This window comes from Oncorhynchus keta, chromosome 3 (assembly GCF_023373465.1).
Source record: "Oncorhynchus keta strain PuntledgeMale-10-30-2019 chromosome 3, Oket_V2, whole genome shotgun sequence".
NCBI lineage: Eukaryota > Metazoa > Chordata > Actinopteri > Salmoniformes > Salmonidae > Oncorhynchus > Oncorhynchus keta.
In genome coordinates, this window is record NC_068423.1 from 6,329,965 (window position 1) to 6,402,053 (window position 72,089).

At 42.6% G+C, this 72,089-nt stretch overlaps 1 protein-coding gene across 1 annotated transcript; it reads right to left on the reverse strand.

Annotated features, from left to right (window-relative positions):
• Positions 1 to 7,995: 7,995 nt before the first annotated feature.
• On the reverse strand, positions 7,996 to 30,243 carry LOC118365118 (protein FAM171A2). Its single transcript, XM_035747080.2, has 8 exons — positions 29,971 to 30,243; positions 27,591 to 27,818; positions 25,856 to 25,948; positions 24,312 to 24,470; positions 23,633 to 23,812; positions 22,574 to 22,687; positions 16,728 to 16,857; positions 7,996 to 14,922 (listed from the first exon to the last, which is right to left on the reverse strand). The coding sequence occupies exons 1-8, from the start codon at positions 30,107 to 30,109 to the stop codon at positions 13,443 to 13,445; spliced, it is 2,523 nt and encodes an 840-aa protein (XP_035602973.1). The 5' UTR covers positions 30,110 to 30,243; the 3' UTR covers positions 7,996 to 13,442.
• Positions 30,244 to 72,089: the final 41,846 nt, after the last annotated feature.

Consider the following 72,089-nt stretch of genomic DNA (forward strand, 5'->3'; position numbering starts at 1 on the left):
CATATCTCAGGGAATTAGACCAAAGTTCTCAACTGGTACCAAACATATAGGAGTGGTTTTGTGTACTGAGTTGAATTTAAAATCAGGACGAGGCTAATTATACTTAAATTAATCCAGATTTTTTTTAAATGGCTTTCTAAAATGTTGCTTAACTTCAGATTAATTAGGTCTAGACTAGGGTAGCCCCAGACTAAGGTAAAGTTAATCTTTGTGAATCCTAAATAGATAACGATGTGCCCTAGGTGCTGACCTGAGGATGCTTCAAAAACCAGGGATGGGACACTTAAACATAAGCATTTTGTGGAATTGGAGCAAGTCACCTAAACCAAAAAATTGACAGAGGTAAAGGAAAACATTCAAATCATTTCTGTGAATTTGAAAAAAAGCATATGAAAGCGAATTGTGTAAAAACACCCAATTATTGAGAAAAACAGCATGAGTCATCAACAGAAAACAAGAAACATAATGTCTGGACAACCATTTGTAGCAGACGAGCCCCGTGACAGAATGGCGCCAGAGGGGATGGTTGCCGTTTTATGTGCTTCTAACCAACTGTTCTAGTTTTTTCGCATTGTTTGAAACTTCTTTTTTACTTATTTTGTACATAATGGTGCTGCTACCGTCTCTTATGGCCGAAAATAACTTCTGGACATCAGAAAAAATATTACTCACTTCAAACTGGACAAAGATTTTTTTCTTTAACAAGTCCAACATGAAGTATATACTGTACTGCTTTCTCAGGAACAGGCCCAAATCCCCGTCATTTGTGTGAAGAAATGACAGAGAAAAAGGGGGTGGAGTTCGGGCTGCCTTCTGAGAATTTGAAGGCGAGTGAGTAAACCCCCACTGCCATCTGTTCTATTGGTCAACGTGAAATCATTGGAAAACAAAATGGATGAGTTACGATCAAGATTATCCTACCAACGGGTTATTAAAAATTGTAATATCTTATGTTTTACCGTGTCGTGGCTGAACGACGACACAGATAATATAGAGCTGTCGGGATTTTCCATGTGCAACCAGAGGGAAAAAAAATAGATTACCTTTACTCCACGAACAGAGATGCATCCAAAGCTCTCCCTCGCCCTCCATTTGGCAAATCTGACCATAATTCTATCCTCCTGATTCATGCTTACAAGCAGTACCAGTGACTCTCTCTCAATACGGACGTGGTCAGATGACGCAGATGCTACACTACAGGACTGTTTTGCTAGCACAGACTGGAATATGTTCCGGGATTCATCCAATGGCATTGAGGAATATATCACCTCAGTCATCGGCTTCATCAATAAGTGCATCAACGACGTCGTCCCCACAGTGAACGTACGTACATAACCCAACCAGAAGCCATGGATTACCGGCAACATCCGCATCGAGCTAAATGCTAAAGCTGCCGCTTTCAAGGAGCGGGACACCAATTCGGACATTTATAAAAAATCCTGCTACGCCCTCAGACGAACCATCAAACAGGCAAAGCGTGAATACAGTATTAAGATTGAATCCTACTACACCAGCTCTGACGCTCGTTGGATGTGGCAGGGCTTGAAAACTATTATGGACTACAAAGGGAAACCCAGCCACGAGCTGCCCAGTGACACGAGCCTACCAGACAATATAAATGCCTTTTATGCTCGGTTCGAGGCAAGCAACACAGAATCTTGCCTGAGAGCACCAGCGGATGACTGTGTGAAAACGCACTCGGTAGCCGATGTGAGCAAGACCTTTAACTTCTTATGGCTGGGGGCAGTATTGAGTAGCTTGGATGAATAAGGTGCCCAGAGTAAACTGCCTGCTACTCAGGCCCAGAAGGTAAGATATGCATATCATTACTATATTTGGATAGAAAACACTCTGAAGTTTCTAAAACTGTTTGAATGATGTCTGTGAGTATAACATAACTCATATGGCAGGCAAAAACCTGGGAAAAAAAAATCCAACCAGGAAGTGGGAAATCAGTGGGACATTGGTCATCATGCACTTCCTAAGGCTTCCACTAGATGTCAACCGTCTTTAGAAACTTGTTTGAGGCTTCTACTATGAAGGGGGGCTGAATGAGAGGGGAATGAGTCAGAGATCTGCCAGCAGTCACGCGCTGGTCACACGCATTTCACATTTCGTCTGCAACTCGTGAACGTGCTTCGTGAGTTTTGATTTGTTATATATAATAATAATATATGCCATTTAGCAGACGCTTTTATCCAAAGCGACTTACAGTCATGTGTGCATACATTCTACGTATGGGTGGTCCCGGGAATCGAACCCACTACCCTGGCGTTACAAGCACCATGCTCTACCAACTGAGCTACAGAAGGACCACGATTTGTTGATTTGTTCGTGAGTTTTGATTTGTTTACCAAACGCGCTAACAAAAGTAGCTATTTGGACATAAATGATGGACATTATTGAACAAATCAAACATTTATTGTGCAACTGGGATTCCTGGGAGTGCATTCTAATGAAGATCATCAAAGGTAAGTGAATATTTATAATGTTATTTCTGACTTCTGTTGACTCCAACATGGCGGATATATGTATTTTTTTGTCTGAGCGCCGTATTCAGATTATTGCATGGTTTGCTTTTTCCGTAAAGCTTTTTAAAAATCTGACACAGCGGTTGAATTAAGGAGAAGTATATCTTTAATTCCATGCATAGCACTTGTATTTTCATTCAACATTTATAATGAGTATTTCTGTAAATTGATTACAGCCCCGTAGCACTCACGTCGGTAACCATGAAGTGCTTTGAAAGGCTGGTCATGGCTCACATGGGACTAAACACCTCCCTCTGCAATTGGATCCTGGACTTCCTGAGGGGCCACCCCAGGTAGTAAGGGTAGGCAACAACGCATCTGCAAAGCTGATCCTCAACACTGGGGCCTATCAGGGTTGTGTGCTCAGTCCCCTCCTGTACTCCCTTTTCATCCATGACTGCGTGGCCAAACATGACTACATGACTCCAACACCATCATTAAGTTTGATGATGACACAACAGTGGTAGGCCTGATCACTGACAACAATGAGACAGCCTAAACGGAGACGGTCAGAGACCTAGCAGTGTGGTTCCAGGACAACAACCTCTCCCTCAATGTGAGCAAGTCAAAGGAGTTGATCGTTGACTACAGGAAAAGACGGGCCGACTAGCCCACCATTCACATTGACGGGCTGTAGTGGAGTGGGTCCAGAGTTTCAAGTACCTTGGTGTCCACATCACCAACAAACTATCATGGTCCAAACACAACAAGACAGTTGTGAAGAGGGCACGACAACACCTTTTCCCCTCAGGAGACAAAAAAAAAATGGCATTGGTCCCTACATCCTCAAAAAGTTTTACAGCTGCCTGGTATGTTAACTGCTCGGCATCTGAAAGGCGCTACAGGGTAGTGCGTACGGCCCAGTACATCAATTGGGGCCAAGCTTCCTGCCATTCCTGCCATCCAGGACCTATATACTAGGCGTGTCAGAGGAAAGCACAAAAAATTGTCAAAGACTCCAGTCACCCAAGTGCTCTCACCACTGGTGTCCCCCAGGGCTCTGTTCTAGGCCCTCTCCTATTCTCGCTATACACCAAGTCACTTGGCTCTGTCATAACCTCACATGGTCTCTCCTATCATTGCTATGCAGACGACACACAATTAATCTTCTCCTTTCCCCCTTCTGATGACCAGGTGGCGAATCGCATCTCTGCATGTCTGGCAGACATATCAGTGTGGATGACGGATCACCACCTCAAGCTGAACCTCGGCAAGACGGAGCTGCTCTTCCTCCCGGGAAGGACTGCCCGTTCCATGATCTCGCCATCACGGTTGACAACTCCATTGTGTCCTCCTCCCAGAGCGCTAAGAACCTTGGCGTGATCCTGGACAACACCCTGTCGTTCTCAACTAACATCAAGGCGGTGGCCCGTTCCTGTAGGTTCATGCTCTACAACATCCGCAGAGTACGACCCTGCCTCACACAGGAAGCGGCGCAGGTCCTAATCCAGGCACTTGTCATCTCCCGTCTGGATTACTGCAACTCGCTGTTGGCTGGGCTCCCTGCCTGTGCCATTAAACCCCTACAACTCATCCAGAACGCCGCAGCCCGTCTGGTGTTCAACCTTCCCAAGTTCTCTCACGTCACCCCGCTCCTCCGCTCTCTCCACTGGCTTCCAGTTGAAGCTCGCATCCGCTACAAGACCATGGTGCTTGCCTACGGAGCTGTGAGGGGAACGGCACCTCAGTACCTCCAGGCTCTGATCAGGCCCTACACCCAAACAAGGGCACTGCGTTCATCCACCTCTGGCCTGCTCGCCTCCCTACCACTGAGGAAGTACAGTTCCCGCTCAGCCCAGTCAAAACTGTTCGCTGCTCTGGCTCCCCAATGGTGGAACACACTCCCTCACGACGCCAGGACAGCGGAGTCAATCACCACCTTCCGGAGACACCTGAAACCCCACCTCTTTAAGGAATACCTAGGATAGGATAAAGTAATCCTTCTCACCCCCCTTAAAAGATTTAGATGCACTATTGTAAAGTGGCTGTTCCACTGGATGTCATAAGGTGAATGCACCAATTTGTAAGTCGCTCTGGATAAGAGCGTCTGCTAAATGACTTAAATATAAATGTAAAATGTACCCAAGTGATACTGCTCTCTCTGCTACCACAGGGCAAGTGATACCGGAGCGCCAAGTTCAGGACCAAAAGGCTCCTTTTAACAACTTCTACCCCCAAGCCAGAAGACTGCTGAACAAGACAGGTGGCAGACCCCATTAAGGCCAGAGACAGATGAACTGGGGGACTTGTTGACCGGGATCACGTAGAATGTTTGCACACATGACTGTAAGTCGCTTTGGATAAAAGCGTCTGCTAAATGGCATATATTATTATTTATTATTATCATTGATAGCCAGCAACCCCTGGATGGTATCCCCGATGACCATTTTGACAGTTATGGTGGATAATTGCAAGATTATGTTCTAATACTTTTATTGCATCAAATGGTTGTTTTATGCAACAGAATAGAGTATTCGTATAACTATTGTGTGTGTGTGTTCTACTGAGGATTTACATTGTCTTGTGGGTGATAAAACCAAAAGAGACCGCATTCCAGTTAATGTTTCTGTTCTATATGGTACCGGGGAGAGATGACCCCAGGGTCAGACCCTGGTCTGTACACAAAGATGACTGTTTTTACAGCAGATACTGTCTGCTGTGAATTATAGGTCTCTTTCATACAGATCTTAACCTTGTGACCCATTCTATATATCTGTTGTTCATCATGTAGGTTGAAAGGGGTGTATCTTAGCTATAAAAGACCTTTTGATTCGTCGACCAGCCATCGCTATTGCTCAGCTCTCACTAATAAAGATTTAGTTTAAGTAAAGCTCTGACTTGTGTGATAAGTTTGTCTCTCCTCATTTGATAGTAAAGAAATGAACCACCACCCAGTTCAGATTGGGGACTGTTCCAATCCTCATTTGGTAGGACACCTTCTGTCAACACGTGCCATCCCCAGATTGCAGGGAATATGCAATGTTGTCAGTCATCTCGTGCACTCCCATTATACAAATGTATGTAATGTTCTCTAACGAAGCAATGTAATAATGTTCGAAAGGCAAATGATCACCATAGCTTGGAGGGGACAAGACAGGATGAAGGTCCACTTGCTACATCTGCAGCAGCCAGGAGGGAACATTGTGCGCTAACCCAGGCCGGAGGATAAAGACGGAGGCTGAGCATGCATGAGAAACTGCCAATGGAATTTCATGAGCACAAACTAATGTATTTATAAGAAGAGCATGCATGTAAATCCTTCCTGTTGAGTCGGCTATGAAGGCGGAGGGAAACATGAAGCGGCAGCAGTACCAATGTTCTTCTCAAACCAGCACCAGTTTGGGGTCACAATATTTCCATTTGTGAATGAAACCTCTTTGATTACCAATCCATGGCTGTTTGCTTCAATCAAACCTCTTTGTTAAGAATCCACGGCTATTGTTTGCGTCAATCACTTGAGCTTTCTTTGTTGTGAGAAGTGCTGCATAGCAAAAGCATCTCTGCGAGGCTAGTCCATTTCTATCATTGTCTGCCTCAACCATGGCAACATCTGGGTCATCCTCATTTTCAATGCGAAGATCTGGGCAGCCATGCTGTTTGAGGTAGTTGTGACGCATTGCTGTTGCAATGATGACAATCTTCTTGGTTGAAATGTGTTTCTGAGACACTGGAAACGACTCTTCCATGCAATAAACATGCACTCCACTACACCTCTGGCGTGGAAATGAGCTTGGTTGGACCGTTGTTGCTCAGGTCCTATTGCAGGAAGACAAAGGGTGAACAAGAAGTTGGCCTGTGCATACCCACTGTCACCAAGTATGATTCCACGATGTTGTCCTCCTTCAAGCTGAGCATAGAGTTTTGGAAAACCACCTCTATCCCCATGCTGCTAATTAAATAGCAAACAAACTGACTCCACAGACTTTTTTCTTATTGTCTTTATGCACACTGACACTCCAACACACATACAAACACTCACTAATTTCTCACACACACACACATTATATGCATACACTGTACAGTACATTTATACTGACTCTACACACATGCACACCCACACATACAATCAGCATATACGCTGCTGCTACTCTGTTTATCATATATCCTGATGCCTAGTCACCTTACCCGTATACATATCTACCTCTATCTATCCAGTATCCCTGCACATTAAAAATAGGTTACTGGAACTGACCCTGTATATCAGAGGAGGCTGGTAGGAGGACAGGCTCATTGTAACTGCTGGAATGAAATCTATGGAATGGTACCAACACATCAAACACATGGAAACAACTAGTTTGACTCAATCCATTTCAATCCAATCCATTTGTTCAATTCAATCCATTTCTGCCATTACAATGAGCCTGTCCTCCCATAGCGCCTCCCACCAGCTTCCTCTGCTGTATATAGTATGCTTACTTTATCGTGCTCTTATTTGTTTTTATATATTGTATGTTTTTGTTCTACTTTGCTATTTTTAGTATTACATTGTTATTGATTACTGCATTGTTGAGGTTTGAGCTGGCAGAAATGCAATTCACTGTACATGTGACATTAAAACTTGAAACACTGAAATACAGTGATCCCCTATTATATTACCAAGCGCTGTAATGCCAAGAGCTGAGCAAAGAGTCCCCTATTCCAGCTTGTCCTGGGCCTGAGTTCACAAACCTGTTCTACTAACACACTGAAGCCTCAGGACCAGAACATCCAATCAATTAGAATAAAACAAATGACAACACAGTCAAAACAAAACTATATCACCTATTGGGTAAAAAAAACACACACACAAAGCAAAATGCAGCGCTATCTGTCCTTAAATTGACAGTACATCATGACAAAACGTTGTAAAAACATTTGAGAAAGGACAGACTGTGAACACAGCCCCTAGCCATAGAAAAGGGCAGACACAGAAAAAGCTGGCTGCCAAAAGTAGAAAAGCTGTGTGATCACTGTACCACGAAGAAACAGAGACAGAGCTGCACTTCCCAATAAAAGGCACAAAATACACAACAATTTAAGAATCTTACTTCCACAAATTTGAAATTATAATAAAACATTTCAAAAACATCGCTGATTAAGAAAAGCTACCAATCCTACTAGTAGAGGGCATAGACAGTGGTAGGTTGGCAGCACACTACACCTTCTCCTTCTTCCACCAACTAAAACCGTTACAAAGAATGTGTATTTTCTAAAGCTATTATCATTTCATCTCCTCCAATTATTACTCTTTTGTAATGTCACATTGTGCGAGAGAGAGAGAGAGAGAGAGAGAGAGAGAGAGAGAGAGAGAGAGAGAGAGAGAGAGAGAGAGAGAGAGAGAGAGAGAGAGAGAGAGAGAGAGCTACAACTACAGAAATGACCCGCTAAAGGCATCACCACTGTAAGAGGAAGTAGCAGCTAAGGACAAAAGTGAACGGATGAGAACAAACAGAGATAAAAGGTACACAAAATCACATCACCAATGTAATTGTTAGACAGCGCAAACAAGTTTATTTCTATCTTATCTCATGTACAGAATCGATTTACAGTTTACAAACTGACTGTTTTTTTTTTCTTACACAGAATAATGTACAACGTGTTGTGTCCTCTTCCACTCCCAAAGATGTTTTTAATATACAGCTGCTCTTTATACACAATAGTGACAATAATGTGTTTTTGTGCAATCAGGGTATTGGATGGAAATTAGGTGACCCCAACATACATTTATTGAATTCACAACCACAAGTAAGATTTGCAGGACATTACTCAGACTTGTGTACAGGTACGTTTGTTTTTTGATTTTGTAATATTGTGATATCACAAAACTTTTAAAAATACTTTGGGAAAAACTTGAACGCATCTATTTTTGTAATTTTGCTCAATTCAAGGTCTGGTATCAACAAATCCACAATTGCACTAATATCAAGATGCTGTCATATCCGGCCTAGTAGTAGGTAGGGAGATTCTGAACATTTATTTTGCCTCTTGTAACCAACCAAACACGACATCACATTGTCTTACTGCATTGGAAAAGGTTATAGACAGCTTGTACGAAAAAAAATGACATAATTTGGCAAGAATAGACCTGGGAATCCATTAGAATCGGGCTATACAATTGTTCATCCAGAGTCAGGGTAGCCATACTATACATTTAAGTCAACATTATTCTGAACAACTTTGAAAATAGCAAAAACAAGAAATTCATAAAAGTCTACTGTCAATATAAACGGAACAAAGTCCTCCCCATTTATAACAGAGAGAAAAAAAATGTACTGCAACATAATGTTTTACCCTCGCATTGTTGCATTTTTAATAACTTTTTGTCTATTTTTACAATCTCTCTCAATGGTATTACATCCATTTACAGATCTACTGCACCAACTCTTTGTGACTGTGTTGTACTGTAGCTATGCATTTCTTCATTTACATCTGTAAGAAATATGATTCACAGTTGTTAAGTGTCATAGGCAATTGTGATGCAATCTACAGTGAGAGCATATTGGCCAGTATGTTGTACTTGTAAACATTTAAGACCGGAAGTGAATTTTAAGAGTAGAGCGAAATTCATCTAAAATGTGTGTACATTTGGCAACAGAATTTGATATACTTCATGTGTGCCAGCAACATTCTGGATATTATCAAAAAAGACTTTCCATTAAAAACACTCTACTCTACATATTACATGCACATACAGTACATATACACACACAATCTTATATAGTTCTCTGAATTTGTCACTTTTCAAACTTGTACAGTAAATAGCAACCACTTAGTCTACCACGTTTGTTGAGAAATGATAGACACAAGAAACTATGAACACAAGGAAATATTGAACACAAAATGAGTCATTGATCAATTTTGGCATGCATGCTCTCCCCCGGGGAAGATATGTGTGTTCTTAACTAAATGCAGTGTGCTTCCATTTTTGTGTCTGTCCATTTGACAAGATTAGCTTAGGTGATGTAAAACCTTCTTGGACTGCATTTTGAAAAGGCCCTCCATGCCAGTCACTTAACCCTATGTAAAAGGCACTTACAGGAGAAAAGTGGTACAGATTTTGCATGGCCTTTTTTTGGTGCCCTCTGCTTATTTCATACATGCAACCTTCAACCAAAAGGTAGACTCTCAAAGCTAAATATTATTTACAGCAAGCAAATAACCAAATGGCACAGGAGAAAAGCAGAAATGTCTCAAATTTGGGCAAAGTGTATCACTACTACACAAATGAATGAAGACCCTGGAAGTAAAGGAAAGGTTGTGCATCATGACCGACATTTCAAATTGTTATCGTCACCTTTAGCTATATACAATACACCAGTGGCACCGCCGCCCTACAGGCGGTAAATCAATAGATCTGATTAATTTGATTCAATGCAATTCTATATTTTTGGACTGCAACCGTCACATAATTGTTCACTCACTAACCCCACCTACAAAGCAGAAATTCATGCTGCTATTAAGCTATGTGCAACTTCCCGTTTATTTAAAATGTTATGGTTATTTTGCTCACTGCCAATTGCTCACGAAAAAATGTCACTCTTTGTGTGACATATTATATGCGACTCCCCGCCAGAGACCCGGGTTCAATCCCCGAGTTGACCCTTCCAACTTTTCCCCTCGTTACCTCTGTATGCCCTTGCAATTGAATCTGTCTAAATAAAAACTAGAAAATATATGTGAAAGTGGAATTCCCCTCTCCTATTTTTTGGGGTACAATACAATGATTTGGTTGCAAAAGTTACTGGCCTGCCCTACACAATTTAAATATAATTCATATTGTGACGCATAATTGCCATGGTAGCATTGTGATGCATAATTGCCACAGTCATTTGGAATGTTCAGTCAATGGGCATTATAATAATAACAAAAATAAATGTTATTTTAAGCACTTTTCACAACACCCAAAGTCACTTTACATACACACGAGAATCAGCAGGATAAAAAGCATTAAAATCACATCATAAAATAATTAAGTATATAAAAGTACACTAAACGTAAGGACAGACTAACCATGGAGAACACGAAACACGATGACAGATTAACCAGGGAAGTGAACTAGACAGAAGATAAAAGCTAAAGCCGCCGATAATCCGGGTAAGCCTGTGTGAAGAGGTGTCTATTTAGTGTGAACTTGAATATGTGTATGGATTGTCCGGTTCTGACATGGAGAGGGAGGGAGATCCAGACTTGAGGAGCTGCACAGCTAAAAACCCAGTCTCCCATGGAGCGGGGCCTGGTGCGTGGGATGGTGAGGAGGCCAGTGTCAGAGGAGCGCTGTGAACCGGTGGGAGTGTAGGGGTGCAGGACGTCAGTAAGGTATGTTGACGCCAGTCCATTGAATGCTTTGTAGGTGAGCATGAGCAATATGATCCTGTATTGAACTGGGAGCCAGTGGAGGTTGATGAGGGTGGGAGGTGATGTGGTCCCAAGATCTGGTGTGTGGGAGTACCCGTGCAGCTGAATTTTGAAGTTTGCCCAGTGTTTTGTTGGGGAGTCCGTAGAGAATGGCGTTGCAGTAGGCCAGCATGATAAAACAAAGGCATGGATGAGGGTTGTGATGTCAGTGAGAGAGGGTCTAAGTCATGAGATGTTTTTGAGGTGGATAAAGGCTGACTTGGTGATGTTAGGGATGTGGGGTTCAAATGTAACACTGTGTATCCTGACTGTGGAGTTGGAGAGGATGGTGCAGCCGCTGATTGTCATGTTGAATTGACCCAGTTTCATGATGACGGAGTTGGGGCCCATCAGCATGATCTCTGTTTTGTCGTCGTTTAGTTTTTAAAAGTTATTGCTCATCCAAGTTTTTAGACAGTCAACCACAGAGGGTGGCATAGCGGAGTTGGATTTTGTGTGGATGTAGATGTGTGTCGTCTGCATAACAGTGAAATCCAAATTGACGGAGGATCTGACCAAGGGGTAGCATGTAAATACTAAACAGTAATGGACCTAACACAGACTTGTGGGACACCTTGTGATACAGGGTCTGGGGCAGACCTCCAGTTGCCAAGGGAGCCAAACTGTTGTCTATTAGATAGATAAGAGTGGAACCAGGCAAGGAGTGTTGCGGAAACTACAAGAAGCATCTCCATGCAGTCAGTTAAAATCCGATGACAGACCGTGTCAAATTCTGCAAACAGGTCCAGGAGGATGAGGATGGAGATGATCCCAGAATCAGCAGCACAGATGAGATCGTTAACTACCTTTATCAAGGAAGTTTCAGTGCTATGCATAGCCCAGAAGCCCGACTGGAGGGGTTTGAAAAGATCATGAGAGGCCATGTGTTGTTGGATTTGTGTCGCTACGACCCACTCAAGCAGCTTGGCGAGGAAGGGTAGGTTTGAAATAGGCCCGTACTTGATGAGGATCTCAGAGTCCAGGCCCTGTTTCTCCAGTATGGGAGTTATAGACACTGTTTTCAAAGGAGTAAGAACAATGCCAAATGTAAGGGATGCATTTACAATCTTGACCACCAGGGGGCAGAGAACAGGGAGGCATGCCTTAACTAAGAGAGTGGGCATGGGGTCAAAAGAGCTTTGGTTTTGGATTTAGAAAAGAGTTCAGTAATGGTGGTTTCATTGACAAGGGAGGACATTACGTCTGTTCACAGGTTGTGAGTCAGGTAGTCCTGGTGGGGGGGCAGATGAAGGGTGAGACTACTGCAGCTGTTGGTAGATAGCCTGAAGGCCAGAAAACTGTCACAGAGGTCGGTGGTGATTTTAAGAGAGGGGTTGTCCAATGGACGGAGAAGTTTTTTTTTTGATGGTTGAGTAGAGCATTATAGGTAATGCAGTTATTCTACAGTTTCGAAATTAGCCTACAAATGCTTACATCATATGCATTGAGACAGCATGATCTCCCATAGCAACCGTGGTATTCCAAACACAAAAACAGAAAAAAAATCTAAATAAAACCCCTGGAATATAAAATGGCCGGTGGCATGTAGCAGGATGGAAAATCTGTGCAAAATTGTAGGAGATCCCACCTCAGATAAGTGGCTTACAATATTATAATAAATCATTACAACACATAAAGAATTGCAAATACATTTCCCTGAAGGAGTAATGCACATTTCACATTAAAAGTACATAATTGTACACACGACAAATGGAGATCAACTTTTACACTAACTATCATTCCATAAAAATCCTCCAAATAGAAAACCATAAAGAAAGAAACCACATAATCTCCACACATTTATGCTTTGGGATAATGTGTGCTAATGTCTTCACAGAGAAACAGTATCTCCTTATGGTCCAGGAAGCAGGCTGACCAAAGTGACAGAATTACAACCACTAAATCTCAAGGTGGGCCTATATAAGAGTTTTGGTACCATTTTAATTCAGCCAATTCCTGGCGCAAACATAAATGACACATTTCGGTTTGCTTCCTGAATTGACTGAACTGAAATGGAATTAACCCTGGTCTTCATAAATGTGTAGTACACAAGTCCAGGAGAGAAGAGGGTAGTCCTGTCCTTGAAGTAACTTGTCTTTCTCATGTGGAAGTCCATTCACAATACTGGGCAAATTATTTCAGTCGCAACAAGATACTGTAGGTTAGTTCTCTCCAAATATAGCCATTTGGGTTTTCTTCATTAAGATGGTTATTTCCAAAATCAGTGGCTCAGAGTTGAATTTACTGAGAGGGATTTCAAAAATGGATTTGTAAAGACATGGAGAAGAATGATGAGAATTAGGGGCGTGATCGAATAAATGTGAAACACAAAAACCATATAAAGAGGCTGTCAATAAAATAGTACCATTTGACGGATTATCAAGCAGGCTTGTGCTTTTCTAGGATCTTCTTTCGGTCAAATGCTACTCCTCCACCTTCCTTTTATTGTTTCTCTAGGTGTCTCAAAATGGCTGTATAACTGCCCTGACTACTGGACCAACTCTTATGTTCCATATGACTGGAGCCTGAGATGTTAGCCTACAACTTTTTAGGGGGAAACACCATGAGAGGCCGGTCTTCGATCTTCTGCCACGGGCTCTTCTTGTTCTCATCCTTGCTGTCCGGGTCGTCCTCTGGGCTAGTCATGGAGTCGCGACGGTTCTCGCTATTGCTACTGCGTGCGCTGTTCATGCGGCTGCGGCCTCTCCGGGGGACGGTGGAGCCCCGCGACGAGGGCCCCTCGTCCAGCAGCGGGGTAAGGGAATTCTCCTCGGGCGACACTGGGCGGCCCTCGCTGCTGCTGGGCTCGCTGTGCTCCTGGTATGCCAGCTTGGACATGCCCTTACTGCCACCACCCTTCCGTCCACCAGTTCCCCACCGTTCGTCCTTACCCTTACGGATTGCCGCAGCCTTGCGGTCTTGGGTGCCGTCCATGGGTCCTTCGAGGTTGGCTTCTCGGATTGTGCTGCAGCTGGGGCCACCGCCTCCCCCGCCAATTCCGCCGCTGCTGAGGTCGTTGCTCACGTCGATGTAAGAATGGCGCACGTGGTTGGCGCGGCCGTCCATTGAGATGAACCAGGCGCGTGGGTGCTGCTTAATGCCCAGCTCCAGGAGCTTCTTCTCAGTCAGCCCCTGCAGCTCGCCATTCATCTGTGCCATGGTGGAGTCGTTAAAGAGCACAGGGATCCGCACAGGGCCTTGGGATGGGTCCGAGTTCCAGTTTTGACCCTCCGAGTCATCCCCTTGGGAGCCGCCCTGCTGCTGGTGCTGCTGGTGCTGGCTCTGTTGCTGGGGATGGTGTGACTGACCGGCACCCATCTGCATCCCCCCTTCCTTATCCTGCTGCTGCTCTTTCCCGGAGAAGTCTGAGGACATACGCATGTAATGGGCCGGTATGACCAAGGTGGGCACCATGCTTCGGTACATGTTTTCCTTCATCTGGTCCATGGAGTGGCAGAAGATGATCTGGCCCGGTTGCGTGTTGAGCGATGTCGGGCGGGCCAGGTGGTCGGCGGCGGCCGCAGAGTACTCGGGAGGCTTGTCTGACTTGTCCGACAGGAAACGAGGTGGGGAGCCCCCGTCTGAGGTGTAGCCGCGATTGTCGTTGGCGGTGTGGCAGCGTATGTGGTAGTCCGAGTCCTTGTCGTCCTCCATGATGGGGCTGTAGTTCCGTGAGTAGTCTTCTTGCAGTAGCAGGGGGTTGTCGAGATTGTTGGTGTCTGTGGCGCGGGTCACCTTCATAGGGAAGCTCTCGCCCCTCTGAGGTCCCGAGGCTCCTTTCGCCTTCGAATGCCGCAGCTTGTGGGCGGGGACGTGCTTGGCGAACTCCTCCCGCGAGCTCTGGTAGTCTCGTGAGGGGGATGGGTCAGATTTGTTGGCATCATTGGATGGACCGGATTCAACATGGCCGCCACAGATGAGATTGAGGCGGGAAGTGGAGGTGCCCTGGTCGCGCTTGGAGCTGTTCAGAGCAGTGTGTGGCTTTCCCTGTTGTCGCCGTGGTTTTAGACATTTCCGTCTGGAAAAAGAACAAAACAAAAAAGTCAGATAAAACTAAAAAACTCTGACAAAACAAACAAAACCCCAGACAAAAATAAACAAAAAACTTGGACAAAAACATGGAAACCCCAGACAAAACAAATCAAAAAATGTATTATTTTGTTGTTTGTTCCTAACACATGTTCATAATGTAGAAGCCCATTAGAAGTGAGACCTACAGTGGGGCAAAACAGTATTTTGTCAGCCACCAATTGTGCAAGTTCTCCCACTTAAAAAGACGAGAGGCCTGTAATTTTCATCATAGGTACACTTCAACTATGACAGACAAAATATTTTTTTTAAATACAGAAAATCACATTGTAGGATTTGTAATGAATTTATTAGCAAATTATGGTGGAAAATAAGTATTTGGTCACCTACAAACAAGCAAGATGTCTGGCTCTCACAGACCTGTAACTTCTTCTTTAAGAGGCTCCTCTGTCCTCCACTCGTTAGCTGTATTAATGGCACCTGTTTGAACTTGTTATCAGTATAAAAGACACCTGTCCACAACCTCAAACAGTCACACTCCAAACTCCACTATGGCCAAGACCAAAGAGCTGTCAAAGGACACCAGAAACAAAATTGTAGACCTGCACCAGGCTGGGAAGACTGAATCTGCAATAGGTAAGCAGCTTGGTTTGAAGAAATCAACTGTGGGAGCATTTATTAGGAAATGGAAGACATACAAGACCACTGATAATCTTCCTCGATCTGGGGCTCCACGCAAGATCTCACCCCGTGGGGTCAAAATGATCACAAGAACGGTGAGCAAAAATCCCAGAACCACACGGGGGGACCTAGTGAATGACCTGCAGAGAGCTGGGACCACAGTAACAAAGCCTACCATCAGTAACACACTACGCCGCCAGGGACTCAAATCCTGCAGTGCCAGACGTGTCCCCCTGCTTAAGCCAGTACATGTCCAGGCCCGTCTGAAGTTTGCTAGAGAGCATTTGGGTGATCCAGAAGAAGATTGGGAGAATGTCATATGGTCAGATGAAACCAAAATATAACTTTTTGATAAAAACTCAACTCTCTGTGTTTGGAGGACAAAGAATGCTGAGTTGCATCCAAAGAACACCATACCTACTGTGAAGCATGGGGGTGGAAACATCATGGTTTGTGGCGTTTTTTCTGCAAAGGGACCAGGACGACTGATCCGTGTAAAGGAAAGAATGAATGGGGCCATGTATCGTGAGATTTTGAGTGAAAACCTCCTTCCATCAGCAAGGGCATTGAAGATGAAAGTGGCTGGGTCTTTCAGCATGACAATGATCCCAAACACACCGCCCGGACAACGAAGGAGTGGCTTCGTAAGAAGCATTTCAAGGTCCTGGAGTGGCCGAGCCAGTCTCCAGATCTCAACCCCATAGGAAATCTTTGGAGGGAGTTGAAAGTCTGTGTTGCCCAGCAACAGCCCCAAAACAACACTGCTCTAGAGGAGATCTGCATGGAGGAATGGGCCAAAATACCAGCAACAGTGTGTGAAAACCTTGTGAAGACTTACAGAAAACGTTTGACCAACAAAGGGTATATAACAAAGTATTGAGAAACTTTTGTTATTGACCAAATACTTATTTTCCACCATATTTTGCAAATAATTTCATAAAAAATCCTACACTGTGATTTTCTGGATTTTTTTTCTCATTTTGTCTGTCATAGTTGAAGTGTACCTATGATGGAAATTAAAGGCCTCTCTCATCTTTTTAAGTGGGAGAACTTGCACAATTGGTGGCTGACTAAATACGTTTTTGCCCCACTGTATGTCTACGTGCTCCACACCTGCAGTAGTAGAGCAGCACACAGAGCAGGATGAGCACCAGCAGGGCCAGTGAACCCAGGATGGAGAGCAGGAACAGGGTGTGGTAGGTGGTGATGTCTCTCAGGCCCGAGTGACCGCCCAGACCCACGCCTGCATGAAAGACAAAGCCCATAGGAGCAGGCCTGGGTCAGATACTGGAGCTGCGCTTGATTTAGTTTGCCTGATAAAATGTAACCAATAGAGTAGTTCCAAAAGTGCAAACTCCATGCTAAATCAAGGGCACCTGAAACCCAGGATTACACCTGAGTGGAAGAAAAAGCGGAGCAGACCTGGGTCAAATACTTTAAAATACTGGAACGGTGCTTGATTTACTTTGCCTGGTACAATGGAAACAGTGGAGTAGTCCCAAAAGTGCCAATTCCAAGCTAAATCAAGCACACCAGTAATATTATAGTATTTTACATCATGTATTTGAACCATGATTGAAGCAGAAGCCTACTTACAACTAAAGGGATTACAGTGCATTCGGGAATATATTCAGACCCCTTAACTTTTTTCACCCTCTGTAACGTTACAGCCTTATACATTGATTAAATCGTTTTTTCATTTTGAGCCTGTAATCAAACCCACAAATGATGATGCTCCAGACACTCAACTAGTCTAATGAAGGCCAGTTTTATTTCTACTTTAATCAGTTTTCAGCTGTGCTAACATAATTGCAAAAGGGTTTTCTAATGATCAAATAGCCTTTTAAAATGATAAACTTGGATTTGTTGACACAATGTGCCATTGGAACACAGGAGGGATGGTTGCTGATAATGGGCATCTGTACGCCTATGTAGATATTCAATTTGAAAAAATCTGCCATTTCCAGCTCAATAGTCATTTACAACATTAACAATGTCTACACTGTATTTCTGATCATTTTAATGGACAAAAGATGTGCTTTTCTTTCAAAAACAAGGACATTTCTAAGTGAACCCAAACTTTTGAACGGTAGTGTAAGTATTCAGACCCTTATCTCAGTACTTTGTTGAAGTACCTACAGACTCGAGTCTTCTTGGTACACCTGTATTTGGGGAGTTTCTCTCATTCTTCTCTGCAGATCCTTTCAAGCTCTGTCAGGTTGGATGGGTAGCTTCGGCGCTCAGCTATTTTCAGGTCTCTCCAGAGATGTTCGATTGGGTTCAAGTCCGGGCTCTGGCTGGGCCACTCAAGGACATGCTGGGTCACTCAAGGACATTCAGAGACCTGTCCCAAAACTACTCCTGCATTGTCTTGGCTGTGTGCTTAGGGTGGTTGTTCTGTTGGAAGGTGAACCTCCGGCCTAGTCTGAGGTCCTGAGCGCTCTGGAGCAGGTTTTCATCAAGAATCTCTCTGTACTTTGCTCCGTTCATCTTTCCCTCGATCCTGACTAGTCTCCCAGTCCCTGCAGCTGAAACACAACCCCACAGCATAATGCTGCCACCACCATGGTTCACCGTAGGGATGGTGCCAGGTTTCCTCCAGCCGTGATGCTTAGCATTCAGACCAGAGTTCAATCTTGGTTTCATCAGACCAGAGAATCTTGTTTCTCATGGTCTGAGAGTCCTTTAGGTGCCTTTTGGCAAACTCCAAGAGGGCTGCATTTTAAATGAGGAGTGGCTTCTGTCTGGCCACTTTGTCATGAAGACCTGATTGGTGGAGTGCTGGAGAGATGGTTGTCCTTCTGGAAGGTTCTCCCATCTCCCCAGAGGAACTCTGGAGCTCTGTCAGTGATCATAGGGTTCTTGGTCACCTCCCTGACCAAGTCCCCTCACCCCCGATTCCTCAGTTTGGCCAGGGGGCCAGCTCTACGAAGAGTCTTGGTCGTTCCAAACTTTTGTATCCTTCCCCAGATCAGTGACTTGACACAATCCTGTCTCTGTGCTCTACGGACAATTCCTTCGACCTCATGGCTTGGTTGTTGCTCTGACATGCACTGTCAACTGTGGGACCTCATATTGACAGATGTGTGCCTTTCCAAATCATGACCAATCAACTGAAGTTGTAGAAACAATTCCAGTATGATCAATGGAAACAGAATGCACCTGAGCTCAATTTCGAGTCTCATAGCAAAGGGTCTGAAAACTTGTGTAAATAAGGTATTTCTGTTTAGAATTTTTTGTAGATTGATGAGGATTTTTTTTTAAATCCATTTTTGAAGGCTGTAACGTAACAAAGTCTGAATGCTTTGCAAATGCACTGTATATTTAATTCAGACAAGCAGTTGTCTCTCTCCCTGTAACTTCGATATGTCATGTGTGGTTTGTTTATGTTTAGGGTTCTTTGAACATCTTGGTACATATGCAGCAACATACATGCATGTGATGTCATACAATATAAAACAGAAGTAAAACATATGATCAACCTAACGACATGGACAGTGCGTCATCAATAAATCATTAGTCATAAACAACAAATTGGCATACCATTTAAATCAATAAACATGCATATGAATGTCTTTAGTGATAGAGAGATCATTTGCATATAGTTTGAGAGCTCTTGCCAAGAAAGATGTCTGGTGTCTGGTGCGGCTTCTTTGAAATGGGAGTATTGCCTTGAACTCCGCAGATCATATCGTCTCTGTGTGGGGGTTAGAAACGTGTACAGTGGACATGTTTGGACATGCAGGATGTAATGTTATGTTTTTTCCCCCCAGTCCTGTGACATCTGTGAAGGAGTGTGAATGAAGACAAGGGGAGGAACCTTCTGGAATGATACAGCTGGGGACTGAGCATCAGCATCAGACCTGGGTTCAAATGCATGGAGTATTTCAATATTTGTACTTGAAAATACACTCGTCTCAAATACATGCCAATACTTTCCAAGTGTAATTCAAAATACATTCCGATATTCAACCACTTGTATTTACAAAGAAACAAACACTTACTTTGAAATGTATGTGAAAGTATTTGAAATACAACAAATAGTATTTGAACTCAGGTCTGATCTGTATACTGTAGCATGGCTCATCTTCTTGTGGGATTGGGGAAGGGACATAACACCTGTGTCATTCCACCAAAGATGTTCAACGGAGAAAGTGCACCACTATACAGGAAGAATGGTACATACTGTACATGTTGTTTAGCATGGCAGAGCATTGATGTAGGAGAATATCACCTTCACAGTACTTCAAGTGATTAACGAAGTCCAAATAGTGTTTATGTGCTACATGGGATGTCATATTTTTGGAGCAAAACATTTCCAAACGGGATATGGTACTGGGCCTCGTTTCCCAGAGCCTTCCTAGCCTGAAAATCATCGTTAGAACCACTTTATGATGTTATCTTCAGTAGCCGAGGTGTTTCCCAGAGCCTTCGTTAGTTAGGTTGCTCTTAAAAAACTTTTCACATCTATGAGTGATCCAGACCACTCATAGAGCAGCCAAAGTGCACCGTCAGGGTTGTTTTCCGCCTTCCCTCACAAGAAATCATTCTAAAACTTTTTATAATTATTTCGTGTGAATGGGAATGGTCATACGACGTTTAGGATGTATAGGAACGCATTTCTAACATTTTGTCAAGCTTTGTTTTATCGAAAGCTGAATCTTATCCAGTACAAATTGGAAACACCTGGAACACTATAAACGCCAAGACATTGTCAGAGGTCAGCAGAGCAACAATAATACAGCATGGCTGCTATTCAGCGGATTGCTGCTCTCCAACATAACCACCGCACCGGCCGCACAGTCGGTTGGTTTATATAAATGTGCATATTTGCAACAACCTGAGCCCATTGCAGACTCACAATGATGGGGCAAACGCTCAAAAATACAGGCTCCCACGAGAGGAGATACTCAAGACTGTTCGACCTGCACTGACATTCACAGGCAATGGACACAGGGACATTCTATGGGTGAAAGGAGCCAAATCGAGCAGTAAGGATAATACCCTGATAGTGAGAACAGGTTTGAGAGGCAGTGAAATACTAGTTTATGCCCAACTTGTATACAATAATTATTCCTGGAAGAAATAACTATTCCAAACCAAGAATAAAAGAGACAGACAGACACAGAGACAGGAGATGACATAGAGAAACGAGAGAGGACAGACAGGAGAGGACAGAGACAGCTAAGACATATAGACAGACAGGTTACAGAAAGACAGGGACAGCAGTGGACAGGGAGATGACAGAGAGACATAGACAGGAGAGGGCAAAGTGACAGGAGAGGGCAAAGAGATAGAGACACAGACGAGGTAGGAGGGGAGACAGAGATAGATAAAGAGATTCAGGTGGGACATATGGAGAGAGAGACAGTGGGGAGGGACAAGGGGGAGGGAAAAGGGGAGAGACAATTGTGCTTAATGCACAATACAAATATGTCCTGAACAAATGTTCTTATGAAAAGAGTGCTTGTTTCTACTATATTTTATTTAAAATAAATGGTCTGAAAATATCAGATTTTCCTTTGAGTGTCAGTACCCCTATGGCAAAGCTTTGCCGTGAGGCAAAAAAAAAAATATTTGTGGGCTATACTTGGCCTTGTCTCAGGATGGTAAGTTGGTGGTTGAAGATATCCCTTTAGTGGTGTGGGGGCTGTGCTTTGGCAAAGTGGCTGGGGTTATATCCTGCCTGTTTGGTCCTGTCCGGGGGTATCATCGGATAGGGCCACAGTGTCTCCTGACCCCTCCTGTCTCAGCCTCCAGTATTTATGCTGCAGTAGTTTGTGTGTCGGGGGGTTAGGGTCAGTCTGTTATATTTGGAGTACTTCTCGTGTCTTATCCGGTGTCCTGTGTGAATTTAAGTATGCTCTCTCTAATTCTCTCTTTCTCTCTCTCAGAGGACCTGAGCCCTAGGACCATGCCTCGGGACTATCTGGCATGATGACTCCTTGCTGTCCCCAGTTCACCTGGCCGTTCTGCTGCTCCAGTTTCAACTGTTCTGCCTGCGGCTATGGAACCCTGACCTGTTCACCGGACGTGCTACCTGTCCCAGACCTGCTGTTTTCAACTCTCTAGAGACAGCAGGAGCGGTAGAGATACTCTTAATGATCGGCTATGAAAAGCCAACTGACATTTACTCCTGCTGACTTGTTGCACCCTCGACAACTACTGTGATTATTATTATTTGACCATGCTGGTAATTTATGAACATTTAAACATCTTGGCCATGTTCTGTTATAATCGCCACCCGACACATCCAGAACAGGACTGGCAACCCCTCATAGCCTGGTTCCTCTCTATGTTTATTCCAAGGTTTGGCCTTTCTAGGAAGTTTTTCCTAGCCACCGTGCTTCTACACTTGCTGTTTGGGGTTTTAGGCTGGGTTTCTGTATAGCACTTTGAGATATCAACTGATGTAAGAAGGGCTTTATAAATACATTTGATTTGAGTGTAGGGGGAAGAAGTAAAACATTTTTGGGGATACATTCGAAAGCCTAAAATAGGATTGAATCATTTTTTCTATGAAAATCAGAAATATGTGCAGTAGAGGACTAGTTACTGGTACTGTATATTTGTGGGCTAAAAGGGAAATATCTGAGCGATATATTGTGGTGCAGTGTGCAAAAGCACTGTGGCGGAAAGAAAACAACCGGGGTTCAACGAGCATTACATGATGAAATTGGTTAGTTTGTAGATGATGCCGTTACAGATGTAGTATGTTAATTTGATCACTATTTTGTTGCTGTGAATTTTACTGCATAGCAGGAAATGCAAACCTGTAGTGTATTTGAGTGTTTAAAAAGCTTCTAAAGTCTTTCATTTCGACTTCAGACTTGATTTACCCGAACGAAAAATGTATCAACCACTGCATGATTATTTTCCTGCTGTAGCAAATTGGCTTAAATTAAGATCCTAACTAAATGTCCAAGACGTAGTACAAGGCGATTAGCCAGTTACAGTACCTGCAGATGAAGGGAAGGCTGCGACCCAATACCCCAACTGAGGAACGACCACGTTCCAGATTAGTTGTGTGCCCTCTTTTTTAATGTAGCCAGTTCCATTCCTGACCCACAGACCTGCAACAAAATCCACACACCCAACATATAAATGTTTTAGTAGGCAACAAGTTAAAAGCTTTCAGACATATGCTCCCGAGTGGCGCCGCAGTCTAAGGCACTGCATCTCAGTGCTAGAAGTGTCACTACAGACAACCTGGTTCGACTCCAGGCTGTATCACAACTGGCCGTGTTTGGGAGTCCCATAGGGCGGTGCACACTTGGTCCAGTGTCATCCCGGTTAGGCTTTGGCCGGTGTAGGCCGTCATTGTAAATAAGAATTTGTTCTTAACGGACTTGCTTAGTTAGAAAAAGGTTAAATAATATGTCATTCTGGTAGTCTGAAATTGGTCTCTAAAACTAAATAATCCAGGGACTACCGAAGCATTCATTAAGCTGTAAGTGCAGACCCCTTATGATTTCTAATGAACTAAAAAGCATGCTCAATGCAGTCCAGGGATATGCTTAATATAGATTAAAGCTGCAATATGTAATTTTTGGGGCGACCTGACCAAATTCACATAGATATGTGAGTTATAGATCTGTCATTCTCATTGAAAGCAAGTCAGTAGATCTGTTCTATGGGCGCTATTTTTATGCTTCTCATTCTTAAGTTTGTTTTATCCGTCGTTTACGTTGTTTTTTACACCAGCTTCAAACAGCTAAAAATACTGTACGATCATTTGGGTTATGGATAATATATTTCACAGCGTTTTAGCTGGTACAATGGTTATCTACACTTTACATGTTTGTTTTGTCACATAACTTAAATTAGGCAAACTACTAGAATTTTTGCACCTAGGAAATGGCGGAGCGATTTCTACAAAGTGCAGCTTTATGGGTTAAGGAGTCATTTTTATCCCAGATTACCTATTGATCATGTTTGTGTCTATAGATATAACACAGACTGATGGATGAATATGAGAATTTCAAATGGAACATATGATCCCAGTAGCTTTCACATACCCGTCTTGGGCTGGTACAGCCAGGCGGGAATGCTGGTGGCGATCCTGGTGCGAGTATCCGAGGGCAGCGGTACGGAGACGTGAACCGGGTCAGACACCTGGATGGCGGTCCCATCGTGGTCAAAGAGCTGAACGCTGACCACCGCCAGTGCTGTTAAGTCTGTCCATCCTGTCTCTGCCCCTGTAGTGTACATGTTATTGTTAAATCAAATCAAAGTTTGTCACGTGCGCCAAATACAACAGCTGTAGACTTTACAGTGAAATGCTTACTTACAGACTCTAACCAATAATGCAAAAAAAGTGTTAGGTGAACAATAGGTAAGTAAAGAAATAAAACAGTAAAAAGACAGGCTATATAAAGTAGCGAGGCAACACACAGACACCGGTTAGTCAGGCTGATTGAGGTAGTATGTACATGTAGATATGGTTAAAGTGACCATGCATATATGATGAACAGAGAGATATGTTGATCACCCATAGCCTATAACAACAAGCATTCCTAACACTATGCCCTTGATATCAACTACCACCAAACAAGCTGGGCCAATCATGATTTTGTAATGATCGTCGTGATATGTAGTTATCTTACCTACTTTATTGAAGGCACTTATTGTGCGTCGCTCTGGATACGAGCATCTGTTAAATAACTAAAATGTAAATGTTCTTTCTCCCAAGCCAACCTGTGCTGTTGGTTTCCAGGCCCAGGAGGTACGGGAAGCCCCCGATCTCATACTGGCTTCTAGCAGTAGTCAGCACAGCCGATAGTGCTGTGTAGTTGGAATCAGCTGGCAGCTGAAGGGACTTTCTCTGGAGCTGGACCAATGGCTGGTTCCGTGCACCTATAAAGGAAGTAACAGATGCCAATCGTGAGATATATGGGTCATGTTCAGTAGGGCATTTAACAGAAAAAAAAGAAAGAAAAAATGGTGTTTCATATTGGACAAATCCTGGTAGTCCCTCCCCACACACACACCGTTTCAGTCCCTTTTCTTGTCTGGTGCCTAATGAAAAATGACACAAAGCCTGGTACAACCATAACAGCACTCGCCTGGCAGTGACTTTTTGACATAAAAGCTACAGTATGTAGGTTAAAATACTACATCACTATCAACACTGAAAGGGGCAATCTGCAGTAGCTACATACATTTTTTTTGTTTTACTTTTACATTAATGATATACACTGTACATATATATATACCCATTGATTATTGAAGAATACGACTTATAAATGCCTAATGGGCTTAGTTAAACTGTCGTACCCCATAAGAACCCAGAATATAAGCTTATGTTATTGTTTTTAAACATGCTACTCAATACAAACTGTATAGCCTCAAAACATGGTTAAAACTATGATTTTGATGTCATGGGTGGTCAGTCCTTGCACCCATAGCTCTGTTTATGAATTTGAGAGGTAATATTTCTCTAGCCCCAACACTAAGCTGTTTACCAAAAACAGTGGCGGGGTGCCTGCTTTGTTGTTGTATCTACGGCAGGATGCCCCTTTAAGGCAATAGTACTGTATGTTTGAGACATGAGACATGCAGTCATGAATTTGGGAAATGGACTCGTACAAAACAGCAGCCAAGTACTCCACTGTGGTTGTTGCTATGGAGACAGCAGAAGGAAATAGAGTGTCACGTGAGAACCTCTGGAGGCCGTTGGGTGCAAGAACAGAGAGGAGTCAGGTGAAAATTGGACCTTCACTCCCCTCTTTGAAGGAGGTGGATTCTGGACAATAAATGTGTGTTATTGGCCTCAGAACTCTGATCAGATTTCAAATAGTGCATCAAACCTGAAACACCACATTCCTTCCATAATTTCTGTAATAGTCTTGAATAAAGACTGCCCCTTTAGGAGGAAAAGGTAATGCAGAGATCAGGACAAAGAAGCAGTGTTTCCCTTTACCATTAGCAGTTAAGAGCATTGGGACAGTAACCGAAAGGTTGCTGGTTCGAATCCCTGAGCCGACATGGTGAAAAATCTGTCAATATGCCCTTGAGCAAGGCACTTAATCCTAGTTGCTCCTTTAAGTCGCTCTGAATAAGAGCCTCTGCTAAATGACTCAAATGTAAAATGTATAGGCAGGATGGGTCCCCCCCACCTAAGAGAGTTTGGCTTCTATTCATTTCAATTGATCATCCTAGTTAGTCTGGATGTTGTTCTAGGGAGAAAGACTGAAAAAGACCAACTAGTCAATACCACTGAGGTCGTTATTGTAGCCTACCTGGGGATCCATGCAGCACCTGGATGACATCATCATAGAGAATGAGGGTGCCTGGCCTCTGGACTAGGAGATACAAGCTGACCGATGCATACACTGCAAGAGAGAAAAACACCAATATTAATGAGCGACTGCGTCGAGCTAGCCAATTTCTTACATCTACTCCTGCATTTCAGATCTACAGGAATGCCTAGGGAGAAGCGGCTAGGGGCCCCAATTTGTAATTCAGCCTATTTTGAGAGACAGAGAAACAAAAGGATAGGATCACTTCTGCGTGGGTCTGGATGTGGCAGACCAACCAATTTTTTTTTTTTTTGTGTGTGACTATTCTAAAAACATTTAACCAGTGGATACAGTTACTATTAGAAGTTATAACATTAGAATTATCGACAGTGAAACAATTGAGGCCTGGACAAATACACTTGCCTCCGTAAAGAACAATCTCAGCTAAAGCCCCACACATACAAACCAATTACAGTGCCTTCAGAAAGTATTCATACCCCTTGACGTATTCCACATTTTGTTGTGTTACACCCTGAATTCAAAATTGATTTTTTTAAATGATCTCACCTATCTACACACAATTCACCCATAATGACAAAATGAAAACTTGTTTTTAGACAATATTGCAAATTTATTGCAAATTAAATACATAAGTATTCACACCCCTGAGTCAATACATGTTAGAATCACATTTGGCAGCAATTACAGCTGTGAGTCTTTCTGGGTAAGTCTCTAAGAGCTTTGCACACCTTGGTAGTATAATATTTGCACATTATTATTATTTGTATTCTTCAAGCTCTGTCAAGTTGGTTGTTGATCTTTGCTAGACTGCCATTTTCCAGTTATACCATTGATTTTCAAGCCGATTTAAGTCAAAACTGTAACTAAGTCACTTACCAATGTCATCTTGGTAAGCAACTCCAGTGTATATTTGGCACCCAACGGCCTACTGAAAGATGATTTTTTTCCCCAGTGTCTCTTGGAAAGCAGACTGAATCAGGTTTTCTAGAATTTTGCCTGTGCTTAGCTCTATTCCATTTCTTTTTATCCTAAAAAACTCCCTAGTCCTTGCCGATGACAAGCATACCCATAACATGATGCAACCACCACCATGCTGGAAGATATGAAGAGTAGTGCTCAGTGATGTGTTGTATTTGCCCCAAACATTACGCTTTGTATTCAGGATATAAAGTTAATTTCTTTGCCATATTTTTGTAGTTTTACTTTAAAGCCTTATTGCAAACAGGATGCATGTTTTGGAATATTTGTATTCTATACAGGCTTCCTTGTTTTCACTCTGTCATTTAGGTTAGTATCGTGAAGTAATAACTACAGTAAAATGTTGTTGATCAATCCTCAGTCGTCTCCTATCACAGCCATTAAACTCTAACTGTTTTAAAATCACTGAGAGACCTTACAGATAATTGTATGTGAGGGGACCAGATTTAATCATTAATCCACATTGTTTCAAAACTCCGCCTTAAAATCCAGTGTTTCTATGTCAAACAGTTTTGTTATATTTCAGTCTTAGTTTTAGTATTAAAATGAATTTTGGTGTTAGTCACATTTTAGTCATTTCATTATTCATTAGTTTATGTTATCATTCAACTAAAACTCTGGAAAATGTTTGTTTAGTTTTAGTCACAGCCATTTTAGTCACATAATAGTCTTGTCGTCTCGTCACATTTTCGTGAACTGAAATGAAAAGTAATTTCTAATAGACATTTTCACTTACGAGGGATGCGGCTAGCGTGCCAGGGGACGGAGTTGGTGACATAGTCGTGTTTGGACGCTGAAATGATGACCCAGGTCCCCGGGTGGTACAGGAAGGTCACCCTAAGCACGCCATCACTGCCCGCCTGGCTGGACGCTAACACAGACCGGTTCCCATGAACCTCTATGGCGGCGCCGGCCAAAGGTGAGAGGTCACTGTTGTCGAACACCTGAACTCTGATCTGGACCTCTGCAAAGGAATGAAAACAATCAGTGCTTGAGGGGATCAGTGTGAGTAAGGCGAGGTGCAGAAATTGATAATCTTGATCACATAATTAGTAGTTATTTGGCATGCTGGATGATTTTTAGACCAGTGATTTTGTGCAGCCTGACTGTAGTCGATCTCAAACACGCACAATGGTGCTGTCATAATTCAGCTTCTATGTCATCCTATAGTGCCCCCGAGTGGCGCAGCGGTCTAAGGCACTGCATCTCAGTGTTAGAAATGTCACTACAGTCCCCGATTCGACTCCAGGCTGTATCACATCCGGCCGTGATTGGGAGTCCCATAGGGCGGCGCACAATTGGCCGTCGTCCGGGTTTGGCCAAGAGAGGCCGTCATTTTAAATAAGAATTTGTTCTTAACTGACTTGCCTAGTTAAATAACAGTTAAATTGCAAGAGCTTGGGATGTATGTGCAAAAAGTTGATTCTGAGATAAATTGGCTTAAAAAGTTCCAAACCGTCATTGGTTTTACATGGTGTCAGCCATTTGTATATGGTATTCTTTTGAACTTAACAACCTGAATTGGTGTATTTAGAGTTCTATATGGGTAGCAGTGGAGACTGGTGGGAGGAGCTATAGGAGGATGGGCTCGTTGTAATGGCTGGAATGGAATAAATGGAAGAGAGCAAAACGTGGTTTCCATATGTTTGATAGCGTTCCATTAATTCCATTCCAGCCATTACAATGAGCCCGTCCTCCTATAGCTCCTCCCCCCAGCCACCTCTGATAGGTAGAGTACATTGCACAGAACTAGGCTAGAACCAAAAACAAAATTTTTACAAAAATGCAGGTAGAACCGTGATAGTCCCAAACTTGCGACTGCTAACTTGCAGAAGTAAACGTGTGTGCTGCTGGTGTTATTGTTGTTGACCAAGTCCAGTATTTGGTCTTCAGTTGAATAAGCCAACACAATAAACACGAAGCAACAGATAAAATGGATCAATTCTTTCTTTCTAAACCTATCCAACGCTGTGTAGCTTCACACCCAAGTAGACACTTTGGGACCCCCTACTGATCGTTTCCTCTGAGAACATTTAGTTTCGCATCTTGTTTCTCTAATGCCATGGATATGGGTTATGCTGTGGAGGTTTCAGTGGATACAGGAGTCTCCACTAGGTGTATTTCAAGATGGCAAATAAAAATGCTACTGGAATGGGTGTAGGCCTACAGGATGAGACCTAGGCCGACTGTTAAATTGACATATGTTGCCATTCTTAATTCTGATAGCTCTAGCGTTACGGTCCAATAGCAGGCTACATGCATGCATTCCCATGCATAGGTGTTTCCTTCTGCCATGCATGCCATCATTACAGAGCCCTACTGTTTCAACAAATGAATTTAGTGTGTTTCAGGACACAGGCTAAAATAAATCATTGCTGGGGGTGTATTTATACAATGAATATATTCCAGAACCAATATGAAATATGAAGGGCTGAATAGAATAGATACAGCAGATTTGTTTTATTGGGAGTGGGACTCTGCTTTACATACTATATAGGCCTGTATTTTTCTATGCCAAGGCCTACATGAGCAGTTTATGAATGCACGAATGGCCGGGATACATTGTTACTGTTAAATGAATTACTATATTGACCCCTGGCTAGCATGGCCGCTAAAGGGTCATCGATTTAGGACCTAACTAATAAGAGAAATATGTGAAAACCTAGGCCTGTGATTTATTTTCCTCGACTATGCTGGCTATATGTTTTACAGCGGCACATTTTCCCTTATCATGATGAGCCCTTCAAATAGCCTGACAGAGAGAATTAGGTTGTAACAATTTGATCGCTTATATTGAGTTTTTGATTTGATTTTACATATCTTCAAAAAGCTGATAAGGTAAAGATTATTTTACCAATTTTTATAAACACACCCGCTTCACGGCATGACTGGCTATTTCATTTGATTGGGATGCTCCGAAGATCCATTCGATGCAACATACACATTGATAAACAATACAATTTAAGAAAAACGGTGACTCGTATCATTAGCAAAGAATCCTTCCAAACCAACGGTTGCAATTTCGTTAATAATTTGTCAACAACAGCCATTTAAAAAAAAATGCAACCACTCCCATCCTCCCTCATTGTGCAGCATCCCATATGGCGTGAGCTTACCAAGTGCTCCTTGATCTGGAAGAGATTTGGCTCGCGTCTCCCAGACCGCGGAGATAAAAATAAAGAGGAACAAACGAGAGATGTAGATGGGTGACATCCTTGAAACTACATCTCTATTCCAAATTCGGCGGCCATACATCCATATTTCTCCCGGGCGGGTTACTGAGCTGTTGACAATTAATTCGCAGTCATTTCTCGGTTGCCCAACACCTTAAAGGATGCTGAGGTTGAGCCTGAGCTGCGGTCTGTCAGCTCTCTTGCTTTTATTGTCTGGTGTGGACGCTAGGTTTCACTCTTACTACCCTCTAGTGGTATCGAAATTAAACTGCGATAAACATCCTCGAATATGGTTCCGATTCATAAGTGAAATGTAATGTTTTCATTATCCTTAAAGTTAATTTCAACATGAATGGCCGATTAGCTACTATTTTGTGCTTGTTGATTAAAGAAACGTGGGTACTTCCTTACACGTCTTTGTTTGCTGAAATCCATAGCCTACTTTTCAAGAAAACCTTTATCAAGTACAACCACTGACTGCTTCCTCAGCGCGAATGCAAATCAAATCTCAACAAGAAAACAGTCGGTGGTTGTATTTCATTAAGATTTATTAAAAAGTATTGATTTCATCAAACAAAGAAAGGCAGGCAACCACAGAGGACAAACATATGTACAATGTAAGCGTTTCATAATTGTAAAATGTTGATGTTATTGCTATGGACTTGTGCTTGTGCTTCTAGTTCCGACAGTGCAGCAATATCTAACATGTATTCTAACAATTCCACAACAATTACCTAATTCACACTAATCTAAGTAAAGGAATGGAATAAGAATATATACATATAAATATATGGATGCGCAGTGACAGAGCAGCATAGGCAAGATGCAATAGATGGTATAAAATACAGTAAAATAAATTACACAATATATACAAAAGGTATGTGGACATCCCTTAAAAATGTGTGGATTCAACTATTTAAGCCACACCCGTTGCTGACAGGTGTATAAAATTGAGCGCACAGCCATGCAAATCTCCATACACACACATTGGCAGTAGAATGGCTTTACTGAAGAGCTCAGGTACTTTCAATGTGGCCATGTCCGTCATAGGATGTTTCTGCCCAGCTGGAGCTGTCCTGGTCAACTGTAAGTGCCGTTATTGTGAAGTGGAAACGTCTAGGAGCAACAATGACTCAGCCACAAAGTAATAGGCCACACAAGCTTACAGAACGGGTTGCAACACTCACTAGTGCCTCTGGAAGCAACATCATCACAATAACTGTTCGTTGGGAGGTTCATGAAATGCGTTTCCATGGCCACTGGAGCAGTGGAAACACGTTCTCTGGACGCTTCTCCATCTGGAAATCTGACGGACCAATCTGAGTTTGGCAAATGCCAGGAGAATGCCCCAATGCATAGTGCCAACTGTAAAGTTTGATGGAGGAGGAATAATGGTCTGTGGCTGTTTTTCATGGTCCGGACTAGGCCCCTTAGTTCCAGTGAAGGAAAATCTTAACGCTACAGCATACAATGACAATTCTTTGCTTCCAACTTTGTGGCAACAGTTTGAAGAAGGCCCTTTCCTGTTTCACCATGGCAATGCCCCTGGGCACAAAGTGAGGTCCATACAGACATGGTTTGTCGAGATCGGTGTGGAAGAACTTGACTGGCCTACACAGAGCCCTGACCTCAACCCAAAAGAGTCACTCTCTTGTCCCACTCTCTTGCCCATTGAGATGATGTTGAATGGTCCAAAGTCATGCCCACCTACCTGCAGAGCCCTAGACTTAAAGGGGCAACATTTCTGACCAAAACCCCTGTTGTTGAAAAAGTGTCCCACTTTTTTCTCCTCCCTACCGAAATTGTTAACTGGTCTGAAGTGAAGCCCAGCCCACCTAGAGAGCCATATGCAGTGCATACGGAAAGTATTCAAACCCCTTCCCCTTTTCCACATGTTGTGTTACAGCCTTATTCTAAAATTGATTCAATAAAAGGTCCTCAAATATCTTATTTACACAAGTATTCAAACACTTTGCTATGAGACTCAACATTGAGCACAGATGCATCCTGTTTCCATTTATCATCCTTGAGTTGTTTCTACAACTTGATTGGAGTCCACAAGTGGTAAATGTCATTGATTGAGTCAGAGACAACGATAGACAGCTAACTCTGATTAGGAACAAAGAAATAGAAAACATAGATTGCCCACCCTAGTCACACCCTGACCTAACCAAATAGAGAATTAAAAGGATCTCTAAGGTCAAGGCGTGACAGTCCCACAGTTGACAGTGCATGTCAGAGCAAAAACCAAGCCATGAGGTCGAAGGAATTGTCAGTAGAGCTCTGAGACAGGATTGTGTCGAGGAACAGATCTGGGGCAAGGTACCAAAACATTTCTGCAGCGTTGACGGTCCGCTAGAACACAGTGACCTCCATCATAAGTTTGGAACCACCGAGAGCTGGCCACCCGGCCAAACTGAGCAATCGGGGGAGAAGGGCCTTAATCAGGGCGGTGACCAGAACCCAATGGTCACTCTAACAGAGCTCCATAGTTCCTCTGTGGAGATGGTTGTCCTTCTGGAAACACTCCCCCAATCAGACCTTTATGGTAGAGTGGCTAGACGGAAGCCACTCCTCAGTAAAAGTCATAAGTTTTTCCTCAGTAAAAGTCTCATGAAAGCCCTCTTGCAGTTTACCAAAAATGATCATGTGAATCCGAAATAGCACACTATTCCCTATGTAGTGCACTACATTTGACCACTGCCAATAAGGCTCTAGTGCACCATATAGAGAATAGGGTACCGTAAGTGTGTCAATCCAGTCACCATTTATCTCCAACATGTATAGTTGTTAACACTGATCATTCCTCTCTCTGTTCCAGCCCACTATTTGAAGACTTCCGAGATAGGCCAGGCAGAGCCTGAGTGATGCAAAGTTAACTTTTGCTGTACCTAAGCAGCTGAAGACCCGGAAGTCCCAGATCACAAGTCAGTTATTGCAGTTCATGGGAGTGAACAAAGGGTGTCGAAAAGATGCTCTGCATAGCCCAACTTATTACACGCTCTACTTTATTATTCGAATTTGAAGTGGTAGCAAAGGAATATTCAGCTAGCTACCGGTATGCATATGTATTAGTAGGCCTAAGCTGAATTGCTCCTGCAACCTACCCATTTTTGAAGTAGGCTAGATTACTTATTATTGATGATTAAAATAAAGTGTTGTAATCAAACTACACAATTTTCCTACTTTTTCCCTTTCTTGCTCGTTATCACCTTTTCTTAATGACTTTAGGGAAAGATATTAGTTCTATATCCATCTCAGATGTTCATGTCATTTTCTGAACACCAGAGGGCACAATAGCCTACTAATGTGTAACAGTTCTTTTAGCGAAGTCCAGACAACCTTTTGATACAGGATGCAGTGATGAGTGTCAAAACTGTCTGTAACAAATCGAAGGGTGCCATGGTAGACGGCCGCCATGTCTTCCCCTTTATCTCGCACTCCATTGTATCACCCGTTAGGTAGGTTTTTTTCTCGTGTTTAGACACTACTCCTGTTTTTGTATTCACTCCATGTTCGTTCCTATTAAACTCGCCGACTGCACCTGCTTCCTGACTCCCTGAGTCTCCGTTACAATGGCATCCAAAGGTTTAAGAGTAGTAGCAGCTGCACTATAAAAAAAAATAATAACACCATAATCAAGAACAGATAAAGGTTGACTGAATAATCTGCTTCCTACTGCTTAGAAAACGGCACAATCTGTTTCTGTAGAAAAAGCCAAATCTTAGCTTCTTCACCAGCTCATCTAAATGTTTCTTAAACATCAAATCCATATCAATCCAAATGTGCAGGAACACGTTCGATTAGAGAAACATGCATTTCATCTGAAACATTCTTATGAGAGTTTAATTTCATTTTGCCTGTATTAAGCACAAGTATTAAATCAGCAATGGATTCCTACATCACTATCAAATCTGACTAGTTTTGACACAGCCAGATCAACAGTCGGGGCAATAACATACATAATAGTATCATCCACATACAGATGAAATGTATATATTTTTTAGATTGACTATATAAATAGTGAAGAGAACAGGTCCCAAAATCGACCCCTGTGGTACACCTTTATGTACTTCAAGATATTCAAACTTAGCCCCATCAATCACGATGGCCTGAGTTCTGTCATTAAGATAATCATGAAACCATGAACAGGTGTCAGAGCTCAGGCCTATCACTGATAACCTATTCAATATAATAGCATGATCAATAGAATCAAAAGATTTTGACAGGTCCACAAACAGGGCAGCACATTTCACTTTAGTGTCTAAAGCATTGACAAGATCAACAACTAAAGTGGTAGCTGTAATAGTGCTATGCCCAGGCCTAAACCCTGATTGTTTTTTACATTCAAGATACATTGCTCTGATAAAAAAAGAGCTAAGTTGTACATCTACCAAGGATTCAAGATTCTTCACTGGACAAGGAAGCCTTGAAATGGTGCAATAATTATTACGGTCACTACTATCCCTACAATTATGGAGTGGCAGCACAGGAGCTGATTTCCATACTTTTGGAATATTTCCTGATGATGCTAAATACAAAATGTGGGTTATTGAGCCAACAATGATGGGCCCTGTAGACTTAAGCAGACCAAGATCCAATTGGTTGGCCCCTGTGGATTTCTTGTTGTCTATTGCTAGCAAAGCACCAGGACTTTTTTGTAAATAGACTAAAAGAAAAGCTTTGACTATGATTTCTCTGATCAATCAGCAAGTTCCCCCTATCAGCATCCAGCCCAATATCATTGTGAATAGGCTTAGAAGATCTTTCGAAGAGATGGTGATTAAATGCAGTGACGGGGGTAAGGGGGGATACCTAGTAATATTTTATATTTTGCGTCATCGTTGCATGCGATCATCATTCTCAAAGCCGCTGTTTACTTCTAAGATCACTTTAGCACCGCCCTAAAAACCTGATTCAAATTCGACACAAACCTTCAAATAGGTGTGTATTGACACATTATATAAACTCTTTATAGTGTTTTATTTACATTTTAGAGGCGATAAGGTGATAAGTTGGACAGATCGAGTGAAAAAAAGCAATTTCCCCACACGTGATCTCTCCTTCTCACTATCACGCATTAGTTTCGCTTCCCCACCCGCCATTTTTAAAAAGACCCGACGGGGCTCATTGCCTGCCTGAATTATGCAGAAACGGGCAGTGTTTAGGTCATGTAATTGATTATGTTGGAAAGGGGAGAAATTGTGCTTTACAATGGTATTGACATTACAGTTGATCTGGAAGTATTACGTTTTGGGGGCGCTAAAATAAGGGCAATTGTACGGACCAAGGCGATGTACGAGTTTACGTGAGTTTACGTTAGCTAGTCTCCCTCAGCATAAGGGTTGGCTAATGCTACTAAGCTAGCGTTAGCTATTGGGTGTCAGTCAGTTATTTAACAGTATATTTGATAAATGGTCAAGCTAAGGATGTTGATATAAATCATGATATTAGCAAAAGTGTTTAGTTCCAGAGAGTGTATTTGATGGGTTTCGTTTCTGTAGCACAAGGTGCCCCCCTGTGGACTGAAGCTGAACCTTACTACAAGATAAACATTTAATCCTGTTTATAATTAGCCATGTTGAGGTGGTAGAACTGACAAAATTAAATTAATCATAGAGGTCTTATAACCTATTACATTCTACAGGTAAACATGCTTGGCTCATGTCTGTTATTTCAATATAGGCTATGTACAGTTGAAGTCGGAAGTTTACATACACTTAGGTTGGAGTCATTGAAACTCGTTTTTCAACCACTCCACAAATTTATTGTTAACAAACTATAGTTTTTCGTAAGTCAGTTAGGACATCTACTTTTCCAACAATTGTTTACAGACATATTAACCATGAGGTTAGAAGCTTCTGATAGCCCAATTGACATCATTTGAATCAATTGGAGGTGTACCTGTGGATGTATTTCAAGGCCCATCTTCAAACTCAGTGCCACTTTGCTTGACATCATAGGGAAATCAAAAGAAATCAGCAAAGACCTCAAAAAAAATAATGGTAGACTTCCAAAAGTCTGGTTCATCATTGGGAGCAATTTCCAAATGTCTGAAGGTACCACGTTCATTTGGGCAAACAATAGTACGCAAGTATAAACACCATGGGACCACGCAGCCGTCATACCGCTCAGGAAGGAGACACGTTCTGTCTCCTAGAGATGAACGTACTTTGTAACGAAAAGTGCAAATCAATCCCAGAACAACAGCAAAAGGACCTTGTGAAGATGCTGGAGGAAACAGGTACATAAGTATCTATATCCACAGTTAAACAATTCCAATATCGACATAACCTGAAAGACTACTCAGCAAGGAGAAGCCACTGCTCCAAAACCGCCATAAAAAAGCCAGACTATGGTTTGCAACTGCACATGGGGACAAAGATCGTACTTTTTGGAGAAATGTCCTCTGGTCTGATGAAACAAAAATAGAACTGTTTGGCCATAATGACCATCGTTATGATTCGAGGAAAAAGGGGGAGGCTTGTAAGCCGAAGAACACCATCCCAACCATGAAACACGGGGGTGCTTTACTGCAGGAGGGACTGATATACTTCACAAAATAGATGGCGTCATGAGGAAAGGAAAATTATGTGGAAATATTGAAGCAACATCTCAAGGCATCAGTCTGGAAGTTTAAGCTTGGTCGCAAATTGGTGTTTCAAATGGACAATGAGCCCAACCATACTTCCAAAGATGTGGCAAAATGGCTTAAGGACAACAAAGTCAAGGTATTGGAGTAGCCATCACAAAGCCCTGACCTCAATCTTATAGAACATTTGTGGGCAGAACCGAAAAGGCATGTGCTTGCAAGGAGGCCTACAAACCTGACTCAGTTACACCACCTGTCTAGAGGAATGGGCCAGAATTCACCCAACTTAATGTGGGAAGCTTGTGGAAGGCTCCCCGAAACGTTTGACCCAAGTTAAACAATGTAAAGGCAATGCTACCAAATACTAATTGAGTGTATGCAAACTTCTGACCCACTGGGAATGTGATGAAAGAAATAAAAGCTTAAATAAATCATTCTCTCTACTATTATTCTGACATGTCACATTCTTAAAATAAAGTGGTGATCCTAACTCACCTAAAACAGGGAATTTTTACTAGGATTAAGTGTCAGGAATTGTGAAAAACGGAGCTTAAAAGTTTTTGGCTAAAGGTGTATGTAAAACTTCCGACTTCAACTGTAACTATTTGTACAAAAATGTATAAAAACAAAAACGATATGTCCATTATTAAATTGGTGAAACTCTTGAGTTTTTATTTTTATTACTCTTTTTATTCACACTGTAGCTACTTACCTGTTTATTGTTGTTGCATTGTCGAAGAGTTAACCTACAATTAAGCATTTAATTGCACTGTGTACTCCATGTACGTGTGTCATGTGTATATGACAAATAAACAAACTTGAGGGTGCTCAAGCCACAGCTTTTTGTTTAGATTGCATTTTCAACGTTTTGTTAACGTACATAGGCCCTTAAACTATGTGTCCTCAAATGTTATGTAATCTAAACATCTCACATTAGCTGGTAGAACTGACAAATCGAAATTAATTATAGAGGTCTTATAACTTATAACCATTTTACAGGTCATTTTTAGGGGCTCATGTCTCTTTATATTCATATAGCAAAGGGTAGCTTCTTATCTGTCATGTTGGGAGTTGTGTTGCTCTGTTATGCGGGCACTTGAATTTTTCTTTACAGTTGAGTTGCCATGGTCGTGTCAGTGTACAGTAACTGTAAAGAGCAACTGCCCCTAAAATCCAACTTCTCATTTAGAAAACAGAATTTGTAGCATCGATATGAGTCAGAAACTTTTATTCTTCTGTCAAAATTGACTACAAAGTGTAAATAGGATAATTTGTCATAGTCAGTCTCCTCCAAAATGGAGTTTTTCAAGACTTGTGGTCATCACTGCATCATAGTGTAAATTAAGGTTGGGTTTGTTTCAATCCTGCCGAAATGCCCACAGCTGGCAGCACACAAGTAATCTTCAATTCGGAGTGCAGCTGCACGCAACCCAATCGTAATGCCTGTGATCAATTTGGGTTGACTTTGGAGATCCCCATTTGTATTTATTATAGATCCCCATTATCTGTGTGCCAAGGCAGCAACTACTCTTCCTGGGGTCCAGCAAAATGAAGGCAGTTGTACATTATTTTTATTACAATTTATTCACAACGGATTTCACAACATATTAAGTGTGTACACTCAGTCCCCTACTCTACTACCACATTTAACATTACATTTACATTTAAGTCATTTAGCAGACGCTCTTATCCAGAGCGACTTACAAATTGGTGCATTCACCTTATGACATCCAGTGGAACAGCCACTTTACAATAGTGCATCTAAATCTTTTAAGGGGGGTGAGAAGGATTACTTTATCCTATCCTAGGTATTCCTTAAAGAGGTGGGGTTTCAGGTGTCTCCGGAAGGTGGTGATTGACTCCGCTGTCCTGGCGTCGTGAGGGAGTTTGTTCCACCATTGGGGGCCCGAGCAGCGAACAGTTTTGACTGGGCTGAGCGGGAACTGTACTTCCTCAGTGGTAGGGAGGCGAGCAGGCCGGAGGTGGATGAACGCAGTGCCCTTGTTTGGGTGTAGGGCCTGATCAGAGCCTGGAGGTACTGAGGTGCCGTTCCCCTCACAGCTCCGTAGGCAAGCACCATGGTCTTGTAGCGGATGCGAGCTTCAACTGGAAGCCAGTGGAGAGAGCGGAGGAGCGGGGTGACGTGAGAGAACTTGGGAAGGTTGAACACCAGACGGGCTGCGGCGTTCTGGATGAGTTGTAGGGGTTTAATGGCACAGGCAGGGAGCCCAGCCAACAGCGAGTTGCAGTAATCAAGACGGGAGATGACAAGTGCCTGGATTAGGACCGGCGCCGCTTCCTGTGTGAGGCAGGGTCGTACTCTGCGGATGTTGTAGAGCATGAACCTACAGGAACGGGCCACCGCCTTGATGTTAGTTGAGAACGACAGGGTGTTGTCCAGGATCACGCCAAGGTTCTTAGCGCTCTGGGAGGAGGACACAATGGAGTTGTCAACCGTGATGGCGAGATCATGGAACGGGCAGTCCTTCCCCGGGAGGAAGAGCAGCTCCGTCTTGCCGAGGTTCAGCTTGAGGTGGTGATCCGTCATCCACACTGATATGTCTGCCAGACATGCAGAGATGCGATTCGCCACCTGGTCATCAGAAGGGGGAAAGGAGAAGATTAATTGTGTGTCGTCTGCATAGCAATGATAGGAGAGACCATGTGAGGCCAAGTGACTTGGTGTATAGCGAGAATAGGAGAGGGCCTAGAACAGAGCCCTGGGGGACACCAGTGGTGAGAGCGCGTGGTGAGGAGACAGACTCTCGCCACGCCACCTGGTAGGAGCGACCTGTCAGGTAGGACGCAATCCAAGCGTGGGCCGCGCCGGAGATGCCCAACTCGGAGAGGGTGGAGAGGAGGATCTGATGGTTTACAGTATCGAAGGCAGCCGATAGGTCTAGAAGGATGAGAGCAGAGGAGAGAGAGTTAGCTTTAGCAGTGCGGAGCGCCTCCGTCATACAGAGAAGAGCAGTCTCAGTTGAATGACTAGTCTTGAAACCTGACTGATTTGGATCAAGAAGGTCATTCTGAGAGAGATAGCGGGAGAGCTGGCCAAGGACGGCACGTTCAAGAGTTTTGGAGAGAAAAGAAAGAAGGGATACTGGTCTGTAGTTGTTGACATCGGAGGGATCGAGTGTAGGTTTTTTCAGAAGGGGTGCAACTCTCGCTCTCTTGAAGACGGAAGGGACGTAGCCAGCGGTCAGGGATGAGTTGATGAGCGAGGTGAGGTAAGGGAGAAGGTCTCCGGAAATGGTCTGGAGAAGAGAGGAGGGGATAGGGTCAAGCGGGCAGGTTGTTGGGCGGCCGGCCGTCACAAGACGCGAGATTTCATCTGGAGAGAGAGGGGAGAAAGAGGTCAGAGCACAGGGTAGGGCAGTGTGAGCAGAACCAGCGGTGTCGTTTGACTTAGCAAACGAGGATCGGATGTCGTCGACCTTCTTTTCAAAATGGTTGACGAAGTCATCTGCAGAGAGGGAGGAGGGGGGAGGAGGAGGAGGATTCAGGAGGGAGGAGAAGGTGGCAAAGAGCTTCCTAGGGTTAGAGGCAGATGCTTGGAATTTAGAGTGGTAGAAAGTGGCTTTAGCAGCAGAGACAGAGGAGGAAAATGTAGAGAGGAGGGAGTGAAAGGATGCCAGGTCCGCAGGGAGGCGAGTTTTCCTCCATTTCCGCTCGGCTGCCAGGAGCCCTGTTCTGTGAGCTCGCAATGAGTCGTCGAGCCACGGAGCGGGAGGGGAGGACCGAGCCGGCCTGGAGGATAGGGGACATAGAGAGTCAAAGGATGCAGAAAGGGAGGAGAGGAGGGTTGAGGAGGCAGAATCAGGAGATAGGTTGGAGAAGGTTTGAGCAGAGGGAAGAGATGATAGGATGGAAGAGGAGAGAGTAGCGGGGGAGAGAGAGCGAAGGTTGGGACGGCGCGATACCATCCGAGTAGGGGCAGTGTGGGAAGTGTTGGATGAGAGCGAGAGGGAAAAGGATACAAGGTAGTGGTCGGAGACTTGGAGGGGAGTTACAACACAAAATCCATGTGTACGTGTGTGTGTATAGTGCGTTTGATATCGTGTGTTTGTATGCATGTGCCTATGTTTGTGTTGCTTCACAGTCCCCGCTGTTCCATAAGGTGTATTTTTATCTGGTTTTAAATACATTTTTACTGCTTGCTGGAGTTACTTGATGTACAATAGAGTTCCATGTAGTCATGGCTCTATGTAGTACTGTACGCCTCCCATAGCCTGTTCTGGACTTGGGGACTGTGAAGAGACCTCTGGTGGCATGTCTTGTTGGGCTAGTTAGGGACCATCGGTAAATTACACAATGTACATGGGACAATGTTAAAATTCCAATAGCTTATAAACCTCAAACCAACTATAAACTGTAGAAATGTCCATACAAATATTGAAAGCATTTCATGAGAAATCTAAAAGGTGTGCAACATGAAAATATTGTCTCATTTACATTGTGTATTTCATTGACTGTCCCTAACTAGCCCCGGAGATAGGCTATCCAAAGTCAAAGTCTGGTCGCACACCAGCCGATTGAAGCTAATTGGCTAAATAATTTGGCTAACTCTCCCCACCTGCGAACACAAACGAGACAACCACATCAAACCACACCCGAAACCAACTCACTTTTAAATTCAGTCATGGCTGCTATCATTTCTTAATTAACCAAATCTAAAACAAGGCCAAATCAGAAAGTACAGTCGCCCTATAAAACAAACTAATTACATGTTGCACCTCTACCTTGCTACCTTTCTGATGAGCCAAGGAAGAGGTCAGATGAGAACAACAGGCCAGGGGGAGTACTTAGAACAATAGCAGCCAGGGGGAAATGGTAGGGAATAGGATGATTTAGGTGACCCAGACATAGGCCCAAAGCAAGTTAAGCTACCCTAGTATCCCCTTGACTGTTTTGGATTGCAAAACTAAAAGGGACACACCAGACAAGACACAGAGGCAGCAACAGTGGTGTAGATGATGGAGAGAGACAAGATATAAGACCGAGACAGAAGAATAGTATATGATGGAGAGAGACACCAGAAAAACAGAACGAGATAGACAGACAGTAACAAACAAGAACCTGAAACAGCAACAGACAAGACACAGAGAAAGTGACAGAAGAGAGAAGACGGAAATAGAACAAAGGGTCAGTTGAGCACACAGCAGATTATCACTTCAATCTGCTCTATAGATTCTAATTGTTTTATTTATTTGCACAAATTATAGCGGGTGAAATACAGACAGTGTAAAAGTAAAACATAATTTACAAAGAATTTGCAGGTGAGGTGTAAAAGCCTCTGAAATTACTATTAAAACAATTGTTTACTTTTCACTTTTTGCAACCAGGACAGTATGAGAAAGGGTACACAGGAGACAGCAACAGAAGAGGGCAGACAAGAGACAGCAACAGACGACACAGAGAAAGTGATGGAGAGAGGCAGAAGGGTGAGCACACTGTAGACTGTCACTTAAAGCTGCTCTATGCATTCTATTTACTGCATATTGTGTGTGTGCGTGCGTGCGTGTGTGTTCGAGAGAGAAATGGTGTTTGGGTACTGTGGGATTCATTAATCAGTTTGGCTCACTGGCTCAGAGTCTATGGTGTGGTTCTTGGCAATAGATGTATGTGTTCCAGAGTAAGGAGTGTTCCAGAATGGAGAGACCCACAGTAACAACTGTAATTGAGCAAATCAAATCAAATCAAATTGTATTTGTCACATACACATGGTTAGCAGATGTTAGTGCGAGTGTAGCGAAATGCTTGTGCTTCTAGTTCCTACAATGCAGTAATAACCAACAAGTAATCTAGCTAACAATTCCAAAACTACTACCTTATAGACACAAGTGTAAGGGGATAAAGAATATGTACATAAGATATATGAATGAGTGATGGTACAGAGCGGCATAGGCAAGATACAGTAGATGGTATTGAGTGCAGTATATACATATGAGATGAGTATGTAAACAAAGTGGCATAGTTAAAGTGGCTAGTGATACATGTATTACATAAGGATGCAGTAGATGATATAGAGTACAGTATATACTGGTCTGCGCATGCTCTGAGGGCGCAGCTGGGGATGCCGTCTGGGCCTGCAGCCTTGCGAGGGTTGACACGTTTAAATGTTTTCCTCACATCGGCTGCAGTGAAGGAGAGTCCGCATGTTTTAGTTGCGGGCAGTGTCAGTGGCACTGTATTGTCCTCAAAGCGGGCAAAAAAGTTATTTAGTCTGCCTGGGAGCAAGACATCCTGGTCCGTGACGGTGCTGGTTTTCTTTTTGTAATCCGTGATTGACTGTAGACCCTGCCACATACCTCTTGTGTCTGAGCCGTTGAATTGAGATTCTACTTTGTCTCTATACTGACGCTTAGCTTGTTTGATTGCCTTGCGGAGGGAATAGTTACACTGTTTGTATTCGGTCATGTTTCCAGTCACCTTGCCCTGATTAAAAGCAGTGGTTCGCGCTTTTAGTTTCACGCGAATTGCGCCATCAATCCATGGTTTCTGGTTTGGGAATGTTTTAATCGTTGCTATGGGAACGACATCTTCAATGCACGTTCTAATGAACTCGCACACCGAATCAGCGTATTCGTCAATGTTGTCGTCTGACGCAATACGGAACATATCCCAGTCCACGTGATGGAAGCAGTCTTGGAGTGTGGAATCAGATTGGTCGGACCAGCACTGAACAGACCTCAGCGTGGGAGCTTCTTGTTTTAGTTTCTGTCTGTAGGCAGGGATCAGCAAAATGGAGTCGTGGTCAGCTTTTCCGAAAGGAGGGCGGGGCAGGGCCTTATATGCAGTTGGAATAGCAATGATCCAAGGTTTTTCCAGCCCTGGTTGCGCAATCGATATGCTGATAAAATTTAGGTAGTCTTGTTTTCAGATAAGCCTTGTTAAAATCCCCAGCTACAATGAATGCAGCCTCTGGATATATGGATTCCAGTTTGCAAAGAGTCAAATAAAGTTTGTTCAGAGCCATCGATGTGTCTGCTTGGGGGGGGGAATATATACGGCTGTGATTATAATCGAAGAGAATTCCCTTGGTAGATAATGCGGTCTACATTTGATTGTGAGGAATTCTAAATCAGGTGAACAGAAGGACTTGAGTTCCTGTATGTTGTTATGATCACACCACGTCCTGTTAACCATAAAGCATACGCCCCCGCCCCTCTTCTTACCAGAAAGATGTTTGTTTCTGTCGGCGCGATGCTTGGAGAAACCAGCTGGCTGCACCGTCTCCGATAGCGTCTCTCCAGTGAGCCATGTTTCCGTGAAGCAAAGAATGTTACAGTCTCTGATGTCCCTCTGGAATGCTACCCTTGATCAACCTTGTTGTCAAGAGACTGGACATTGGCGAGGAGAATGCTAGGGAGTGGTGCATGATGTGCCCGTCTCCGGAGTCTGACCAGAAGACCGCTTTGTTTTCCCCTTTTTCAAAGTCGTTTTTTGGGGTCGCCGGCTGGGATCCATTCCGTTGTCCTGGGTGAAAGGCAGAACGCAGGATCCGCTTCGCGAAAGTCATGCACTGGTAGTGTCTGCTGTGGCAGGTAGGAAGTTGCAAGTTTCCTGAAAAATATCTCAATGTTCATCTCAAAGTGCAACAAATGGATGCATTGAGCTGTTGAAATTCATTTTTTGCAGGGGTAAAATGTCCCCAGACCCTCCTACTGGCTTTGGGCTGAGCCCCCAATGTCTTAAAATCCTAGAAACAGCCCTGAGTTCTACACATTTTCCCATGAGGTGGAGAGACATTTTCACAGTTTTAAAGCAAATTTCCTGAAATTCTACACTTTTTTCAAAAACTTATGCCATGTTGATATGAGAGTCGTGGCCAGTCTGTAATTCGGCCATGATGTTAGACTGTCAGTGACTGACATAACAAGAGAAAAAAAACTGCTGATGCAAAACCAAATTTTGAAATTGCCCCTTGTGTATTCTAACTGTCAACAGTAAGTTGAGACTCTGATTGAGTCCATAAATATTTTTAAATATCAAATGGGTGCCCCCTGGACGTCAGGGTCCCTGGGCATGTGGCCTTCGGGCCCAGTTGGTAATTTCATGGCCATGATTACTACAAATTAAATAGCTGGCTAGACTAATTTACCAATCTAAAAATGTTAGCTGATATGTGCTAATTGAGTGACTTTCAGTGACTGACATAAAAGGAAAACTGCTGATGCACAACCACATATTCTACTATTATAACTCTCAACAGTAAATTGAGACCTCGAACTGAGTTCCCCCAAAAATGCCTAGGGCTAGCCATGTTGCTAAGTTAAGGAGCCATTTTGCTATGCCAGCCCTAGAACAACATTTTTACTATTTATAGTGCTAACAATGACACGCACAATTGCGCACGCACGCACACACACTGGATAATGCACTCCAGCTTTTTAACCAGCAAATATTTTTAAATTGAAAACACATAAGAATTGTGTATATGTACTTTGTAGAAAAGTGTGCATTTCTTATATAGACAAAATACAGACACAAAAAAATAAAAAAATAAAAAAAGAACAAGGACAAATAAACAGACAAGATGGCAGATGTCCCCCCTCACAGCCCTCCCTCCCACCCAGTTATACACCGACCCCCCACCTTCCCAATCTCTCTCCACTAATTTAGTGTAATCTGTGTAAAATCTTGAATTGTATAAGACAATGTCTGGAGTTAATTGAGCCGGGGTGGATATACTCCAAGCTATCCTCCCAGTCTGCTACAGAAATGTCAGTGCCTAGTTCTTTCTCCCATTTTTCCTGAATGGCATCTGTAGAGGGTGTGCTTAACAATTGAAAAGCATCATATAGATATCAGTTTGCCTGAGGTGGGACATATTTTGATGCCACCGTCAAACGTGGAAGGTTTAGCATTTTCAAATGTAGCAAGATGTTTTCTAACAGTCTCTAATCTGTAGGTATCTGAAAAGTTACTTCTGGGAAGATTATAGGTTCCCTTCAGCAAATCAACAGAGGCAAAGGTCCCTCTATATATAGATCCCCTATGGGTTTGATCCCTAGCTTTCCCCATAGCTCATATGTGTTTTCAAGGTTAGAAGGGACAAAGGAGGGATTCCTTGCAATTTCCTTCCAGATACAGACTGTGCTATGTATAATTCGATTATTAGTGGGGTTATTGGGTTTCAGTTACATAGATGAGAATGTCATCTTGCGTATAGAGAGATCTTATTTAGAGTATCTTTAGTATTATAGCTGTGTATTATTACGTGAGATCTGATTGCTTGAGCGAGAGGTTCAATGACAAGAGCAAAAAGCAGAGGCGACAATGCACAACCCTACCTCGTCCCTCTATAAAGATTCAATTGGGGCGGCAATGATTGGTTAGTGAGTATTCTCGCGCAGGGGGCTCCCGTATAGAAGCTGGAACCATTTATGAACCTGTTTCCAATATCACATTTCGGTTGGACCGCAAATAAATAGGACCACTCAACTTGGTCAAAGGCTTTTTCGGCTTCGAGATATTTTTGCATTCAGGAAGTTAGAATCTTCCTGCTCCAGGGCGGTAAGATTACACTACTCCAAAAAGTTTCCCATGATTATTAAAGGGTTAGGGATCTGCTTTAGATGAATACAGAGATTCATAAAAGTGATGAAATCTGGCATTGATTAAAGGCCACCAATAAGAAGAAGAGACTTGTTTAGGCCAATAAACACTAACAATGGACATTAGACCGGTGGAAATTTGTCCTTTGGTTCCAAATTTGAGATTTTTGGTTCCGACCACTGTATCTTTGTGAGTAGGTAAACGGATGATCTCCGCATATGTGGTTCCCACCGAGAAGCATGGAGGAGGACGTGTGATGTGTGACATGCTGACCAGACCGGACACGTCGGGTGCGCAAGCGTCGCAAATTCAATTTAGAAATCCATGTTATTCAATTATTGCACCCACACTGCGAGCGTCTGCGACACCAAGGGCTAAAATAGAACTCATTCCTATTTCTGACGCAGATCGCGCTGAAAGTCCTGCCTATCTCCTCATTGGTTTATAGAAGCAGGTACCCACGTGCCATCTCCTCATTGGTTATACCCACGTGGGTGACTGAAAGACGAACTGTTTTGCCGGTAGTTGTGGTAATACAATGAAAGTTTAGATGCGATGAATCCTGTTTTCCATAGATGCGATGAATCCTGTTTCCATTGATCATCATTGCGATGTTTCTAAAACTTGGAGTCACCAGTGGTAAATTCAATTGATTGGACCTGTCTATATAAGGTCCCACAGTAACAGTGCATGTCAGCACAAAAACCAACCCACGAGGTCAAAGGAATTGTCCATAGAGCTCTGTGACAGGATTGTGTGGAAGCACAGATCTGGGGAGGGGTACTAAAAAATGTCTACAGCGTTGAAGGTCCCCAAGAACACAGTGGCCTCCATCATTCTTAAATGGAATAAGTTTGGAACCACCAAGACTCTTCCTGAAGCTGGACGCCCAGCCAAACTGCGTAATGAGGGGGAGAAGGGCCTTGGTCAGGGAGGTTACCAAGAACCCGATGGTCACTCTGACAGAGCTCCAGAGTTCCTCTTTGGAGATGGCAGAAGCTTCTAGAGGGACAACCATCTCTGCAGCACTACATCAATCAGGCCTTTATAGTAGAGTGGCCAGACGGAAGCCACTTCTCAGTAAAAGGCACATGATAGCCCACTTGGAGTTTGCCAAAAGGCACCTAAAGGACTCTCAGACCATGAGAAACAAGATTCTCTGCTCTGATGACACCAAGACTCTTAAAAATCCACCTTTCCAGAAACAAGTCTTTCACTGTTGCCGCTTGCTATACACCACCCTCTGCCCCCAGCTGTACTCTGGACATTATATGTGAACTGACTGTCCCCAATCAATCTTCAGAGCTCATGCTGCTTGGTGACCTAAACTGGGACATGCTTAACACCCCGGCCATCCTACAATCTAAGCTTGATGCCCTCAATCTCACACAAATTATCAATGAACCTACCAGGTACAACACCAAAGCTGTAAACACGGGCACCCTCATAGATATCATCCTAACCAACTTGCCCTCTAAATACACCTCTGCTGTTTTCAACCAAGATCTCAGCGATCGCTACCTCATTGCCTGAATCCGTAATGGGTCTGCGGTCAAACGACCACCCCTCATCACTGTCAAACGCTTCCTAAAACACTTCAGTGAGCAGGCCTTTCTAATTGACCTGGCCCGGGTATCCTGGAAGGATATTGACCTCATCCTGTCAGTAGAGGATGCCAGGTTATTCGTAAAGTGCCTTCCTCACCATCTTAAATAAGCATTCTCCATTCAAAAAATGTAGAACCAGGAACAGATATAGCCCTTGGTTCTCTCCAGACCGGACTGCCCTTGACCAGCACAAAAAAATCCTATGGAGTTCTGCATTAGCATCAAATAGCCCCTGTGATATGCAACTTTTCAGGGAAGTTAGGAACCAATATACACAGGCAGTTAGGAAAGCAAAGGCTATCTTTTTCAAGCAGAAATGTGAATCCTGTAGCACAAACTCAAAAAGGTTCTGGGACACTGTAAAGTCAATGGAGAATAAGAGCACCTCCTCCCAGCTGCCCACTGCACTGAGGCTAGGAAACCCTGTCACCACCGATAAATCCACTGAAACTGAGAATTTCAAAAAGCATTTTTCTACGGCTGGCCATGCTTTCCACCTGGCTACCCCTACCCCGGTCAACAGCCCTGCACCCCCCACAGCAACTCGCCAAAGCCTCCCACATTTCTCCTTCACCCAATTTCAGATAGCTGATGTTCTGAAAGAGCTGCAAAATCTGGACCCCTACAAATCAGCCGGGCTAGACAGTCTGGACCCTTTCTTTCTAAAATGATCTGCCGAAATTGTTGCCACCCCTATTACTAGCCTGCTCAACCTCTCTTTCATATCATCTGAGATTCCCAAAGATTGGAAAGCAGCCAATGTCATCTGTGTCTTCAAAGGGGGAGACACTCTAGACCCAAACTGCTACAGACCTATATCTATTTTCTAAGGTCTTCGAAAGCCAAGTTAACAAACAGATTACCGACCATTCCGAATCCCACCGTACCTTCTCCACTATGCAATCTGGTTTCAATGCTGGTCATGGGTTCACCTCAGCCACGCTCAAGGTCCTAAACGATATCATAACCACCATCGATAAGAGACAAAACTGTGTAGCCGTATTCATCAACCTCGCCAAGGCTTTCGACTCTGTCAATCACCATATTCTTATTGGCAGACTCAACAGCCTTGGTTTCTCAAATGATTGCCTCGCCTGGTTCACCAACTACTTTTCGGATAGAGTTCAGTGTGTCAAATCGGAGGGCCTGTTGTCCGGGCCTCTGGCAGTCTCTATGGGGGTGCCATAGGGTTCAATTCTGGGGCCGACTCTCTTCTCTGTATACATCAATGATGTTGCTCTTGCTGCTGGTGATTCTCTGATCCACCTCTACGCAGACGACACCATTCTCTATACTTCTGGCCCTTCTTTGGACACTGTTAACTAACTTCCAGACGAGCTTCAATGCCATACAACCCATTCCATGGCCTCCAACTGCTCTTAAATGCAAGTAAAGCTAAATGCATGCTCTTCAACCGATCGCTGCCCGCACCTGCCCGCCCATCCAGCATCCCTACTTTGGACAGATCTGACTTGTGTGGGCAACTACAAATACCTAGGTGTCTGGTTAGACTGTAAACTCTCCTTCCAATCCAAAATTAAATCTAGAATCGGCTTCCAATTTCGCAACAAAGCATCCATCACTCATGCTGCCAAACATACCCTCGTAAAACTGACCATCCTACCGATCATCGACTTTGGCGATGTCATTTACAAAATAGCCTCCAACACTATACTCAACAAATTGGATGCAGTCTATCACAGTGCAATCTGTTTTGTCACCACTGCCCCATATACTACCCACCACTGCGACCTGTACGCTCTCGTTGGCTAGCACTCGCTTCATACCCGTCGCCAAACCCACTGGTTCCAGGTCATCTACAAGTCTTTGCTAGGTAAAATCCCGACTTATCTCAGCTCACTGGTCACCATAGCAGCACCCACCCGTAGCACACGCTCCAGCAGGTATATCTCACTGGTCACGCCCAAAGCCAATTACTACTTTGGCCGCCTTTCCTTCCAGTGCTCTGCTGCCAATGACTGGAACAAACTGCAAAAATCACTGAAGCTGGAGACTCATATCTCCCTCACTAGCTTTAAGCACCAGATGTCAGAGCAACTCAAAGATCACTACACCTGTACATAGCCCATCTGTAAATAGCCCATCCAACTACCTCATCCCCATACTGTATTTATCTCCTTTGTACCCCAGTATCTCTACTTGCACATTCATCTTCTGCACATCTACCATTCAAGTGTTTAATTTCTATATTGTAATTACTTCGCCACCATGGCCTATTTATTGCCTTACCTCTCTTATCTTACCTCATTTGCACACACTGTATGTAGACTTTTTCTACTGTATGTTTGGTTATTCCATGTGTAAGTGTGTTGTTGTATGTGTCGAACTGCTTTGCTTTATCTTGGCCAGATCGCCGTTGTAAATGAGAACTTATTCTCAACTAGCCTACCTGGCTAAAATAAAGGTGAATTTTATTTTAATGTATTTTGTTTTGGCCTGAATGCCAAGCTTCACATCTGGAGGAGGAAACCTGACACCAATACTACGGTGAAGGATGGTGGTGGCAGATTCATGCTCTGGGGATGTTTTTAAGCGGCAAGGACTGGGAGACTAGTCAGGATCGAGGGAAAGATGAACGGAGCAGAGTTCCTGGATGAAAACCTGCTCCTGAGCACCCACGACCTCCGACTGGGGAAAAGGCTCACCTTCCAACAGGACAACGACACTAAGCACACAGCCAAGAGAATGCAGGAGTGGCTTTGGGACAAGTCTCTGAATGTCCTTAATTGGCCCAGCCAGAGCCCGGACTTGAACCTTATCGGACATCTCTGGAGAGACCTGAAAATAGCTGAGCAGTGAAGCACCCCATCCAACTAAACAGCGCTTGAGAGGATCTGCAGAGAATAATGGGATGAACTCCCTAAATACAGGTGTGCCAAACTTGTAGAACCATACCCAACAAGACGCAAGTCTGTAATTGCTGCCAAAGGAATTTCAACAAAGTACTGAGTAAAGGGTTTATTTTGTATAAATTTGCAAACATTTCTTAAAACCTGTTTTTGGTTTGTCTTTATAGGGTATTGTGTAGATTGATGAGGGGTGAAAACGATGTAATCAATTTTAGAATAAGGCTGTAGCGTAACAAAATATGGAAAATGTCAAGGGGTCTGAATACTTTCCGAGTGCAATGTACACACAAACACACAAAGTATTCAGACCCCTCAACGTTTTCCATATTTTCTTACGCTCCAGTCTTATTCTAAAATGGATTAAATAGTTCCCCCCCCCTCATTTATCTACACATAATACTACATAATGACAAATCAAAAACAGGCAGACATTTTCGCATTTTTATATATATTTCATCAAATTCAACAAACACTAGCACTCAAAACTCACATGGGGGAAACAGAGGAAACTGAATTCAAGAACTAACAAAAGGAAACAGAAAACACACCTCTCTTAAAGTTAATGGGGAAACAATCATGAAATAAGACACACCTGAGTACAATTAAAGGTCTCTAGGGCGGTGTCTGCCACCCTCTTGTGCCAGGAGAAACCATGACTCTTTGAACACAGGTCTGTTGTTGAGTATACCACCGACGCCGAGGACCATTGTGGGTGAATGCTCAAGTTTAAGTACCTCTCTTAGTGTGGCTTTGGTGCAGTACTTGTATTAGCATAGGCCTATCCGTATTTCTCACATTTCAACATCCATTTATGGCTTTGCCAGCACCACAACAAATAACAAGGAGATTTCTAAGTAATTACATAGTAAAATGGTAACTATGTTTAATAACCTAATAATTCTGTTTATGCACCTTTTAACATGGTGTTATATACCATTACATACACAGAAGACTGAGGGGAAAAAAACTATTAGAGAATCCAATAAGGTCAGACAGATATATCATAAATCTTACAGTAAATGAGGCATAGCTCTGCACAAACATAAACTTAACCATCCCTGCTGTTTGAAATCATAATCTTCCCATGGTTTCATCCTCAAACAATCCTCCTTTTATCTTGACTGAGCAGAAGATTGATGTTGGGGGGACACATTGTGCTTATTATCATTGGGTGGTTAGATAAGTTGTTATGAATGGTCAGGTTATGTAGTGTCAATGTGTCACATGACTCATAACACATACACACACGCTCTTGGCTGTGTGGGCATTAAAAGTGCACAAAGGTTTGGCACAATTCCAACCATTTTGGCTCATATCCATGACAACATGACACTTAAGAGTAGTATAGTGGCTGCAACATAATCTTGTTTTCATCAAATATGAAACATTATGGAAACTCGCTTGAGGAAGCACTTTCTGATCTATCGGTTTTCATCCTGTCCACATGTTTGTATTTCAAACTCTGTATGCTGCATTGTAAACCCCAAGGCATTTTTAACTCAAATACTTCTAGTAAGTGAACTCAAAGTCAATAAAAAGTCATTATTACTCCTTATACCACATAATTGTTAAATACTCGTTTCTGATTGGCTAGAATGACATTCTAGAATGGACATAACAACCAGATTAAGGGATATTTGGAAAATATATCATGACAGTTGAAGAAGATATCCGGACAGCTTGCAATCATGACACAATGTGCTTACACATGCAGACTGTACTTGCTACAAAGTTACAGAAAGTTAAACCAACAACCACACAAAACGAAATTGGATACATTGTAAACGCAGGTCCAACGACGAAAAACATAGATAGCTAGCTAGCAATTGATTTGTTTTTGCAAAGACATTTTTTGGGGAGCATCTAACGTGGTGAGTGAAGATGATCATGACTTTCTCCGGTCCCTACTGTCAAATCCTCCCACATTACATTTTTTTATTTGACAAGCTGTTTTCAGCAACTGATATTTTTGAATTCAGTTTGCTAACAAACTATTTTGTATTTTATTAGGATCCCTATTAGCTGTTGCATTAGCAGCAGCTACTCTTCCTGTGATCCATACAAAACATGACATAATACAAAACATTAATAGACAAGAAGAGCTCAAGGACAGAACTACATCAATAAAAATAGGCACACGAAGCCTACATATCAATACACAAACTATCTCGGTCAAACTATCAAGGTCAAATAGGGGAGAAAAAAGGTTAGCTTCTAGCCTAGTGTTTGTTATGCAATCCTCGTAATGAACAGTGTCAACGTGTGTCCTGATGAGAAGGCATTACGCCAGGCAAAATTGGGCATCATCAGCTCATTGTTATGGAGGTATCCACATTTTGATTTATCTATTTAACCTTTATTTTATCAGTGACTCATACTGAGACGAAGGTCTCTTTTACAGATGAGCCCTGAATTATGTCAATTACAGAAAATACACAGAGCAAAATATAAATACAAAATACAAACCAAAAAAAAAATGGTCATAAATAAACCTAACAAAAGACATTACAAAATATCTTAAACAAACAAATGCAGCTACTTTGCTGTTATTCTGGCTGCAGAGGTTGTGAAAAAAGCCAAGTTATGCTTGCTCTGGAATTGCAATTGCAGAGCCTCAGGAGGCTTACAGAGGCCAAATCGAGGTCAGTACAAGGCTCTGCATGTACTGCATGGTCAATCTGATATCTGAAGTGTCCGTACAGAATCGTCAGTGCTATCCTACTTCATGCACTTAGTAGAGCAGAGCTATTGTGAAGGAAGTAGTCAAGAAATTGAGTATTTATTTATTTTGTATTTATATAGGATGCACCACCCCCCCACCTACCATCAACCAGGAGACAAAGGGCTGTGAAACATGAAAGGTGGGATGCATACGAAGGGTATGGGGCAACTGAAGATGAACAGCAGAGGGACGAATACTTTTGGAGATGGGAAACGGGACAATAAACCGCGGGGAGAGTTTACGGGATTCCCCCCGGAGTCGCAGACTTATTTACAATGATGGCCAAGGAACAGTGGCAGAATGACATACTTTTACCTTGGGGATTTAATCTAACAACCTTTTGGTTACTGGCCCAATGCTCTAACCACTAGGCTACTTGCCGCCCCGTTAGGGCTTGGGTTGGAACATCTGATGCCGTCTGATTAAAAAGAGTATGACATTGTTGCCGTCCTTAGCATTGAATGCAAGGGAAGCCAGCAAGCATTTGGCCTCCCTTGACAAAAAAGTATAAAATAATCAGCATGGAGGTAAATTGAGTGCACAAAACTGTGAATGATCCTGGCGCACCAAAAAAAGTGTAAAGGGAAGCCAGTTTGGATTTGGTTTCACACTAATCAAATCGAGAGCAAGATATGAAATTACATTAAAAAAATGGAATTGTTGCATCTTGTGTTGCTGTCCTCTGGTGGCCAGCCAATGATTATAACAGCGATTCTGATCCAAACATGAATTCATACTTTGTGCCCCTGGCCTGAGAGGATGGAAGTTCAATATGTAGGCTAGTTAAATGTAGTAGACTAATGTTAACTAGCTGGGTCATTGTTGCCCATGAAAGGATGTTTGGCTAAAATGCTTGCTCGCTAGCCTATGACAACAAAAACTAAAAGCGTACTGTATGACGGAGTCATAGACTGTTTCGTCAACATGAAAGAGGAGGATGGCATTGGCGTTTCTCTACAAATAGGGTGCGTCAATATGTTTTTCCTACTTGAACAAACACACACGCACACAGAAATCAGAACCATGGACAGCCAAATCATAATTAGTGTTGATTGGATTAATGTTGTCAAGGAAGTGAGCTTGTTTATTAAACAGGACCTCCCACCCCCACATACCGTCAACCAATCATGTCAATGCGGGGCTATACTGAGCTATACTGAGCTATCGATGCGGTATGGAGCTCAATTTGGCCTTTGCATGCCTTCAAATTAGTGAATTCTGCTATTTCAGCCACACCCGTTGCTGACAGGTGTATAAAATTGAGAACGTAGCCATGCAATCTCCATTGACAAACACTGGCAGTAGATTGGCACGCACTGAAGAGCTGCGTGGCTTTCAACGTGACAACATCATAGGATGCAACCTTTCCAACAAGTCAGTTCATCAAATGTCTGTGCTGCTAGAGCTGTCAACTGTAAGTGTTGTTATTGTGAAGTGGAAACGTCTCGGAGCAACAACAGCTCAGTTGCAAAGTGGTAGGCCACACAAGCTTACAAAAAGGAACCGCCGAGTGCTGAAGCATGTAAAAATCGTCTGTAACACTCACTACCGATTTCCAAATTCCCTCTGGAAGCAACGTCAGCACAAGCACTGTTCGTTGGGAGCTTCATGAAATGGGTTTCCATGGCCGAGCAGCCACACACAAGCCTAAGATCACCATGCGCAATGCCAAGCGTCGGCTGGAGTGGTGTAAAACTTGTCGTCATTCGACTCTTCAGCAGTGGAAACTCATTCTCTGGAGTGATGAATCATGCTTCACCATCTGGCAGTCAGACAGACGAATCTAGGTTTGACGGATGCCAGGAGAACACTACCTGCCCCAATGCAAAATGTGAACTGTAAAGTTTGGTGGAGGAGGAGTAATGGCCTGGGGCTGTTTTTCATGGTTCTGGCTAAACTCCTTAGTTTCAGTGAAAATAAATCTTAATGCTACGGTATACTATGACATTCTAGACGATTCTGTACTTCCAACTTTGTGGCAACAGTTTGGGGAAGGGCCTTTCCTGTTTCATCATGACAAAGCCTCCGTGCACAAAACGAGGTACATACAGAAATGGTTTTTCGAGATTGGTGTGGAAGAACTTGACTGGCTGTACGAAGTTGCTGGATATTGGAGGGAACTGGAACACGCTGTTGTACACGTCGATCCAGAGCATCCCAAGCGTGCTCAATGGGTGACATGTCTGGTGAGTATGCAGGCCATTGAAGACATTTTAAGCTTCCAGGAATTGTGCAGATTCTTGCGACATGGGGCCATGCATTATGATGGTGAAACATGAGGTGATAGCGGCGGATGAATGGCACAACAATGGTCCTCAGGATCTCGTCACGGTATCTCTGTGTATTCAAATTGTCATCAATAAAATGCAATTGTGTTCATTGTCCGTAACTTATGTCTGCCCAAACCATAGCTCACCCACACGACGCCAAACACACTGTCTGCCATCTGCCTAGTAAAATTGAAACCGGAATTCATCTGTGAAGTGCACACTTCTCCAGCATGCCAGTGGCCATCGAAGGTGAGCATTTGCCCACTGAAGTCAGTTACGACACCAAACTGCAGTCAGGTCAAGATCCTGGTGAGGACGACAAGCATGCAGATGAGCTTTCCTGAGATGGTTTCTGACAGTTTGTGCAGATATTCTTCAGTTGCGCAAACCCACAGTTTCATCAGATGTCCGAGTGGCTGGTCTGAGACGATCCCGCAGGTGAAGAAGCCAGATGGGGAGGTCCCTGGCGTGGTTATACGCGTTCTGCGGTTGTGAGGCCGGTTGGACAAACTGCCAAATTCTCTAAAACGAAGTTAGAGGCGGCGTAGGGTAGAAACATTATGGACATTCTTGCAATCAACATGCCAATTGCACTTTCCCTCAAAACGTGAGACATATGTGGCATATGTGTAGAGTAGGCTTTTATTGTCCCAGCACAAGGTGCACCTGTGTAATGATCATGCTGTTTAATCAGCTTATTGATGTGCCACACCTATCAGGTGGTTGGATTATCTTGGGAAATGCTCACAAACAGGGATGTAGCCAAATTTGTGCACAAAATTTGAATTTGAGAGAAATAAGCTTTTTGTGTGTATGGAACATTTCAGGGATCTTTTATTTCAGCTCCTGAAATATGGGACCAACACCTTACATGTTGTGTTAATATTTTTGGTCAGTATAAATCATATCTGGCTTGGTACATTGTTTGCTGCCTCCACCCATTCGGGATGCACTGTTTCCGTTTCAATTACTCAATATTTTGAACAAAAATGGACAACTGTAACAAATGTTGTGAATGTCAATACAATCAATCTAGCTGGTGTAACATAATGATCACTAGGGTAGCCTAGTGGTTAGAGCGTTGGACTAGTAACCGAAAGGTTGCAAGTTCAAATCCCTGAGCTGACAAGGTACAAATCTGTCGTTCTGCCCCTGAACAGGCAGTTAGTTACCCCACTGTTCCTAGGCCGTCATTGAAAATAAGAGTTTGTTCTTAACTGACTTGCCTAGTAAAATAAAGGTAAAATAAAATAAATAAAAAATAACTTGACTAATAGGCTAGCGCATGTGACAAACACAAAGCCCACGGGACCGAATAAGACACACAACTGATTATAAATAGAGTCAACAGTTGAGTCATCTACTTCATGAAATTACAGCTTGATATGCTTTCATCAGTGAATTCAACTTCAATTGTGCTGCTTTCGTGTGTCCCGTTTATAGCGCACAGGAGAGGGAAGTGTACAGCCACAGTCCTAGCTAGGCTATTAAAATGTTGCAGTCTGGCTTCAGATGTTAAATCTTGACAATGAATAACCAACACACTAAACCTGCAACAAAACACCATGCATAGGAGAAACATGCATGACTATTACAGCTACATTTGAGCAGTAGCCTAGGCTGGCTACTTACTCATCTACAATACATTTTGAGTGCACCATACAGCAATGCTGCATTCAACTGCACCAGTAATCCATGCAGTGCAAAATAAGGAAAAACATGTTAAATTTAAATGTTACAAACCTAGAGCTATTTTGTCATTATTTCGAGTTATTATATACTTTTTGGATTAGGGTCGTAGCATATTATGCACATCTGCAAACATAGCAGCAAAGGCAAGGTAAATATTATTTCCCTCTCATTTTGTTTTAATATGTTCAAATTCTATATACAGCATCCTATGTACATAGTGAACATTATAAAGGGCCATAAAACAATGGCCAGTTTGGGTCAAAGAAAAAATGTGCCATGTCAATTCCTGTTTTTTCAATATGGCCCGTGCGCTGATTGATTTTGACACCCCTGGGCTAGCGTATCTATTTATGCAGCTAGCTATTTATTTAGCAAGCTAAAAACACTGAGTTTAACGTTAGCTAGCTAGGTAGTTAGCTGCTGGGAGGATGTCATGTCATTGGAGGAGTGGGTGAGTGACGTTTCTCGGTGGCGACCGCTAGAGATGCAGGTGTCATTTGGTTAGCTATAGTAAGAAGTGTGAATAACTTTGCTAGCAATGCTGAATTTGAACGACTGTTATCCACAGTTCGCTTATATATCTTAGACGTCAATCAAATGTATTTTGCATCGATCAAAATGGCAGACAGGGAAGTTCTCATTCAGTTGTCAAAACGTGGGTTGGGACAAGCATGCATTGGCAGGCAAGCGGCAGAAGAACGAGGAAGCTATTGTTTCAGTGCACGTCTGACGGCCAACTAGCATAAAACGTTTGAGAGGGTTTATCTAATGTTCCCTCGTTCGATTTTAGCGTATCTCGCTCTGGCTAGCATAAGTTGTTGTCGATCTTGTTGTTCTGATGTGCTTATGCAGGGAGAGCCTACCTTTTCATGGTTGTTTGATCAATAGGACTGTGAAGTTACCATATGTAAAAGGATTCCTGTGGTATTTACATACCTGCAGAAATTCATTTGTGTATTTTTTGGCTTTTAACGAATCAATGATACAAAGTCGCACTGTTTCTACTGCCTGTAAAACAGACAGTTCAGTTCAGTGAATGATGGCAGGCCCGTGTGGCAAATTATTTGCATATAGGCCTACTGTAGCACTGATTGGCTATGGTAAACTCCGGTCCTGGACAAGATAGATGATTTTATTAGGTTTTATTTACTGCAGTGTCTATTAATTGTCCAAATACACGTTAGCTTTCTCACTCTATATTGCTGTAGAATTGTCACATGCTTTACTATACTTCATTCCCAAACATTCTATGAATTCATGAAAATGACCATATATAAGTGCATGATTGTCAGATTTTTTTTTTTGTTTAAATACGGTGAGATATTCCTCCCGGGGATATACAGTACCAGTCAAAAGTATGGACACCTACTAATTCATGTTTCTTAAATCTTACTATTTTCTACATTGTAGAATAATCGTGAAGACATCAAAACTATGAAATACACATATGGAATCATGTAGTAACCAAAAGAAAAACTCTTGAATGAGTAGGTATGCCCAAAATTTTGACTGGTACTGTATATGAACCGATTTGAATAAGATTTCATGTTGCTAAAACGCTGTCAGTTTCACTTTAACTCTGCAAATGAACAGAACGTCGGCATTTATCCCTTACAAATGTTTATGTGATACTAACTCAATTAAATGAATAGTCACAACTCTTTTTTTTTATTATGATAAATTAACTTTTTACTCTATGCTGTACTGCAGGTTGATTTTTTTGGAATTGTTTTTCATAGCAGTGTTTTTGCATGTTTATTTATTTAACCTTTAACTAACTAGACAAGTCAGTTAAGAACAAATTCTTATTTACAATAACGGCCTACCAAAAGGCCTCCTGCAGGGAGGGACGAGGGCTGGTACTAAAAATGTTAAATAAATATAGGACAACACACACATCACGACAAGAGAGACAACACTACATAAAGAGAGACCTAAGACAACATAGCAAGGCAGCAACACATGACAACACACCATGGTAGCAACACAACATGACAACAACAACTTAGTAGCTGCACAAAACAGGGTACAAACATTATTGGGCACAGACAACAGCACAAAGGGCAAGAAGGTAGAGACAACAATACATCACACAAAGCAGCCACAATTGTCAGTAAGAGTGTCCATGATTGAGTCTTTGAATGAAGAGATTGAAATAAAACTGTCCAGTTTGAGTGTTTGTTGCAGCTCTTTCCAGTCGCAGCGAACTGAAAAGAGAAGCGACCCAGGAATGTGTGTGCTTTGGGGACATTTAACATAATGTGACTGGCGGAACGGGTGTTGTATGTGGAGGATGAGGGCTACAGTAGATATCTCAGATGGGGGGAGTGAGGCCTAAGAGGGTTTTATAAATAAGCATCAACCAGTGGGTCTTGCGACGGGTATACAGAGATGACCAGTTTACAGAGGAGTATAGATTGCAGTGATGTGTCCTATAAGGAGCATTGGTGGCAAATCTGATGGCCGAATGGTAAAGAACATCTAGCCGCTCGAGAGCACCCTTACATACCGATCTATAAATGATGTCTCTAATCTAACATGGGTATGATGGTCATCTGAATCAGGGTTAGTTTGGCAGCTGGGCTGAAAGAGGAGCGATTACGATAGAGGAAACTAAGTCTAGATTTACCTTTAGCCTGCAGCTTTGAAATGTCCTGAGAGAAGGACAGTGTACCGTCTAGCCATACTCCCAAGTACTTGTGACTACCTCAAGCTCTAAACCCTCCAGAGGTAGTAATCACACCTGTGGGGAGAGGGGCATTCTTCCTACCAAACCACGTGATCTTTGTTTTGAAGGTGTTCAGAACAAGGTTAAGGGTAGAGAAAGCTTGTTGGACACTAAGAAAGCTTTATTGTAGAGCATTTAACACAAAGTCTGAGGAGGGGCCAGCTGAGTATAAGACTATCATCTGCATATAAATGGATTCTACATCTGCATTGCTTACTGTTTTGGGTTTTAGGCTGGGTTTCGGTACAGCTCTTTGTGACAACGGCTGTTATAAAAAGTGCTTTATAAATACATTTGATTGATTGATGAGAGAGCTTCCTGAGCTATGTTGTTGATGTAAATTGAGAAGAGCTTAGGGCCTAGCATTGAGCCTTGGGGTCCTCCCTTGGTGACAGGCAGTGACTGAGACAGCAGATGTTCTGACTTTATACACTGCATGCACTCTGAGGTAGTTAGCAAACCAGGCCAAAGACCCATCAGAAACACCAATACTCCTTAACCGGGCCACAAGAATAGAATGGTCTACCATATCAAAGCTTTGGCCAAGTCAATAAAAATAGCAGCACAACATTTCTTAGAATCAAGTGCAATGGTGACATCATTGAAGACCTTTAAGGTTGCAGTGACACATCCATAACCTGAGCGGAAACCAGATTGTATACCAGATAGAATACTATAGACATCAAGAAAGCCAGTCACTTGATTATTGACAAGTTTTTGCAACACTTTTGATAAACAGGGCAAAATAGAAATAGGCCTATAACAGTTAGGATCATCTTGATCACCTCCTTTAAATAAAGGATGAACCGTGGCTGCCATCCAAGCAATGGGAGCCTCCCCAGAAAGGAGAGACAGGCTTGGCGATGATAGGGGCAGCAACCTTGAAGAAAGGGTCTAAACCATCTGACCCAGATGTTTTTTTGAGGTCAAGTTTCATGAGCTCCTTTAGCACCTTGGACTCAGTGACTGCCTGCAGGGAAAAAGGGGGACAGTAGAAAAAGACGGAGAAGCATCGGGGATAGTTGCATTAGAAGGGGTGGGAGATGAGGAAATGTTGGACGGACAAGGAGGCATGGCTGAGTCCAATATCCTGACTTAATGAATTGGTGATTAAAGAGCTCAGCCATGTGCTTCCTGTCAGTAACAACCACATCAATGTTAAGGGACATGGGCAGCTGGGAGGAGGAGGATTTATTCTTCAGGTCTTTAACCATTTTCCGTAACTTCTTGGGGTTAGACCCACAGAGAGAGAACTGCTCCTTAAAGTAACTAACTTTGGCCTTCTGGATAGCCTGAGTGCACTTATTTCTCATTTGCCTGAACGAGAGCCAGTCAGCCTGAGTATGCAGGTGCCGAGCCTGTCGCCAAATGCAATTCTTGAGGTGGAGTAACTCTCCAAGATTATGGCCGAACCAGGGGCTGAACCTGTTTTTAATCCTCATTTTTAAAATTAACAATACCACTGAAAATATCAAAAAAGAAGGTCCAAGCGTCTTCGACAGAGGGGTTCAATCTCATTCTATATCATTTTACAGAGGCCAGTTCATGAAGGAAGGCTTGCTCATTAAAGTTTTTTTTAGCAAGCGTCTCTGATAAATCAGGACAGTTCGTTTCACTGAGCAGCCATTATGAACACAGGCTGTAAAATAGTAATCACTAAGGTCATTACAGAAAACACCAGACTGGTACATATCAGGATTATTTGTTAGGATAACATCAAGGAGAGTAGCCTTTTCTGGGTGTTTGGAGTCATACGCTGTGGGATTGGTATTAATCTGAGAAAGATTTAGGGAGTCCCATTGCTTTAGGACTTGGTCAGGTGGTTTAAGTATATCTCAGTTTAGGTCACCTAGCAGGGCATATTCAGACTTAATGTAAGGAGGCGAGGAGAGCGCTTTGGGCAGGTAGGGTACAGGCCAGCAACCCAGCAACAGTTAACAAAGATTTATTTGAAAGTTTAATGCTTAAAACCGGCAAATCAAATTGTTTGGTGAGAGACTTGGTGTAGACAATCGAGCACTGAAGGTGATCCTTGGTAAAGGTTGCCACTCCCTCATCATTGGAAGATCTGTCTTCCCGAAAATGGTTATAACCAGAAAGGTTAACATCAGTGTTCAAAACACTCTTCCTTAACCACATCTCAGTAATGACCAACACATCTGGATTGGAGCTGTGAACCCACACCTTCAATTGATCCATTTTAGGTAATAAGCTTCTCGTGTTAACGTGCAGAAAACCCAGTCTTTTACTAGAGCAGAAATCAGTTAATAAGCAGATATCAGAGCAGAAGTCAGAATTGGGGCTAGCAACAGTAGATGGGCCAGGGTGTACATGCACATTTCCAGATATCATCAAAAGTAATACAGTCAAGGCACGGCATAGGACCGGGAGAGCTTTGCAGTGCTGATTTATGACATCAGAATGTGCATCATATGGCAAGAAGATCATATTCTACAGCAATTACATCAGGTAACATGAATACAAAGCTGGCGAGGGGTGGTTGGAATAGAACGAGACGCCAAGAGTCCTTGTAACCAATAGAGTCAGAGTCCCGAGGGTGGGAACAAACAGTCTGTCCCACGGTTGGGTAAAGAAAGTTCGTAGTCAACAAAACATGCAGGAGCCATGAGGCAAATAGCAAAATGCACAAAACAAAATGAAAAAACATAACTTGGGGCCAGCCATTGTAAGTTCAGAGTCATTCTCCCCAACAGTGTGTGTGTGCTGGAGGCGAGCGAAAGCTCAGGAGAGAGGGGGGAGTGTGGTGGGGGTACCTGTACCAGACAAGGGAAGACAGGCCAGGACAGGCAGGGAACAGATCGCCAGGTGGAATCCAAGCAGCAAGCAACGGGAGTAGGTGTCACACCCACTTGAGAGAAGCTTTTAATTCTGGAGGCTGATTTCTTGTAGAAAATGCCAGTGGGTGGTCTTTGAACAGCAGGAGGGGGCTTCAAATAATCCTACCACTTGTTGGGCCCAAAGGCCTCGACACCTTTCTCTTCACACCTCGGTACTAATTGAAGTTGTATCTGGTCTGTCCTAGCAAGCTTGACAGCCTTAACTCAGCATTCAGTCCCCATAAACTACATTTGACGATCAGGAAGTGTTATTTCAGCAGGTCGCTGTCTTGCTCCATGGAGGAAGTGATGTTGCAGGCTTGCTTAGTGCTGCCTCCTCTCATGGAGTATCTCAAGCTGAAGGCTGACCAAGGTACTGCAGGCTGCCATTAGCAATTAAATTATCATTATAACTTTGTCTGTGTGCGATTTTAATGTAATCGGTTCAATGATGTACATCTGGTGAAATATAAGTAATTATTGGTGCCATGATTTTGTTCAGAAGAATGTTTTACATCTACAAATATTGACCATAAAGATCCTTATTTCACCATTCACTAAAATGGGAGATCCTGTTTTCTGGAAACAATACCTGCTGTATCGTGGTTAGCCTTCAACTGGACATCCTCAATGCGAGTGGGCAGTCGTTCTCATCTGGTGGCAATTCTACAATTCACTTGAAAATGCAAGGCGTACTGAGAAATTATATTGGAGGCATGGCTTAGTGGGGGCGCTAAGCTGATACAACTCAAATCACAGGGACTCCATCAGTTTGAGTAATGAATAATGATATATTAAATGCAACGTGTTTCCGCCAATGTTTTGAGTAATGACAGCACATTGGGGTTTACAGTGTGAAAACACAAATGACCTGGGTCCTACACTCTAAAAATGTGTGGTTCAACAAGGGTTCTTCTAAGATCCTCAAAGTTGTTTGAAGAACCTTATGGTTCTTTGCACTGAAAATGGCCCCAAAAACCCCATTGGACAGTGTTACTCACAATTTTTCGTAAGGGGACACTTTGGGTTGAGACAATCAAATCAAATCAAATTTATTTATATAGCCCTTTGTACATCAGCCGATATCTCAAAGTGCTGTACAGAAACCCAGCCTAAAACCCCAAACAGCAAGCAATGCAGGTGTAGAAGCACGGTGGCTAGGAAAAACTCCCTAGAAAGGCCCAAACCTAGGAAGAAACCTAGAGAGGAACCAGGCCAGTCCTCTTCTGGCTGTGCCGGGTGGAGATTATAACAGAACATGGCCAAGATGTTCAAATGTTCATAAATGACCAGCATGGTCAAATAATAATAATCACAGGCAGAACAGTTGAAACTGGAGCAGCAGCACGGCCAGGTGGACTGGGGACAGCAAGGAGTCATCATGCCAGATAGTCCTGAGGCATGGTCCTAGGGCTCAGGTCCTCTGAGAGAGAGAAAGAAAGAGAGAATTAGAGAGAGCAAGAAAGAGAGAATTAGAGAGAGCATACTTAAATTCACACAGGATACCGGATAAGACAGGAGAAGTACTCCAGATATAACAAACTGACCCTAGCTCCCCGACACAAACTACTGCAGCATAAATACTGGAGGCTGAGACAGGAGGGGTCAGGAAACACTGTGGCCCCATCCGATGATACCCCCGGATACCCCCAGGGCCAAACAGGAAGGATATAACCCCACCCACTTTGCCAAAAAACAGCCCCCACACCACTAGAGGGATATCTTCAACCACCAACTTACCATCCTGAGACAAGGCCGAGTATAGCCCACAAAGATCTCCGCCATGGCACAACCCAAGGAGGGGGGCCGCCAACCCATACAGGAAGATCACATCAGTGACTCAACCCACTCAAGTGACGCACCCCTTCTTGGGACGGCATGAAAGAGCACCAGTAAGCCAGCGACCCTGTAACAGGGTTAGAGGCAGAGAATCCCAGTGTAAAGAGGGGAACCGGCCAGGCAGAGACAGCAAGGGCGGCTTGTTGCTCCAGAGCCTTTCCGTTCACCTTCACACTCCTGGGCCAGACTACACTCAATCATATGACCCACTGAAGAGATGAGTCTTCAGTTAAGACTTAAAGGTTGAGACCGAGTTTGCGTCTCTCACATGGGTAGGCAGACCATTCCATAAAAATGGAGCTCTATAGGAGAAAGCCCTGCCACCAGCTGTTTGCTTAGAAATTCTAGGGACAATTAGGGACAAATCATTCAGAGGGCCGCACAGATCTTTAATTTGTTGTACTTTTTCTTCCAATATTATCAATTGAGAGCAAATTCAGAGCAATAGAGAACATGCAATTGATTTGATGTTCAGCACATCACAAATATATACATACACACATCAAAAAGGCTACATCACATTGTCATGACATGACTATCATTAATGTGATGACTGTTATTTTATCAAATCAATTAACTACGCTTAATTATGTGATTTAAATTAATCATGTAGCAATGAACTCATTAGCAATCTTGGGGCACCACAGGAAAAGTTATTTAACGAGTTACTATCTCCCAACTTAAACTCTAAAGATGAATATCTCTTACATCAATCACAGTCAATTACTAATCCTTACCTGATCAGTCTCATTCTGAACGTCGCACAATTCTTGGATATCTGCACGAACCCTAGTCTAAATGATGGGTCAGCGATACACAATTTGGCTTAATTATTTATTTACTAAGTAACTAAATAATCACACAGAATTATATAAACACCCAAACAGGATAGATTATACATTGATTACTAACATAATGCAATAAAAAGTCCCTAGTGGACTAACCCAATATGAGGGCTTGAAACCCAATGAAAAGGGGGGGGAAGAAAGAGCGGGAAAGACAGAGAGAGGAACCATCGTACATACAGTTGGAAAACTATGCTCATGGGAATGTGAATACTTTGCATATGAACGACAGCTCATTCTAAAAGAATTGCAATGTATATATTTCTGCTTGTATGTCTTTGTCGTCTCTCTCTGTTGAAATCGCCTGGTCCATCTATTGGGAGTTGTTCGACAGAAAGTCTCTGGTTATGTAAGTCTCTGGTTGTCCACCAGAGGTCAAAATGTCCTTAGTAGTTGTAGGTCTTCTTTGTTCTGGAAGTGTCTGTTAGAATGGGTACATCAGACATCAGTACCGCACTGTGTTGAGAGGGAAATGTTCCTCTTTTCACTTCTTCGGTCGAGTTTCCTAAACTGGATCCTTTAGATGTTACAAACGGGGTGGTCTTTGGTCAAAGTTCTAGACTACTTTACATTACAGCTGCAGACTGAGTGTCTAGTCTTTACCTTCACTCATTGAGAGTTTGAGAGTCTTACCATTTGTAACGTATTCAGCTCGCGCTGCACGTATTCTGGTCTGGTAGAGTCTAACCATTCGTCAGCCATGTAGCCATCGCTCCACGCTGTCTGGTCTCAATGGTTGATTATTCAGGGTACAGCTAGAACCACTTTACCCACCGGCAGCAACCCGGCAATGCACTGGTCTCACTCATTTGTTAATTATTGAATCGACGTTAACCTTCTCTTAGCCACCGGAGCCATTTTAGCTACGTTAGCTAGCTGCATTTCCCCGCCGCCATCTTCCTGATTTTCCTGGTTTTCTGGTGGTTGTTCGTTCATAGCTGTCACATTGTTCTCCAGCTCTTCCCCCTCATTTTCATTGTCAATAGATTGATGTTTCTTTTTTTTACAATAAATCGATCCATGTCGACCAGACTGCAAAATTAGCTAGTAGCAAACTGATATGTGTAGATCGCTGTAGCTGAGCAGTTGCGTTCTATTACGGCCTTTCTGTTCAACAGCTGTGCTATACTGCCATCTATCTGCCATCCAGGGAACAACATATATTCAGTGAAGTGATTCAGGCCTGCATTAAACACACTGAATTGAAATTGTATCATTGTTATGTATTATGAATGGAAAATAGGAAAATCACTGCGAGACGCAAATGAAGGGCACACGGATCCTCCTTAGTTGGTGGGCGTTCTTGCAGGAATCTAACTGCCCAACTGAAACTTTTGGATTTGAATTTGAAGGACAGCAGGTGTAGGCAAAGGTATATCAATTGGTATTGTTATGTTATGCAGATCAGATTTACCATCCTTCCTTACCTCATCAACGAATATCCCATAGTCCTCTTCATTATGGACAAGGTATGTGGATGGAAACCATTTATCAAAGCAGTTTTTTTCACATTCACCAGAAAAAAACAAGGTATGAATACTGTTACGTGCATGTTTTGTTAATCATCTGTATAATTACTATTTTGGGAATTCACAGACTTCACCCTCCCTACACCTCTGATGAATATAACAGGAAACCTGTTCGATCACCATGCACTGCAAACTCATTCTGGATATGGTTACGGAGAACATCAACACATTAACATCAACACACCAGAAGATACAGTATACCCATTGGATATGGGATTCTGCTGAGAGTTTACCTCATATTTGGATTTTTTATTCTGCTTTGCCACTAAAATCATAATAAACACTGAGAATGAAAAATGGTGTTATTGTTATGTGTATTATTAATATGAATAATAACAGGGGAGGGGTGTAGTTAAAAAATGAACCACATAAGGTTCTTCAAAAGGTTCTTCGAAGAACTTATAGGGGTTCCCCCACAGTTTCAATTTGAAGATCCCCTAAAGGATACTCCAGGAACCTTTTCTTTTTATAGTGTATGGCTCCACTGTTGGGTACAGTGATATTGGTAAAACAATGGGTAGAGACTACTGACCAAACACTAGGGCATTGGTGCAACAAAATGATGTGTTTTAGGGATGTACATTTCGTTACAACTATCTGACTGTAACGTTTGTCGTTAAGGGTAGACCAAGGCGCAGTGTGATTTGAGTTCATCATATTTATTTAAAATGTAAACCAGCAAAAAAAAAAACAAGAAACAATACAACGAACGAAAAGCTTTGTCTTGCAAAAATACATGCAACCAAACAAAGACAAGATCCCACAACTGAAGGTGGGAAAAAGGGCTGCCTAAGTATGATTCCCAATCAGAGACAACGATAGACAGCTGCCTCTGATTGGGAACCATACTAGGCCAACAAAGAAAAAGAAAACATAGATATACAAAAACTAGAGTACCCACCCTAGTCACACCCTGACCTAACCAAAATATAGAGAATAAACAGGGATCTCTCAGGTCAGGGCGTGATACTGACCCGTGCAAGTTTTGTTAAATTTTGCTGCCAACTAACCAGCCCTCATGTAAGGAGGATGGCAGGTTCAATACCTCAATACCAGGCGGTGTCAGAAGAAAGTCCCAAACAATTGTGAAAGACTCCAGGCACCCAAGCCATAGACTATTCTCTCTGCTACCACACAGCAAGTGGTACCAATGCACTAAGTCTGGAGCCAACAGCACCCTGAACAGCTTCTACCCCCCCATGCCATAAGACTGCTAAGCAAAACGGCTAAATAGCTAATTACATGTCTCCTACGGACTACCTGCATTGACCCTTCTTTGCACGAACTCTCTTGCACGGACTCTATGTTTACACACTGGACTCTACCCACCCACTCATACACACTTACACCCCACCACACACACACTTCTTTTGCACTAAGTCTCCTGCGCTGACTCTATGCACACAAACTGGACTCTCCGTATATAGCCATGTTATTTTCACTCATTATTGTTATTCGCTATTCACTGTGTATTTATTCCTCGTGTCACTATTTATTCATATTTTTGTATCTTTGTCTTAAATTCTGCATTGTTAGAAAATTACCCATAAGTAAGCATTAGTCTACACCTGTTGATTACGAAGCATACCACTGGGCACATACTGAAATTACGTTGAACCAACGTGGAATAGACGTTGAATTGACATCTATGCCCAGTGGGATGTGACAAATAAAAATGTATTTGACAAACGGTTACATTTGTTCCAAATAGTAAAATTACGTGACCAACAGAAAATATTATGCGTGCATATAAGGAACCGACATTTTTCATTATGTTATACAGTACATACTGAACAACAAACAATAAGTTAGTGGAGTTAAATGCCTAACCAAACAAAATATACTGAACAAAAATATAAATCCAACATGTAAAGTATTGGTCCTACATTTCATGAGCTGAAATAAATGATCCCAGAAATGTTCCAAACACGCAAAAAGCTTATTTCTCTCAAATTTGGTGCACAAATTTGTTTACATTCCTGTTAGTGAGCATTTCTCCTTTGCCAAGATAATCCATCCACCTGACAGGTGTGGTATATCAAGAAGCTGGTTAAACAGCATGATAATTACACATTGGCACCTTGTGCTGGGGACAATAAAAGGCCACTCTAAAATGTACTGTTTTGTCACACAACACAATGCCACAGATGTCTCAAGTTTGAGGGAGCTTGCAATTGGCATGATGACTGCAGGAATGTCCACCAGAGCTGTTGCCAGATAATCTAATGCTAATTTCTCTACCATAAGCAACGTTGTCGTAGAGAATTTGGCAGTACCTCCAACCGGCCTCACAACCGCAGACCACATGTAACCACACCAGCTCAGGACCACTGCATCTGGTTTCTTCACCTGTGGGGTCACCTGAGACCAGCCAAAAAAAACTCAATCTGATTGGCTGGGCCTGGCTCCCCAGTTGGTGGGCCTATTCCTTCCTGGGCCTATTCCTATTCCTATAAAATAGTCATTTTATTTTTTGCCATTTCGAAAATTAAGTTAGTGCCTCCTGATTTATACTAAACACAAATATAAACGCAACATGCAACAATTTCAATGATTTTACAATGAGTTACAGTTATATAAGGAAATCAGTCAATTATAGTACATTTATTAGATCCTAATCTATGGATTTCACATGACTGAGCAGGGGCGTGTCAGTGTTGAATTCTTAGAATTTCAGTGGCTATTTGAAGAGTTTCATTCCAAAACACTATATATCCATATTCAGAAATGTTGGTAAATTCAATGACAGACATGTATTTGTTTGAAATCTATCACTTCATGGTTTAATTTCAGAGACAAATCATTTTTTTCTAAATGTTTTTCTAATGTTTTTTTTCTCAAAACTCTATATTCACCCTCAGAGAAATAAGTAGTAATGCTAGGTTTTATGCAGTCCAATGTGACAACCTACATTTGTGACATCTATATACATATATTTTAAAAAATCTAAATCAATACAGTAATATGAGCTTTGTATGTTAATTATTTTGCCTACATTTGACATTTTAGTAATTTAGCAGATGCTCTTATCCTGAGCTGCTTAAGGTAAGTGCATTGAGTATAGCCCTTTCCTGCAGTTAAATGACCTTTAGGCCTTATGAGTGCAGTGTTATTAGTAGTTTTCATACTTCCATAATTAATCAATATTTTTAAACGCTGAAAATCCGATGTATATATGTCACACGGTTTTGTTAAATTAGTCTCATGTGATTTATATAAAGTATAATATTGGGACCCACCCAAACTCAAAGGTTGTGTTCATTTTGGCTATCTACTCCGATTTCAGAGCACTCTCGTTTGAGTGTGCCAGAGCGCAGAATAACTGATTAATTTATGAACGTACATCACACGTTGAATATGACAGGTGTCAGTCAGTAAAGATTGGCAAAACACTGAATTAAATTGTTGGTAGAAGCACACAGTTACAGTCACTAATGCTCTAGAAGACATGAACACTTCTGCGACGGCGAGTAAAATGGTCAGAGTGAGGTGTTCTCTCATTTGTGCTTGGAAGTAGTTAGCAAGCTAGCCAACTTTAGTCAATTAGCTTGGGCGCTTGACATCAGAGCGTCCGGATCAAACCCACTCCACCGCCAGAGCGGTCCGTGTGCGCTCTGAACGCTCAATGAAACGCTCTGAATTTACCAATAGACAATTTGACAACGCTCTGAATTTACGAACGGCCCTGACACATTGGAGGCAATTTACGAATGCACCCAAAATTGAATACATTTCAAATCTATATCTGACATGGTACAGGTGTGAGGTGGGTGAGGTGTATACTTTTGTTTCAATGTTGATTTGTGAAAGACTACCAAGAAACACTATGTGACCTCGATTTAGCCCACTGCAGTAAAACAAAAAAGGAACAATATACAAACATTCCATTCCAGCTAAACAATGGATATACAGTATACTGTTTACAAAAAAACTCATTTTAATACGCATCTAAAATCTATGAATTAAAAAATGTAAAAACTGTCATATTTTATACAGACATGAAGGTACCCATACGTGATATTTGTGTATCAAATGTCCCTGTTCTGTTTTGATTCACATGCATGACATGCAAGATAGCGAGGATGACGCTCATGATGACAAGTCAGGTCACCTGCTGTTGATACTGGCCCTGTGGGTGTTCCATATAGCCTACATAGCAGCCCTGGGAATGCCTATATAGACCATACTGAATTTGTGGACTGATTAGATTGTTGCATAGTAATATAGCTCCATCTAGGATTTGTGTTTCAAAGGTTTTTTGAAAAGTGCATTTTTAGAGTACAGTCAATTTAAGATTGATTAAGGGACTGCTGCTATCGCACATAACAGTTAGTGGACTTGTGAAATCAGTAATATTTAATGTGTCAAAGGATTACTATTTGAAGTCAGTTGTTGCCAGCTGACATGGCATTATTATAACATGGCAATGCATGCACAATTACCTGTAATTACCTGTAATGCCAGCTGACATGGCATTGTTATAACATGGAAATGGATGCACAGATTTTTATATTAAATATTATATAGCATCTCAACCAAAAAACTGCATTTAGCAAGTTAACATGTTCAACATGTCTTTGAGACAAAGAATAAAAAACATATTTTTGACAACTATGTATCTTAAAAATATTAATGTGGTATGATTGAATTTGCCAAGGTTCCCTCATTTGGCTGACTTGTCTGTGATGCAGAATGATTGTTTGTCTGTGGTCTGTCCTGCTCTCTGTCAGTCCCTGCTTTCTGATCAGGCCTCAATATTGAAAACATTGTTCAATATGGCACTGCAGTCTCACTGTGTGTTTGTTATCACAGAACAATAGGGTTAGAATAATCTTTGGTTGTATGATCATATCGATATATTTTCTAGTACAATTTCATTGAGTAAATATTGGCAAATATCCATGCACCATCCACAACCGTGGTGTGGTGCGGTCTGCCCAACGCATCACAGGGGGCACACTGCCTGCCCT

Excerpts from the sequence above, each read along its gene's own strand:
- LOC118365118 (XM_035747080.2), bottom strand. The coding sequence starts at position 30,109 with ATGTATGGCCGCCGAATTTGGAATAGAGATGTAGTTTCAAGGATGTCA. Across the intron at positions 23,813-24,311 it reads CCTGGAAACCAACAGCACAG|GGGCAGAGACAGGATGGACA; the intron begins GTTGGCTTGGGA and ends TGTACACTACAG. Across the intron at positions 16,858-22,573 it reads AGCCTTCCCTTCATCTGCAG|GCGTGGGTCTGGGCGGTCAC; the intron begins GTACTGTAACTG and ends TCTTTCATGCAG.